This window comes from Eptatretus burgeri, chromosome 2 (genome assembly GCF_056783735.1).
Source record: "Eptatretus burgeri isolate ZD-2024b chromosome 2, Ebu_testis_v1, whole genome shotgun sequence".
NCBI lineage: Eukaryota > Metazoa > Chordata > Myxini > Myxiniformes > Myxinidae > Eptatretus > Eptatretus burgeri.
This window is the reverse complement of record NC_140962.1, coordinates 85865887-85937975: the sequence shown is the minus strand read 5'-3', so window position 1 is coordinate 85937975 and position 72089 is coordinate 85865887. Positions and strand designations below refer to the sequence as shown.

General features: G+C 44.9%; 1 protein-coding gene across 4 annotated transcripts; it reads left to right on the top strand.

The window, feature by feature from the left end:
* Positions 1-22975: 22975 nt before the first annotated feature.
* On the top strand, positions 22976-57874 carry GPATCH2 (G-patch domain containing 2). Of its 4 annotated transcripts, none has more exons than XM_085870143.1 (11): positions 22976-23210; positions 26063-26635; positions 26826-27360; positions 27680-27753; positions 32394-32561; positions 32692-32771; positions 48056-48120; positions 54301-54349; positions 54640-54719; positions 55331-55395; positions 55728-57874. In XM_085870143.1, the coding sequence occupies exons 2-11, from the start codon at positions 26353-26355 to the stop codon at positions 55901-55903; spliced, it is 1575 nt and encodes a 524-aa protein (XP_085726269.1). In that variant the 5' UTR covers positions 22976-23210; positions 26063-26352; the 3' UTR covers positions 55904-57874. The 4 variants fall into 4 exon arrangements, with proteins under 4 accessions (XP_085726269.1, XP_085726271.1, XP_085726270.1 ...); XM_085870145.1 differs by lacking the exon at positions 22976-23210 and adding an exon at positions 23431-23623 and having other exon boundaries at positions 27692-27753; XM_085870144.1 differs by lacking the exon at positions 22976-23210 and adding an exon at positions 23431-23623 and having other exon boundaries at positions 54301-54340.
* The last annotated feature ends 14215 nt before the right edge of the window (positions 57875-72089 follow it).

Below are 72089 nucleotides of genomic sequence, written 5' to 3'. Positions count from 1 at the left end.
TGAGGACGTGTTTGATACGGGGCTTTGTTTTTTTTTAACAACTAAAATGGCCGCTAGTCAGCCACCTTTGATCACATCGTAAAACAAAATGATGTGCATATGTATACCATCATTTGTTGTCTTTTTGTCAAGTACAAATAAAATCAGTCCATACATATCCGAGATATAGTTGCGGATGCACGGACATGAAAATCGAGACCAAATCCCGAAGCCCCCATTTCAAACTAAATCCAACAGGGGATAATCATCCACCATGAAATATAACTACTGTGGAACAGATAGGCACATCAAATATCGGAGATTGTTTGCGGCTTGTACCAACATTTCCGAATGACTGACAGACATACTGGTGGGAGTAAATTGAACCCAGTGACCTCGAACCCATGCGAAAAAACGAGATCTCATTCAGGCGAGATTTAATAAAGAAGAAATGGAGAATTGTTGCACAGCATTATATCATGACACTTTGCTTACATCACCAGTCTCTCCACACCAAATACCATAGTCGCGGTGGAATCAGGGTGGAGGTGTGTGTTAATTGGATATTTTTCCAGATAAGAAGGTGCAAGTATGTACATTATTAATTGACACACTCCTCCATTTTGACTTGATCGTTGTGGTTTCATTTCGAATCTAGCTAACTCTCAACCTCCCTCTTACGACTTATTGGTAACTTATAACAGAGTGAGGGACTACTGGTTGTTGAAACAGTGTGTTTTGTAACAGTTTACTTTCGGCATGTTTTCAGTGAGAAAATGTTATCAGGTAATGAATATGGAAGATCCGACCTCTACTTGATCCCATCATTCTCTGTGGTGAAACATCTGGTGACGTAATTATGCTTGTGGTCCATTGATTAATGAACGGAATGTGATTACATCCTTTAAAACGAGGTATCTTTAAAAGGTGAGGAATTATTGAGGTCTTCAAGGACGTGGTATTCCTGTTTTTGGTGGGTTCCACTCACCGCCTCCTTGTTTCCCAGGAATCTGAGCCATTAAGCTCTCGACATGACTTCCTTTACAGTGATGACCCAATGGTTGTGATAATTTACTGAATGGTTCCAGCCTTAGTGATGCATTACAATCAATACAATTCACGATTTCTTTTATCATTTATATCCATAAATATAGCAGCAATGAAATATCACATTTTCCAAATTTGGTTCATTTGTTCAATGGGCTGAAATGGTTATCGCCTGCTTCATGCACATGCTTGATAAATGATGATCATACATGATCCTTCAAGGTCACAAAAAACCTTTATAACATGATTGGTAGTTTGTTACGACTTGATCACCATTTGCCATGTCATAGCTCCATTAATAACGTCATAATATATATATATATATATAATATATATATATATATATATATATATATATATATATATATATATATATATATATATATACATGTTGTTCTTCTTTCGGCTGCTCCCGTTAGGGTTGCCACAGCGGATCATCCGCTATGATCCGCATACCGATTTGGCACAGGTTTTACGCCGGATGCCCTTCCTGATGCAACCCTGGTCGCCTCTTACGACACAGGGCTAAGGATTGGGTTCACCATGATTCCGGGCTGCCCTACACTCTCTCATAGGACGGCCCAGCACAGGGCTCCCATCCACAAGCGCTCCTCCAACCCCACCCTCCGAATAGCCCGATTACAGGCGCACGCCACAACACCCGGTAAATGTATGTATATATATATATATATATATATATATATATATATATATATATATATATATATATATATATATATATATATATATATATATATATATATATATATATATATATATATATATATATATATATATATATATATATAGTGTTTAAACTTCAAACGTGCCAATTTAATAGCAAAATCAACGAATTTACTCCTTTCTTTCTTTGATTATATGTTGCAACTCAGCAGGAGGGTTAGATGTGAAAGGTGGGGAAAAGGTGCACTGTGGACGAACACGGGGCTGGGGGGTCACTGGGAACCTGGAAGGGCCATCGATTCGCCACAGGAGGTGAGTTAACTATCATCCAGCAACGTTTGCTCAGACTTGTGCCGAGCTTGGCTCTCCATCTTTTTGACGCTTTGGGAAACTTTTCCAAACCTCTTTTACAGTTTATTTCCTCCCCGATATATATATATATATATATATATATATATATATATATATATATATATATATATATATATATATATCTTTTTTATTTTCTATTTCATCAAAGTCACCTTCAAGCAGCGATTAATCACAAGATCTGAAGCTAAGCTCGTAAGGTGGCAACAAACATGGTCTACCACATGCTGCGAAATGTTCAAACCAGCTCATATTGTAGTTTAAATTGTTTCCTTTCACTTAACACAATCACAAATTACTTCATACAATTATATTTATGTGTGTATATCTACATATATATATATATATATATATATATATATATATATATATATATATATATATATATATATCAACCTCATAACATCACATTTCCCCATGCATGTCAATAGTTAAGAAGAAAAAGAGCAATCAGAGATTGCAGCACCTCGCCAGGACTTGTTTTGTGTGGTGTTTGTGTAGTTTTGTGTGGTGTATTTTGTGTAGCATTTGTGTACTGGTAGTGTAGTAGATAGTAGAAAAATCGTGCAAATTATGATACAAGCATCAAATTTGGCATTTCTGTTCTGCAGGGCTTTCTGATCAAATCTGCCTGATTTGCCATTTGAAATTCCAAATTTTGAAAAATTAGAAGAAAAAAAAATTCAAAAAATTTGAAGTCACAGCTGGCTGAAATTCTTGAAGTGCAAGTGAACATCGCAGACAGAGAACCAAGGGGAGATTCTGTCATCATTGATGGCTCAGCACTTATCAATGCCCTACCTCCACGCACTTCAAAGATATTTGATGACTATGCAAAAGAAGACATCATCCCAAAGGTGGAATGCAATGGTGCCAGGTACGAGAGGGTGGACGTAGTGTTTGATGTGTACAAGAAGTCAAGTCTGAAGTCCGAGGCAAGGTCGAAAAGGTGGCAAGGAATCAGAAGAAGAGTGATAGGAACCAGTAAGACCCCAAGTAACTGGAGAAGCTTTCTTCGAGATGACAGCAACAAGACTGAGCTGTTTCACTTCCTTGCGGAAAAGATGTGTGAAGCACAGACGACAAGCACAGTCATTGTCACAAAAGGAGGAGATGCCATTAGCAACACAAGGAAGTCATTGGATGCTGTATCTCCATGTTGTCATGAAGAAGCTGACACTCCAATAGTTGTACACGCCAGGGATGCAACGACGGATGGTAGCAAGTCCATTATCATTAAGGCTAATGACACGGACGTAATAGTCATAGCAATATCTGTACTGCCATCCTTACAGGAACTGGGTCTTGAGAACCTGTGGATTGCCTTTGGCCAAGGAGCCAAGGCACGATGGATTCCAGTCCGAGGTAGTTTCTGCAATAGGACCTGAGAAAGCTAGAGGGATCCCATACTTCCATGCGTTCACTGGATGTGACGTCGTGTCTGCCTTCCGCGATAAAGGGAAGAATACTGCATGGCAGACTTGGAACTTCTTTGATGATGTTTCTGAAACATTCACCAATCTCAGCCAGCATCCAACATTGATTCGTGATCTTGACTTTTTGAAGTTTTTATTTTATTTTTTTTTAAATTTTTCAAAATTTGGATTTTCAAATGGCCAATCAGGCAGATTTGATTAGAATCCCCTGAAGAACAAATGTGCCAAATTTGATGCTTGTATCATCATTTGCACGATTCCTCTCAAAAATTGCTGTTATCTGCCCCACTATGGTGTGTTATGTAATTAATAAGAGACATAACTAGAACTGCCACTTTATAACTGTTGGCAGTGATGACCGGGTACCAAGACGTCCGACTTTGATGCAACCACACTTTGATCGGACACCTGACCGTGACCCACAACGTTTTCTATTACTATTATTATATTGAATTCAGAATGAGATTAAAATAAATTCAATTCAAATCAAATGGAGTAACAAATAGGTACAGTCCCGCATTGGAGAAATCTGAAGGAACCTAAACAAGCAAAAAGAAAAGATTAAGTCATCAGGAGGAACCTGGATAGGATTCACATTTCAGCTGCTCTTCCTCTACCCTCAAACCCAGCTTGGCACAGCCAAGTGAGCCTCATTCAAAAAAAACTTAAATAATTCTGGCTGTCAGACCATGTGTCCGATCAAGTTGAAATTTAAAACATGTATTCCACATCATTGCGAGATCACAATTGTGAAGTTTCACGTCGATTGATTAAGTGGTTCCAGAGAAAACATTATTTAATATTTTTAAATCCAATATGGCTGCCAAACCATGTGACATCAATTATTACTTAAGAACCTTGACTGATCAATTATTCTTTTAGAACCTTGTACACATATGCCTTGGGGAACATTTATGTGGTTTCCCCTCGATCTGTCCAGCTGTTCTGGAGAAGATTTTTTTGTAGGTTTTAGGGTAAATAAATTCATTCCAAGCCTTTTTGGCATGAGAAAGTGATGATAAACAAAATGTATCTGAGGATGAGCATTTGTATTCATAAAAGTTTCATATCAAACAACAAATTACAGCGTTTGTTGAGGAGTGGGGCAGTTCATAAGCAGCAGAGTGTCAATGGCAGAAACAGTTAATTGGCCATGGGGCCTGCAAACACAGGTTCAAGGCCAGGCACAAGTTTATTGTGGCACTGGCAGCAATTTGGTCTTGCAGCTCGAACCCACGACAATTAGACAACACAAGCAACTTAAATATATATGGGGTTTAATGAAAATTCCTGGGAAAGGCACATTTCCAACCTCGCCTCCAAATCCAGTTGCCGACTGGGAATCCTCCATCATGCAAAGTCCTTCCTCAGCTCACCTGAGCTCCTGACCACATACAAAGCTTTCATCTGCAGCCTGATGGAGTACTGCTCTCCACTCTGGCCTGGTGCTCCTGCTTCTCACCTTTCTCGGCTTCACGCTGTGAAAACCAAGGCATTTAGGATCATTGGTATCTCCCGCAATGAGGCTGAGTCTTTGGGCTTCTCACTCTCTCACAGCAGGCAGGTCTATGGTCTTTCTATCTTCTACGGTCTTCTCTCCGGTCTCGCCACCCCCCCCCCTACTCTGTCTGCGATATGTCCCCACCATATTTCCCCAGGGCGCTCAAGGTCGTCCGCCAACAACCCCCTTCTGGTAAAACGACCAAAATCAAGAATCACTGTTCACCTTCACTCTTTCATTCCTCTTTTTTCCCGCCTTTGGAATAAACTCCCTCACTCTATTCAATCCCATTCTTCCCTCCAGGCCTTCAAAACAGTTGTTCAGGCCTAAGTCACATTTGTTCTCCGGCGAGGATACGGTGGCCGTACGCCCTCTGAATTGACAGAAACGTGCGGCGGCCGCAGAGTTTCTTAGGTGGCCTCAGGGTGGCCCTACGCCGTTTGACTATCGTTTACAGGCCGTAGGGGTCGCCGTGGAATTATGACGCGGAGTTATAACTTTTTTCATTTCTACATTCGCCGTAGCAATTCGACAAGCCGAAAAAAAAAAACTGGTAAAAAAGAAAAAAAAAATGAACCCACTCGTTACCGTCCGTCTGGCCGCATGTTCACCTTAGAGCCCCCCTGCGGTTGCCTTGCGGGCACCTTGAGGCTACCTTGCATCTGCCTTGAAAATTCTATGGCCGCCGCAGGGCCCCCTTAAGGTCACCGTGCGACATCAAATCAAAGACCGTACAGCAAACCCCACGTTTTCGGTCTCCACAATTTCTAAATACGCCGTGCGGCTCCCCGAAAAATAAAAACATATGTGACTGCTACATCGTGTGACCGTGGAAATACTGCGGCCGCCGTATAATTGCTAGTGGCCGTAGATTTTGGAGACCCCACGGCCGCCGTGGCAAATGTGACAGGTCGCACCACCACCTCTTATCTTGCCCCATCCAAAATCTCGATCTTTTCTACTCCCATTCATCCACCACAAACCCACCTCCTTCAAATTTCCTGCTTTCCTTCTTGAAAGTCCCTGAAGTGTCCATCTTGTATACCCCATGTTCCCCACCCCATCCCTCCCCCTTCCACAGATCTCCTGATGTCTCTGTTCCACATTGTTTTGTCCTTCGCTCTCCCACCCCTCTTGTCTCACGCCCCCTTTGCTGTGTGGTGTGTGTTCGCTCTCAAACGAGCCTCGACAATGTATACAATTTTTTTTAATCAGATATTTACAATGGTAAAAATTCTAAATGTAATAATAAAAACGGAACGTGAGGTAAAACTAAATCTAATTTTGAGGCGCCTCCACACACACTTTAATACAGACAAGGGGACAGATAAAACAAAAGAAAAATCCCTCCTTTATCCTGGAACTTAGCTGTTTGCCCAGAGATGAGTTTCTGAAGCTTGAAGGTCGCCAAACCGCATCGTCACTGCAAGGGGAAAATGTGCCCAAAATGGCGCCCAGCCGCTCTCTGGGCAGGAAACTTACAGGAGGAAATTCAGGCGGCGATACTCAACACCAGGGCTCAGAAACTGACGTGCAGCTTCTTTTGTCAATCACACTTGCCAATGCCGCTGCTCTCTGCAGAATGGCACTGTCTCCTTCCCCGAGGACACAACCCGAGGCTCTGAGGTGCAATCTCACACAACCCAGCCAACAGTGAATGGCCAGCGTCTTGCTCCATCACACAGGCAAATTTGCTTCAGCACGAACACGAAAATCGTGCAATCTTCTTCACTGTGTCGAGGGGAAGCCAGCCGTAATGCCCTTCTGTTTCACCCGCCGGTTCTGCCTCTCTTGCTTCTGTCTCCCTCCAAACCTCTTGCCTCGACTCTGATCCTCTTGTCCCGACTCCGATCTGAGCCTAACTCCCTTCCTCTCTGACGCCACGCCCATCAATCATTTACTACGGGGGTGTGGTTTGCCAGCTGTCATTCCTGGAGGGGGGTTTCTTTCCTGCTTGGACATGCAGCTCGGTTGTTGTTATCCCCCGCCAACCAACGAAGTTGGCGGGGGATATAGAAATGGGTTCCGTCCGTACGTTCGTCTGTCCGTCACATTTCGTTTCCAGAGCTTAACTCCAAATCCCCTCAAGATATATTTACGAAATTTGGTACACATATCAAGCAAGTGGTGAACTGGTGCCTTTTGATATTTAGAGATTTCCCCCAAAAAAAATTCTGTCACTTTCAATGGAAACAAGTTGGGTATTAAGAAATAATTGAGGTTAACCGTTGTTTCCAGAGCATAGTTGCAAAACTATTAACTATTTCTTCATGAAATTTGGTACACACATCAAGAATATATTGAACTGGTGCCTTTTGCTACTTGTCCTCATTTACTATGGCGGGGGATATCAAAGACTTCGTCTTCAACGGATGCTATTGTTTTAAGGATGTAATCCCTTTTTTAGTGCAGGTTTTAAAATGCAAAAACAAAGGAAAAGGTCACAGGGGGGCAATCACATACTGGGAGAAATTATCCTTAAACCTTCCCTAATTTAGCACAGCATCACCCTCCCCCCCCCCTCTCCCGTATGGTGATACATAACACTTAAGCTCACAGTTTTCCCACTTACTTTACATCGAGATGTCTCCTTCACGTCCACGGACCAAGCTACTCTATACACTCTTACCTTTCCTTTGAAATTCCTCTATCTACCCCACAAACATAACAATATATTAGCGACAATTGTGTAAGCATACAAACTATGCCTCCCCATTGTCTCAGGTCGTTCACCTGCATTTGATTTTCAATTGATATATTTTCATTTTCCTTTTCACTCATTTAGATTTTCATTTCCGGATGCTTTCCAATGGTTACGTGGTTTTTCCTGGTGATTCAGCTTCGATGTCCGTCGGCACACAAAATTACCGTGCTTCCCCATTGTCTCGGCTCGCACCTTTGATGTGCAGATAACCTGCATTTGATTTTTCATTTATTTGTTTTCATTATTCCCGCGCTTTCGAAGAAAAGCGGGAATATTGTGATTGTCTCCGCCGTCCGTCCGTCCATCCGTCCGTACGTCCGTCTGTCCATCCGTCTGTCTTACCCTGTAACTCCTCCTACACCGTTTGAAATAGGAAGTTGAAACTTTGGGACATGGTAAATATATGTATGGGGAAGTGCACAACACTGTCGGATTTTTGATATGACCCCTAGGGGCCGGGCCAGAGGAGTTGGGGTCATGGGGGTCGATTTAAAAAAAATTGTCTTATAACTTTTTAAATCGAACATATTCATGAGTTATACATTTAACAACATATTTTTTTAAACACATGATGATTGGAGGGTGCTTGGGGGGTAGGGGGTGTTTAGCAGATAGGAGGTCAAAATAGCTCCTCCTACACTGTTTGAGATAGGAAGTTGAAACTTTGGGACATAGTAGATATATGTATGGGGAAGTGCACAACACTCGGATTTTTGATGTCCCCTCGGGGCCGGGCCAGAGGAGTTGGGGTCATGGGGGCTGATTTTTTTAAAAGTGTATTTATCATTGTACATGGTAAATTATAATTATTTAATAAGAACTTACTAATGTGTCCCCATGAGTGACAAACAGTCACAGGTTTTACTGTATTTATGTAATTGATTATGAATAATTATAATTGATATTATACACAGTTCATTCCTATGATGAAATTGATGCACAGTTCTATATTGCTGGACAGTGTTAAATTAATGTTTCATGAAATGTTGACATGCTTGCAATGACTTATGATTTAGTAAACATAGTAAGTCTTTGGTCATAAAGCACTTCAAATAGAAAAGAACAGTCAATCCATTTTGCAAGATAAAATTTCACCTAGCGTTAATGGGACAAAGCCGTGCGCGTGGGAATATGAGATGGTGTGCCATCGACAACGGAGTTCGAGTTTATTTGAATTTAATATTTTTATATTTTCATTTATGGATGCTTTCTGATGGTTCTGTGATCTTTTTTTTCCGGTGTACCAGCTTCGATGTCCATCGGCACGCAAAATTTCAGCTTTCTACATCAACCGGAAGGTACCGATCTTTCATATCAGTGAGTGTGTCAGTCAGTCAGTCAGTCAGTCACAGCCAGTCAGTCAGTCAGTGTTTAGACAGAGCTTTATATATTTGATTCGAGCAAATACCTCCTGTCACTTTGCTGACGGGAACACTGAGGAGGAGGGGGGGGAGAGGGGGAAGATAGAGAGGGTGGGGGGAGAGTGAGGAGGTAGAGGGGAGATAGAGAGGGTGGGGGAGAGTGAGGAGGTCGAGGGGGAAGATGGAGAGGGTGGGGGAGAGTGAGGAGGTAGAGGGGGAAAGAGAGAGGCGGGAGGGAGAGTGAGGAGGGTTGGGGGAAGGGAAGGCAGCAACAGGTGAGAGGAAGGGAAGGCAGCCATGCAGTGGAACGTTGATTACGATTCATACTGTCTCATCAAAATGATTCTGCACAGAATAAGAGTGAAGATGGAAACAAAATAATGTCTGAAATCCATGTTTTTATTGGTCATACTATAAATACCACCGAGAGACAGACACCGCCCAGACGTGTCTGGAGACGTACACCACCCGGACAGGTCGAGAGACAAATTCCCAGGTCAGGTATGGGAGCATGCGCCAGAACAGCGCGTCGCTGCGTCCACTTTCCGCCGGTACTCCAGGGGCCTCCATCTGGCCATCCCCCAGGTAGATGCCAGGCCCATCCCCATCTCCTTGAGATGATGGTCAACCTGCTGCAACCACGAGACACGTGGTCGGCCCACTGGCCTCCTCCACTCACGAGACTCCCTGGCTGAGAGAATCTGGTGAGCAGGATCAGCGTCAGGAAAACGAGCCACATGTCCATACAGCCGCAACTGACGCTCACGGACTATGCAGGTAACAAATCTCATCCGAGTCTCTCTCAGTAACCGCTCGTTGGACACAAAATCCGACCAGCGATAGCCAAGGATTCTCCGAAGAGACCTGGTACCAAAGGAATCAAGTCTCCGTCTCAGATCCTTGGTCAGAGTCCAAGTCTCGCATCCATAGAACAAGACTGGAAACACCAAGGAACTGAAGACTCGGACTTTCATCCTCCCGCACAGGTACCGGCAGCGCCACACCCCATGATCAGTGTCGGCCCCACGGGGGGCATTGGGGGGCAATGCCTACCCAGATTAGACTTTGTGCCCCCCCCCCCCAGTCCAGATTGGCCAGCAGTACCGTACCCCACCATTATTTGTATTTGTTGTTGTTGGTGCATATATTTGTATTTTATTGTTGTTGTTGGTGCATATATTTGTATTTTATTGTTGTTGTTGGTGCATAGCCTTTTTTTCCCTCTTTTCCTCCCGCCGTGGAGATGGTGACATTATATGATTATAATGCTCAACATAATTTATTTTATTTGTTGTTGTTGGTGTGATCGTGTTTCCACAGTATGTTGCTTTTTTTCTGTATAGTTATTGTTTTGTTCAGGTGTCAACTGAACTACAGTACTAGGCTAATGTTAACCTAGCTAGTTATAGTGTGATGTGCACACTACAGTAGGTCTATCTATTATGTGATGTCATTATAAGTGAAGACCTGTTATGTGCACAGGACCTTTTTTTTTCTCTCCCACCGTGGAGATGGTGACATTTAACATTAAAGACATTATAATGCTATAATTTTATTTGTTGTTAGTGCATAATTGTAGTAGCCTATACTTGTAGCCTTTTTCAAAGCACTTTCACTGCGTTGTTTATTGTATAGGTGAGCATTTGCTTGCTATATATAGGGGTATTGAAAAATAAAGTGCCCCCTTTGGAAAAATGATGCCCCCTGCTGATTATAGCCTGTAGCCGGCACTGCCCATGATCCAGTGAATCCGTGACTCCCCAGGCCCGACCCACGTGTCTATTGACCTCTGGCTCACAGCAGTGTCACCCCTCAGCAGAGACATGAATATCACTGCCAAGGAAAGTGAATCTCTCCGTGACCTTAACATCCTCGCAAAAAAAAAAAACAATAACAGACAGGACAGCAGCATCCAAGATGTCATGGAATGCCTGGATATTAGTTTTGACCCAGGAAACCCGTAATCCCAGCGGCTCCAACTCCTCATTCCACACCGTGAGGATCCCCAAAAGGATATCCAGAGTCTCGGCAAAGATGACTGCATCATCTGCGAAATCAAGGTCAGAGTTCTTAACATTCCCAAATGAGGTACCACAGCTTGATCTCTCAGACATCCTCTCCAGAATCCAGTCCATACAAACACTGAAAAGTGTGGGGGCCAGTACACACCCCTGAAGAACTCCAGTAACAACTGGAAATAAGTCAGAGATGGTGCCACCACACTTCACAGCACTTTCAGTACCAGAGTAGAGTTCAGACATCAGATCAATCAGTTTTGTTGGCACCCCACGAAGACCAAGAATCCTCCAGAGGACATCCCGATTCACTGAATCAAATGCTTTGCAGAGATCAACATATGCTGCAGGCTGCCCCTTCCAAAAGTCTCGTCTGCATTTCGTGAGGAACTGAAGAGCAAGGATACGGTCAATCATTGACCTCTTTGGTGTAAAGCCTGACTGCTCTGGATGCTGGTGCTCAAGCACATGGAGGCGAACCCCATCAATAATTATCAAGAGTGAAGCCCTTGCCCGGCACTGAGAGCAGCGTCACCCCTCGGTAGTTGTTACAGTCGTGGTGATCACCCTTCCCTTTCCAGAGAGGAACAACAAGGCCCCTCTTCCAGTCATTTGGGATGATGCCTGTTCTCGGTAGAGCACAGAACTGCATGCAACGACATGAGTACAGCATTTCCACCAGCCTTGAGAAGTTCAGCATGGATGCCACAGATCCCTGGAGCTTTACCCCACAAGCGAAAGTGGATCACAGTTAATTGGAGGATCAGCGATAAGAATAGTAACACCCCTGACATCCAACTCGACAGTTGGTGGATCAGCCTGGTACAGCTGCTCAAAGTAACCGGCCCAGTGGGCCTTCACTTCGGACTACTCTGTCAAGAGCCCTCCTCCCTCCGCTCTAACTGCAGTACACCGAGGGACGGGCATTGAGGAACGCAATGCGCAAATTCCCCTGAAAGCAGAATGAGAATCACTGAACCACTGGTGACGCTCGACCCCCTCACAGATTCCTCACACTGTCACACATAGGCCTCCTTGTCCACCCTTCGTGCACATACAGTTTTACGTCTCAGCTCCCTGAACAGCTCAGCTCTACCATTCAGCCTGGCCCTGCGACTCTGGTCAATGGTATCCAGTGTCGGTTGAGAGACAAAATTCTTCTTCGCCCTATTGAGTTCCAAGACATCCACCGGCAACATCAAGGACGGTGGTCTTGAAGGCACTCCACAACTCTTCAGGATTCCCCAAAGCACCCAGCCCCCCCCCCCCAAATCCTCACTCAGCCTGTTCACAAACTGCTCAGCTACACTCTCATCCTTTTGCTTGCCAACATCCAGCCGAGGCTGGGATGGTACCATTCTCCAGGATTGAAGCTGCAACAAGCCTGTGGTCAGTATTGAGGAACTGAGCACTCCGGTAGACCCTGCAGTTCTGGATCATCCTCCAGCGACCATCAACAAGCACATGGTCAATCTCCTTTGCCACACCACCTGCGTTGGAATACCAAGTCCAGCAATGATCTTGTGGGCACTGAAACAATGAACCAGCCACCTTAAGTCCATGACTTCTTACAAAGTCAAGGAACTTATAGCTTTTCTGGTTCACAGTTCCAGACCTGTGGGGACCAACATATGTCCCATAACCATCCCTATCAGTTCCAGTTGATGCACTGAAATTCCCCAAGACTAGAAGAGTATCTCGCCTGGGGCACTCATCAACCATAGCCTCGAGCGTGGTGTAGAGTGCGTCCTTCACGGTGAGGTCACTCACCTCAGTCGGAGCATATACAGAGACCAGGGAAATGACACCCAAGGAGTGATTAATTTTTAGTCTGATAATATGCTTGTTGACCGGTGTTATAGTGGGGCAGATAACAGCAATTTTTGAGTGGAATCGTGCAAATGATGATACAAGCATCAAATTTGGCACATTTGTTCTCCAGGGGATTCTAATCAAATCTACCTGATTGGCCATTTGAAAATCCAAATTTTGAAAAATTTGAAAAAAAAAAAAATTCAAAAAAGTCAAGATCACAAATCAATGTTGGATGCTGGCTGAGATTGGTGAATGTTTCAGAAACATCATCAAAGACGTTCCAAGTCTGCCATACAGTTTTCTTCCCTTTACCGCGGAAGGCAGACACGACGTCACATCCAGTGAACGCATGAAGTATGGGATCCCTCCAGCTTTCTCAGGCCCTATTGCAGAAACTACCTCATGGTCTGGAATCCATCACACCTTGGCTCCTTGGCCAAAGGCAATCCACAGGTTCTCAAGATCTAGTTCCTGTAAGGATGGCAGTACAGATATTGCTATGACTAGTACGTCCGTGTCATTAGCCTTAATGATAATGGACTTGCTACCATCCGTCGTTGCATCCCTGGCGTGTACAAATATTCGAGTGTCAACTTCTTCGTGACAACATGGAGACACAGCATCCAGTGACTTCCTTGTGTTGCTAATGGAATCTTCTTTTGTGACAATGACTGTGCTTGTCGTCTGTGCTTCAGACATCTTTTCCACAAGGAAGTGAAACAGCTCAGTCTTGTTGCTGTCATCTCGAAGAAAGCTTCTCCAGTTACTTGGGGTCTTGCTGGTTCCTGTCACTCTTCTTCTGATTCCTTGCCACCTTTTCGACCTTGCCTCGGACTTCAGACTTGACTTCTTGTACACATCAAACACTACGTCCACCCTCTCGTACCTGGCACCATAGGATTCCACCTTTGGGATGATATCTTCTTTAGCATAGTCATCAAATATCTTTGAAGTGCGTGGACGTAGGGCATTGATAAGTGCTGAGCCATCAATGATGACTGCATCTCCCCTTGGTTCTCTGTCTGGGATGTTCACTTGCGCTTCAAGAATTTCAGCCAGCTGTGACTTCAAATTTTTTTTTTTTTTTTTTTTTTTTTTTTCAAAATTTGGATTTTCAAATGGCCAATTGGGCAGATTTGATCAGAAAGCCCTGCAGAACAGAAATGTCAAATTTGATGCTTGTATCATAATTTGCACGATTTTTCTACTATCTACTACACTATTACCTCAATTATCATTGGAATCAGCTTATTGGACACAGCTACAGCAACTCCTTGAGTATGGTAACCATCAGAGTGACCAAACCAATCATGTGTGTAACCACCCACCATTATCTCACCACTATCCAGTTTCCGAACCTCAGAGAGAGCTGCAATCCCGATGTCCAAACGCTTGAGCTCAGATGATAACCGAGACAGGTGATCATCCTCTCTTAGGGATAGGACATTCCAGGCACCCACCCAAAGGGACTGCTTCAGGTTAACCAAAGGAGACCGCCGTCTGGTGGACGACACCTCAGCACCACCTCCACACAAACTACCGCAATCTGACCAGGGAAGGTTACCCCATGGTTTTCCTCCTTTCATCAAAGAGTGGGGGTCCTGAAGGCTTTGCCCCAATCCTGTCATCTGATGAGCTGCCCTGCAGAGGGCAGCTGCACAGGAGGTACTCCCATGGAGTGGGTTTTCAGATTTATTTTTACTTTTAGTATGTTTTGTGGAATGAAGGATTTTACGAGTGCAAATCCTGCCACCAACCTCCTAATAAAAAGTAACCCAACAGCAGGAGGACGTCCACAGACACAGTTGGCCGCTAGATATGGATGGCCGTTCACTCACAACGAGCTCCCCCGCCCTTTGACAGGTTTTGTTTTTAATACTGCTCGGTGCCCATATCATACACCCTCCTCACCAGGAAACCTGGTGGGGAGACTGTTTAGTCGCCGACAACCCGACCATGAAACAAACTCCCGTCCAGACATAAATACCGCCTGGACCCGTCCGGAACCAAGTTGTCTGGAGACAAACTCCCATCCGGAGACAAACTCCCAACCAGACATAAACACTGCCCGGACGCGTCCGAAGACAAACACCCGTCCAGACATAAACACTGCCCAGACACATTCGGAGACAAAAACTACCCGCATGCATCCAGAGTCAAGCTGTCCGGAGACAAACCCCGCTCAGATACGTCCGGAGACAAACTCCCGTCCAGACATAAACACGCCTGGACACGTTGGGAGACAAACGCCACCCGGACACGTCTGGAGCCAAGCTGTCCGGAGACAAACACCGCTCGGAAAGGTCCGGAAACAAACTCATGTCCGGACATAAACACCACCCAGACCCGTATGGAGATAACCACCATCCAGACATAACCACCGTCCAGATATGTCGAAAGACAGAAACAGAGAGAGAGAGAGAGGAGAGTGAGAGAGGTGTGCGAGGACGGTGCTGCACTGTATTTGGACAGGGTCGAGCAAGGATGGGACAAAGAAGAGAGAGGGTTGGGGGTTTGGGGAGAAAGCAGCGAGAATATGTTATAGTCCGTTTGCCACCCGTATATGTTCTGTACTCAACCTTGTTGTAATGAGAAGTGTATTGTTTTTTGATGGTTTCGTACTCACATGGGTCTATAGAGAAAATTTGGCTTGGTTGCCGAAGCGGAAACCTTGGGGAACTCCGCTAATTTGCATAAATCAAAGATGGCCAACACGGACGGGGGTGGAATATTACTTTTCAACCAATTAACTTACAATCACGTGTGATACCTCTTTTCTGTATAATTTTGACCCGAGGAATCGATTTCTGAGGTCAAATTTGTGATTTGGGGTCAATTCAGGGTCAAAGGTGAAGTTCAAGGTCTTTTTCGGCCAAAAATCAAATAGAATAATAATAATGACATTTTCAGAGCGATGGTGGTCAAGCGTTTATTCAGTAACGTCGATCACTCCCATTCATCATCAGAGCCGAATGCAAGATCAAGATGTTCAGTTTCCTCGTCATCTTTCACATCTGCTTCTCCTTCTTCTTCCATTTCATCTTGGTCTTCGTCTCCTGTCTTGAACGGGTTGAAGCAGGCGTCACGACAAACACAAGCGCAATACACAGTGCATGATATCTTTCCATGGTGACAGCTGCAACGTTCAGTGCCGCACGCCTTCACCGCCACCTTACAGCCGCACCGCACTACATCCATGAGATATTGGGGTCCTGGGTGCTGATCGGAGGTTGCTGGTACTGGGGTGCCATCTTTTATTTCCCACCCATACTTTGTGATGTCAAGTTCAGGTGGAGCCTGCTGGTCAGCAGATTTTGCAAGTATGGTCTGCATCCCTGGCTTAGCGTGGCCATACTCCAGCATACCTGCGGGATGAGGTTGCTGGAATTCATGTGAGAGGACATGGGTAGTGCGTCGACCATTGGGTGTGAATACCTGGAGATCGAAGTTGTCAAACCACGCGAAGATGGTGCCGACGGTTCTACACAACCCCATGAACAGGTGGAGAACCTGTGCATTGTCACCTAGTAGACGAGCGGCCAATTTTCGGAATCTCAGGGCCTCATCGTACGAGGTCGTGAAGCCATGCTCATGAAGGAGTTTGAGAAGTTCGGAACTGCCGTGCTGGTGCAACAGTTTGACGGTCAGTCCTTATGTTGTCTGATTTCTGGTTCCTGTAACGTGACTCTGAATTGGCTGGCTCAGGCTCAGAGATTTCTTGGTCACTTTACCACCGGAGACCAGGTCCGAAACCAACTTCAACAAACTTGGGCTAGTCGCCTTGATTGTGTTGGCCTGTGTAAACTCTGATAGGTCGTAATTGGCACTGCTGTACTTGACCGACCGTGCCTCATGCTTGATCTGCCTCACCACGGAAGCAATGCTCCTCCCATCCGTATTGTCTACCTTAACTATCTTGAGACTTTTAGCAACGGACTCACGGAAACCAATAATTGTAGCACAGCCATCTACCCGAACAACGATAACATCCTTACTCATGCAGTCAGTCAACTTGCTAAGCATGTCACATCGAGCGAGCTTGCCACCTAGATTCGAGTACAGGGAATGAAGTTCAACACTATTCCATATTCTGGACCTGTCTCGGTTCATGTACTCAATGACTTCCTTCAGAGCATTTTCATCTGCACTACCAGTTGGCAAATCAGCATATGTGGGGACTTTCGTGAAACTGTTATAGCAGCGGACGTGGTACTGGCACTCAGCAGAAGGTAGATCAGAAACAAAAGCAAGGTGCAACTTGACCCTTCTAGCGACATCATCATTATGCTGCTCAGCAACATCAAGGAGCATATCTTTCATAGTTGGGAGTGGGTTACGTTCTGTGTCAAAACGTTCTTTGGTCATATCCTCACGAACGCGGTCCCATCTTTCTGGGTGTCTATCATCAATGGATAAACATTCCTCACTACAGAACATACAATCACGTTTGTACTCAAACACACCTTTGTCAGCTCCCTTTGTATGAGGCCTTGTAGTTGTCCTTACACCCTCATCTTCAGCCTTTCTTTTCTGTGACTTTCTCACTCTCTCAATTTTCTCATTTGATGTATAAGTACAGTCGCAACCTTTGTGGCAGGCGATGCTTGCCACATCTCCACCACCATCAATAATGTTCTGTTGCTTAGCCTGCACGTCCCCATCTCCACGGGATTTGGCGCACGAGATGAGCTTCTTGATCCCGATCTCAGTGAATTTCGTTTCTTCTCCGTGACACACTGGAGAAGACACCTTGAGTCAGCCATCATACGTTTCTCTGAAAAGAAGAAGAGGTGAGATTAGAATCAATGGGATCGTTCATCAACTACCGAGTAGGAGTGATCTGCAGTTGATGCAGGGGTCAAAAAGTTTTAAACCCCTCAATAGTCAAAAAATGACATTGAACTTGACCTTTGACCCTGAATTTGACCCCCGAGCCACACATCTGACCTCAGAAATCGATTCCTCACCTCGAAATTATACGGAAAAAAATGTATCACACGTGATTGTAGGTTGATTGGTTGAAAAGTTATTTTCCACCTCCGTCCGCGGTGGCCATCTTGGATTTATACAAATTATCGGAGTTCCCCAAGGTTGCCACTCCAGCAACCAAGCTAAATTTTTTCTATAGACCCATGCGAGTACGAAACCATCAAAAACAATACACTTCTCGCAACAACAAGGTACTCAACCTGGCAACTGGACTATTATGCTTTCTGAGCAACACACACTTTTTTTTCATTTATTTATATTTTAATTTACGGATGCTTTCCGACGGTTCTGTGATTTTTCCTGGTGTATCGGCTTTGATGTCCGTTGGCACACAAAAGTACCGTGCTTCAGCATCATCTCAGGTCGCTCACCTGCAATGTTTTTTTTTCATTAATTTTTCCTTTATTTATATTTTAATTTATGGATGCTGTCTGACGAGTCTGTGAATTTTTCCGGTGTACTGGCTTCGATGTCCATTGGCACGCAAAATTTTAGCTTTCGATGTCACCTGGAAGGTACCGATCTTTAATATCAGTCAGTGAGTGGCTAGAAAGAGCTATATATATATATATATATATATATATATATATATATATATATATATATATATATATATATATATATATATATATATATATATATATATATATATATATGTGTGTGTGTATTAGCAGGGTGTGCTTACACAGTGTAAGCATACCAACCATGCTTCTCCATTGTCTCGGGTCGCACACCTGCATTTGATTTTTTTTTTCATTTATTTATATTTTAATTTACCGATGCTTTCTGACGGTTTTGTGATTTTTTTTATCATGTATCGGCTTTGATATGCATTGGCAGACAAAATTACCATGTTTCTCCATTGTCTCGGGTCACTCACCTTCATTTTTTTTTCATGTTATTTTTTCATTTATTTATATTTTCGTTTATGGATGCTGTCCAACGATTCTGTGAAGTTTTCCAGTGTACTGACTTCGATGCCCATCAGCAAGCAAAATTTCAGCTTTCTACATCACCCAGAAGGTACCGATGTTTAATATCAATCAGTGAGTCAGTGAGCAAGTCAGTTCGTGGTTAGAAAGAGTTTTATTTACAGTATTAGATACGAGCAAATACCACCCATCGCTTTGCTGATGGGAGGAGATAGAGAGAGGAAGAAGGGGGAGTGAGAGAGGAGGGAGGGGAGGTGGGGGAAGGGAATGCAGTGAGAGGAAGAGACGGCAGATGTGTGGTGTTGCGTTGATTACGATTCATACCGTCTCTTCAAAATGATTCCACATGGAATAACAGTGAAGATGGAAACAAAATAACATCTGAAATCCATTTTCTACCGGTCATACTATTAATACCATCCAGAGACAAAGACCGGCCGGACACGTCCGGAGACAAACACCACCCATACGCGTCCGGAGCCAAGCCATCTGGAGACAAACAATGCCCGGACATGTCTGGAGACAAACTCCCGTCCGGACATAAACACCGCCCAGACACATTCAGAGACAAACACCGCCTGCACGCGTCCGGAGCCAAGCTATCCGGAGACAAACACCGCTCGGACACATCTGGAGACAAACTCCCTTCTGGACATGTGCAGAGATAAATCCCATCTGGACACGTCTGAAGACAAACTCCGCCCGGACATAACCACCATCCAGACGCGTATAGAAATAATCACCGTCCAGACATAACCACCGTCCGGACATGTCCAGACAAACACAGAGAGACAGAGAGACAGACAGACAGACAGAGAGAGACAGACATACAGACAGACAGAGAGAGACAGAGAGAGATGGAGAGACAGACAGACAGACAGAGAGAGACAGACAGACAGAGACAGAGACAGACATACAGACAGAGAGAGAGAGAGAGAGACAGAGAGAGACGGAGAGACAGACAGACAGAGAGAGACAGACAGATAGAGAGAGATAGAGACAGAGACAGACAGAGAGACAGAGAAAGATGGGGAGAGTGAGAGAGGTGTGGGAGGAAGGTGCTGCACTGTATTGGGAGGGGGTAGAGCAAGGATGGGACAAAGAGAGAGCAGGTTTGGGGTCGGGGAGATAGAAGCGAGAATATGTTATGCTTTATGAAAAACACACACACACACACAGACACACACACACACACACACACACACACACACACACACACACACACACACACACACACACACACACACACACACACACACACACACACACACACACACACACACACACACACACTTTTTAAATTTATTTATATTTTAATTTACGGATGCTTTCCGACGATTCTGTGATTTTGTCCTGGTGTATCTGCTTTGGTGTCCGTTGGCAGACAGAATTACCATACTTCCCCATTGTCTCTGGTCACTCACCTGCATTTTTTTTTTCAAAAAAAAAATTCATTTATTTATATTTTCATTCATGGATGTTTGATGATTGTGTGAATTTTCCGGTGTTCCGGCTTCAACGTCCATCGACACAGAAAATTTCAGCTTTCTACATCACCCAAAAGGTACCGATCTTTAATATCAGTCAGTGAGGATGCTTGCAGTTCATATGCTGACAGAATGTGTAAGCACACCCCAGTACTATTGTATAGAAATTGGGGCCCACAAATCTGTTTTCACGCCAGGCCAATGAAAGGTTCACCTGGTCCTGCCCACATGTATTACCACCCCCAGATCACTCTCCTGTATGATATGCCTCAAAACTGGCCCTTGCATTATGAGTTCTCTATTTTCATTATTTTACCCATCCCCAGCACCTTACACTTCTTTATGCTAAACTGCATCTGCCAATCCTTTACCCAATCTATGAAAGTACCTCGGTGTTCCTGAATCTGATAAACTGCAATAACTCCCCCACCCTACCACTCACGTGCTCGGCTCTACTTACCTTATCTTCAATATTCAAATTTGGAAAACCTACTCTTAACCCCATTGTATAAATCATTAATGTGGCACATTCGTACAAGTCCTGGTCCGAGTACTGATCGCAGAGGTACCCCAGATGACTTGCAACCTCCCAACCAGACATGCTCCCATTCACAACCACTCTTTGTTTCCTCTCACTCGGTCAACATTCAATGCAATTAGCTACTCTACTGGGCACTCCATAAGCCCTCACGTAAGCTAACAGCCTTTGATGTGGTACCTTATCAAATACGTTCTGAAAGTCTCGATAAACTACATTACATCCACTGCACTTCTCTCATTCACCAAATCAGGAACTGCTTCGCAGAATTCCAATTCGTAGAACTTCTTGGAGAATCCTGGAGTCTGTGGAGCAAATGTAACAAGCAAGCACTCATAAAAGGCAATGTCACAATTTTTACAATGGTTGACCGGACATTGTGACCATCCTGTACACTGGTCCCACACTGCAGGAGCGGAAAGAAAATGCTTTTCAGTTCTTGGAATTTGAATCCCAACCAAATGAGAGATTCTGTATTAAAGAGATCGTTTGGAGCCACGATGACCTTTTACTTCCTTGCGTGACAAGCGTTTCCTCGCCTTCCGTGAGCAGATCTTCACGTTACCTCGTTAAAGTATTTTTGTGAAGGTTTTGTGTCAATAGAGTTGCGTAAGCAACGGCTCCATTTTGTATTACATGGTATCATGACACCGGACACACCTTGAACTAGCACACCAAACAAACAAGCACCCGAGTTTCCACCCAGACATCGATCATGTGGCCATTGTGGGTGATGCTTTCATTAGCCCTTTCATTTAAATAGTTCCACACTTATTTACTCATCACCTATTCTGTTTATTGCCTTATGATGTAGTGACGCACATCCTGACGTCCGTATTCCGTAGTCTTGGACTTGATGTTGTACAATGTACTCCGGCGAAATTCCTGCTTTGGACTTCTACGGGAAGGTAATGACAAATTAACACCACACTTCAAAGTTATCCTTTTAGTCCCAATTCGTGAATTCCTTCGGGGCCATACACAAAATACCTACTGAATCACGTGACGCTTTTCATGGGCGCAGCCATCTTGGATTTCGCTTCACAACGTCGGGGCATTAGCGTGGTTGGCAGGTTGTTGTTTTTTTAGGCTGTTGGCCAAAACTCTTTGAAAGAGGCCAAAATTAGAGAAGTTCTCAAATTTATGGGAATCCTGCTTACCAGATTGTGTCAGCGAGGGTGCCTCGTCAGTGGAGTAGGCCAGCACGCCAATCATGTGCCTTGCGGTTGCGGCGGGGACGGTTTGCGGAAAAGTTGTCAAAGCACGTCCTTCCGAATCAAATACTTTTGAAATCTGTCGTTTCAAATATCCGGCGGCGTGCTTATTTCGCGAGCCAAGGCCATCTCTGGAATCACGCACCAAGGTTGCGATACGTGATCCATCAACCGTGCTGGGATGGCAGCAGTGCTCGTGGACATGACACCGGTGCATGAGGAATTTACGCGTGGAGGTGGAAATGGGGGGGGCTTGGGACTCATGGCTCTGATTGGCTATGGTCACTGAGAGTCGCAAACTGGCCAGAAATGACCAAAAGGAATTTGGCCTTTAAACAAGAAATAAAAAAGGCCAACTTGAACTGAAAAATGCCAAAAAAATGATTTGGCCAACACCTTTTTTTGCTCTTTGGCCAAACGACGGTTAAAAAGGGCCAAATCGGCGACTTTTGCCAGGAAAATGGTAAAGTGGCAACCATGGGGGGTGGGGGGTGGGGTGTCAATTTACAACGACCTTACTTTCGGTGGAATTCATCCAAAATGGCAGAGTTGCTATTTAAATAATTCGAAACTTCGACAGAGCATCTCAGAAAAGGAGAAATCAGAAAGTTCAATGAGAAGTTTGTAAAATTTGGAGGGAGGAGGGAGCTGAAGGGCAAACACGGGATCTCATTAACTGAGCTGTCGGATTCCACCAATTAGAGACAAACGAACTTGAATAATGGGAGTTGATTGAAATTTTAAAAAGTCACCATTGCTCTCATTCAGTCACGTGTTTTTATATTGTGGGGGGGGGGGTGGTGGTCCAAGCAAAGTGTCGCAGACTCCACCGAGCGTTGCGGCGGGGGGGGGGTCAAAAACTGCCAGAAGGTCACGTGATGTAATTTGTGTACAGCCCCCCCTTTGGGGAAGGAAACTCCCGCTGTGGTGTTTCACCATGACGACTCGACACGCTGTACTCCAGAGGGACAAAGTGTGGATGTACCATTTTAGGGTGGTGTTCTGGGGGCACATCAGCTCTACCCTGGAGAGTGCGCGCGGTTCGTCAAGCGACCTGAGTGTCGCTCGTTCCTGAGGGACGTGGAGCGAGTGGGGACTGGCGAGTGTTTTCAAGAGCTGTGGACGGTTAAAGGATCGGTGTAAGTGCTCAAATTGGCGGGGGGGGGGGTGAGAGGGTCGTATTCCTGGTTTATATGTCAGAAGTAAGGCTTATGTTGGAGTTGAATAGTTTACTTAAAAATATATTCATCAGCCTAATAGTACACTGGAATTACCACCTCTTCGTCTTCTTCTACCTTGTCATCTGTCTCCTCGCTCTCTTCCTCCCCCCCCCCCCCATTCAATAATGGTGCAGTCTCGCTTTCCCAGAACCCTTTGCGAGAATATGGCGGCTTGATGTGTTCCGGTTCATACAGCGATCTGTGTAACTCAGTTGTTACCTCAAAGACCTCAGCGAGTCCACCTACTCTCGACGTTAATTACATTCTCGGCGATAATAATTGATATTTTAAGATTATTTTCACTGTGCTGGCTGTGTCGGACGCAACACTCGGTAAGATAGCGTACCCCCACTGCTTCAAGTTTAACCTTAAACCTCATTTACTGAAATCTTGCCGTTGTCCTTGGTAACCAGACTCTGTGGCGTTTAATGGCTTCAAGCATTCGGTTCGAAAATCGTTCGAATCCCAACCGAGTCATACTAAACAATTTTAATTTAAAAAGCAGAAAAGTTCTGTCGGACCCACTTTTATTATTATTATTATTATTGTTATTATTGTTGTTAATATCGATCGTATTGATTTAATATGTGGTTTGTTACAATGTTATATTTATTTTGTAAGCAGAACGCCACGCGGCGGAACGACCGATCCAGCTGTTCGATACACCTTCACGTGCTGAGCGTTTTTAAAAACGTGGGAATTGTTCCCAATCGACGCAGGAGATCTTGACCATCATTTTTTTAGTGTGTCACAATCCACAGCAGAACGCCGCACACACGCAAACACACCTCGTCAATTTATAGTAGAAGAGAGAGGAGAGCTCACGGACGAACAACCATAGGTTGGCAATCATAGCGCGGGCTTTGATTCCGTCTCGAGTCGACATTAACGGCCCCATGATGTGAAACAATCATGTTTACTCTAATGATCTGTACGTCACACGAGATGATTAAATAGTTCCCGTGTAAACAATTAGTTAAACACTCATCTTCCATCTGTAAGCCATCCCATGGGTGATGACCTCATCCTTATATATGTGAGCCATCCTTGGGTGGTCATGATGACCTCATCCTTCCATCTGTAAGCCATCCTTGGGTGGTCATGATGACCTCATCCTTATATCTGTAAGCCATCCCTTGGGTGGTCATGATGACCTCATCCTTGCATCTGTAAGCCACCCCTTGAGTGGTCATGATGACCTCATCCTTACATCTGTAAGCCACCACTTGAGTGGTCATGATGACCTCATCCTTACATCTGTAAGCCATCCTTGGGTGGGTATGATGACTTCATCCTTACATATGTAAGCCATCATTGGGTGCTCATGACCTCATCCTTATATCTGTAAGCCATCCTTGAGTGGTCATGACCTCATCCTTACATCTGTAAGCTATCATTGGGTGTTTCATTTTAAACATTTTTTTTCTCTCCACACTGAAGTTTTCAGAAGAGATATTGTCGTTTAGAGTTCTGATTTGATGAGTGATTTCAGGCTCATTGGGGGGTGGAGAGAGAGAGAGAGAGAGAGAGAGAGAGAGAGAGGCAGAGAGAGAGGCAGAGAGAGAGGCAGAGAGAGAGGCAGAGAGAGAGAGAGGCAGAGAGAGAGGCAGAGAGAGAGAGAGGCAGAGAGAGAGAGAGGCAGAGAGAGAGAGGCAGAGAGAGAGGCAGAGAGAGAGAGAGAGAGGCAGAGAGAGAGAGATAGAGAGAGAGGCAGAGAGAAAGAGAGGCAGAGAGAAAGAGAGGCAGAGAGAAAGAGAGGCAGAGAGAGAGAGGCAGAGAAAGAAAGAGAGGCAGAGAGAGAGGCAGAGAGAGAGAGAGGCAGAGAGAGAGAGAGGCAGAGAGAGAGAGAGGCAGAGAGAGAGAGAGAGGCAGAGAGAGAGAGAGAGGCAGAGAGAGAGAGGCAGAGAGAGAGAGAGGCAGAGAGAGAGAGGCAGAGAGAGAGAGGCAGAGAGAGAGAGAGAGAGAGAGAGAGAGGCAGAGAGAGAGGGAGGCAGAGAGAGGGAGAGAGAGAGAGAGAGAGAGGCAGAGAGAGAGAGAGAGAGAGAGAGAGAGAGAGGCAGAGAGAGAGAGGCAGAGAGAGAGAGGCAGAGAGAGATAGGCAGAGAGAGAGAGGCAGAGAGAGAGAGGCAGAGAGAGAGAGAGAGAGAGAGAGGCAGAGAGAGAGAGAGAGAGAGAGAGAGAGAGAGAGAGAGAGAGAGAGAGAGAGAGGCAGAGAGAGAGAGGCAGAGAGAGAGAGGCAGAGAGAGGCAGAGAGAGAGAGAGAGAGGCAGAGAGAGAGAGGCAGAGAGAGAGAGGCAGAGAGAGAGAGAGAGAGGCAGAGAGAGAGAGAGAGAGAGAGAGGCACAGAGAGAGAGGCACAGAGAGAGAGGCACAGAGAGAGAGGCACAGAGAGAGAGGCACAGAGAGAGGCACAGAGAGAGGCACAGAGAGAGAGGCAGAGAGAGAGAGAGAGAGAGAGATATATATATATATATATATATATATATATATATATATATATATATATATATATATATATATATATATCATGGGGAGAGTTGAGGCTCATGGGAGAGCCGGTACATATATCGTGTGCTGTGATGAGGAGAAAATGTTGTACCTTTCAATGGATGATGAAAAAAGGGTTCACTCTGATGTATCATATGGGATTTGAACTTGGAATTGGCTGTGTGCTTCGATGGGAGCCATCAATCGGGTCAACCCAGGGTATTTTAATAATAATTTTAATTGAACATCTTTTATTGTCTCCTAAAAGCATTTTCAATCCACAGATCCAACAAAGTGGAGGACACAGCGAGCGTTTTTCACTGAAGAAAGCCATCAACCGTCCACCCTGCCACGTGACAGCCGTGAGGTTTCGGGACTTTCGGCTTCAGCATGAGGAACATTCTGGAATGTTTCCATTAGTGTTGCATTGTCAGATGCTCCTGGCATGAAGTGACTTGAAAGACCAGGAGCACAAAACGTACGGTGGAAGGACCTCGTCTTCGGTGCCATCTTCCTCGGAACACGTTTGGTGCTGACAAGACGGTAACAAATTTTTAATCTTCATTTTTGTGTCATGGATGAGCTTGTTCATGATTTGGTGTCAGCCCTTGAGGAGACTTCTGAGCAGAACAAAGCGGAAGAGGGCGAGGAGTGCGACGCAACACCCGGAAGTCCGCGTTTCCATTGGCGGCATGGCCGAAAACGACGTGGTCGCAAGCGCCGTTCAGAGACGGTCCACGGAGCGATGGTGACGAGAACTGGCCGTACCGGTGGCTTGAGTGAGGGATCGGAGTCCAGTCTGGAAGAGGGAACGTGCCATGGTGTGCTGGGAAGGGTGGCGACTGGTGGATGCGCAGGTACGTAGTAAAGCTGAATGGACACGTCATTATATCATCAGGCAAGAAAAAAGGAGGTTTTAAAAATATAACAACATTTGTTGTTGTTGTTGTTGTTGTTGCTCACTGCTGATTTATAGGATTTGATTCCACATGGATAGCTTTTGTTTTATTCACACCTTCCCGTACCATTCGGCATTCTCTAATTCAGGTCCCATCGCTGCTTTGGTCGCTGGTGTTGAAGCCACTTCAGTGACTCCATCGGCTCCGGCCTGTGGACTCAGTGACTCAGATGATGCGCTGAGCATGCGGCGACACTGTGTGATCCCCATCTCTCCATCGTCACCCCTAGCAGCACATCCGGCTCGTACCTCTCTGCCTGCTCGACACTCCTGGCATGAATCCGACTCGTTCCCTGAAAGCGCCTGTGGACGACCGGCCCGGCGGCGCCGGAAGGTGAAGCGAATGGCAGTGGATCCACCGCTTGAAGGTTCGTCGGAGCATGGACTCTTTGTGGAAATGCCCTCAGCTGTGGGTGGAAACCATACTGACACTGTTCTTGGATCCGCACCATCCCTTGAGAAACGTCGGCAAATAAAGAGTCGGGGCTGCGCTGAGATGGTGGAGGTGCAAGGCCAGGCGGAGTCCACTGGGAGTAAGAAAAGCAACAAGGGAAAAAGGGAGCAGATGGATTGTGAAGACGAAGAAGAAGGCCAAAGGCAAACAGATGAGCACATGATTGACAGGTATGAATGGTGCTTTCAATTTTTGGAAATGTTTTGGTTCTTGGCAGAGTTGATGCCACGCTAAAACTCCAATTTTTCTTCACGATTGATGATTCAGTCTGACCATCGTTGCAAGGTGATGAGGCGTTTTAGAGTTTGCCAGCCTCCAGCAGCTTTCTCCGTCATGTCAAGTTGATGCAATACGTCTGAGTACTTAAATATTCGTCTGAGTACTGAAATTGTTGTTTTTGTCTCTCCACAGTTATGACTTTTTTTTGTGGGTTGGTTTGTTGCTGTTCAAATGGTGTTTGTCTTGTGGGATGTTTACCAAACTGTCCAGGTTTCATTTCAGTGATTCCAGCAGCTTGGGAAGCAGCGATGGAGGGTTGTTTACGAATGATGAAGGCAGACAAGGTGAGAATGCCTCACTCAGTGCCCATATTTTTGTTTCTCTTGGCTTTCATTTTTACCTGCACCACGGAAGGCGGATTGACGCTATGTTTTCACCCCTCTCTGTCTGTCTGTGTACAGGACATCTCAAAAAGTTGTGGACAGGTTGGGTGTAGGACAAGGACGATCTGATTAGATTTTGGTGAAGATCCGGATCCGAATCCGGATCCAACGACTAGAATTTTTGAAAGTGATTTTTCACCGTTGAGAGATCGGGCCAAAAACTATATGTAGCACGATATCTCAAAAAGTTGTGGACGGATTCGGAGAAAATTTGGCTGGACATGTTGGGTGTATGACGAGGAACAATTATTTCAATTTTGGTGAAGATCTGAATCCGAATCTGGATTCGAAAATGCTTTAAGTGATTCTTAACCATCGAGAGATGGGGCTAAACTGATATACAGTATATCATGATATCTCAAAAAGTTCCAGACGGATTCACATGAAACTCGGTGGACAGGTTGGGTGTGTGACAAAGACGAATTGGATCTATTTTGGTGAAGATACGAATCCGTACACGAGAATTATTTAATTTTTAAAGTCATTCTTCACCATTGAGAGATGGGGCCAAAATCGATATGTACGTAGCATGATATTTCAAAAAGTTATTGGTTTTGATATGTTCCACTGGATCAGGCATTGCGTGGCGGAGGTATGTGCAATACCGAGTGCCCTTCTAGTTTCTTTGTCTGTCTGTCTGTCTGTCTGTCTGTCTGCAGGATATCGCAAAAAGTTGTGCACGGATCCGGATGAAATTTGGTGGGCACGTTGGGTGTGTGACATGGACGCAGTGATTAGATTTTGGTGAAGATCCGATTACTAGAAATTTTTAAGTGATTCTTCACCATTGAGAGATGGAGCCAAAAACGATATATAGCACGATATTTCAAAAAGTTGCACACGGATTCGGACGAAAGTTGGTGGACACGTTGGGTGTGTGACGAGGAACAATTGATTCTATTTTCCTGAAGATCTGAATCCACACTCGGATACGAGAATTATATAATTTTTACAGTGATTCTTCATCATCGAGAGATAGGGTCAAAAACGATAGGTATTGGGCCCAATATGTTCTCGTGGATCAGGGCATTGCGTGCTGGAGGTATACGCTCCACCACGTGCCCTTCTAGTATTTTAATTAATTTACTCTGAAATTTTTTTTGGGGGGAAATTCCCACTCAAATTTTTTTTTTCTTCACGAACACATTCCCCCTTTTATACATTTCTAGGAATGCATCTATGATATAAATATGGAAGTGCCTGTGTAGCATGATATTTCAAAAAGCTGTGAGTGAGCTCTGACAAAACTTGGTGGACATGTTGGTGAGGTGACGAGGACAAATTGGTTTGATTTTGGTTCAGGTCCGCATCCAGATCCGGCCGATCAGTGGGATACAAAGCGCAAACTGTTCGGCCTGGCGGACGTATGCGTTTTACTGAGTCTCATTCTAGTTGTTGGCTGTTTTATACACATCCGAACAATGCTGCATCGCTCATTTGTTTATCCTTCGTGGTTATCACCCTCGCCAAAGAAGAGGGGATTGCATTTGGGTCCGTTCGTTTGTCTGTTTGTTTGTGTTGGAAAAACAGAAAAAAACTTTGGACCTCTTTATCTTTGAAATCACACCAAGGAAAAAAATAGAAACTTGACACACGGCAAGTACTCCTCGTGGGGAATAAGTGTGATTTTTATTATTATTATTATTAGTATTAGTATTTTTTTACATCATAGGTGCCTTCATTATAACATCATAAATGCATATGTAGAGCGCTACATCTGATCAGTATGAAAAATTTTGAGGGTCATCTCAGGATGAAATGGTCCACAGAAAAAAAAAAAAAGTGATGCCATCATCAGTCACGTGATTTGCAGTGTGACCACTCCTCATTTTCATAAATGCCAAGGTGAGCGAATGAAAAAAAGCCAAGAATTCACAAGGTTTCGGAAAAGCGATGATAATAGAAAACCTATACGCCAAGAAAACCTATAGAAAACCAAGACGCCAAGGTGAACAACGAATAGCCAAGATCTTGTGAAAAAAGCCAAGGAGTGGTCACACTGGTGATTCGGAAGCCATATCGTTAACAAAAAAAAACCTTCGAAAATCTTCTTCTCTGAAATTGCTGAACAGATCAAGGCGAAACTTTGCACGTATGACCGCCTATTCATGAGGAACAAAAGGTTCACACATATGATGTCATAGGTCACATGGTTTGGCAGACATATTGGATTTACCCTAAAACCTATAAAAAAAATCTTCTTCTCCAGAACAACTGGACAGATTGAGGGGAAACGTCACACGAATGTTCCCCAAGCCTTGGGGATCCAGGATATTCATGAATAATTGACAAGTCACATGGTCTGGTAGCCATATTGGATTTAGTGAGAATCTTAAAAAAAAATCTTTCTCTTGAACCGCTTTTTCAATCGATGTGAAACTTCACAATTATGATTTAGTAGTGATGGGGAATATATGTTTTAATTTTCAACCTGATCGGATGTATGGTGTGGCAGCCAGGATTATTTAATTTTTTGATTTTTTAAATGTTTTTTATTTTAATTTTATTGTTTTTGGAATAAGGCTCACTTGGCTGTGCCTGGATGGGTTTGAGGCGAGATGAGTAGCAGCTGAAATGCGAATGCTATCCAGGTTCCTCCTTATGACTTAATCTTTGGTTTTTTTCCTTGTTTGGGTTCCTTCTGATTACTCCAATGCAGGACTGTGCCGATTTGGTCTTCCATTTGATTTGAATTTAATTTATTTTAATCCCATTCTCAATTCAATTAAATAATAATGAAAAACGTCATGGGTCAGCGTCAGGTGTCCGATCAAAGCAGGGTTTGCATCAAAGCGGGACGTCTTGGTACCCGGTCATCACTGCCAGCAGTTATAAATTGGCAGTTCTAATGATCTCATTAATTACGGAACACACCATTACACAAAGACCACACAAAAAAAGTCGTGGCAAGGGTCTGTAATCTCTGATTGCTCTTTTTCTTGTTCCTCTTGTTTCACACCACCTATATTAGAAGGATTTTTGTACCATTACCAAAATTATAAGGAGTCTTTCTTTGAAATAGTGAAGGAAACCGATAAATAGTTTGGGGGACTATTTATCGGATCGATGATAGGATCAAGTTTTGTTGTTTTGCCAATTTTTTTTCAAAATTTGTCTTTGCAAATGCTTCATCTCGAAATGTATCGTACTATATTCCAAAGTACAGTTGTAGCCCTCGTGGTGAATTTGCTGAGCTGGCATTCCAGTAGTTGCGCATTCCAAAGCAGCTGAAAGCAGTAGTTATTTATTTCGATTTTTAGGCTCTAAGAGACTGAGCTGGAGATTCGGGAGAAATTCCGTGTCGCTATCGGATTGCTTTGTAAACAAAACCAATTTGGCTGATTGATGATCTTCAGCGAGGGGATGGTCTTCCTGGTCCATCTTGTCTGCCAGCAACGTTTTGTGCATGACTACTAATACTCAGGATGGACATCAAAATGCCACCAACGAAAAATCAGCACCACCCAAAAAATCCCCTTCCTTAAAAGAACCACCAAAAGTTTTGGCAGTTGCTACATTTCTGCTATTTTTTGCCTCAAACTTGGTTGATGTAGATTTATGTAATGAAGAAAAAAAAATTCTTCAGATGACAGACACCAGGCTGATAACAGCAAGGACTGTTTTGGAGTGGTGTTATATCAATGCCTCTTCAAAAGATTTGATATTTCAGAATTAACCAAACAAAGCCGATGGGTCTATCGGAGCAGTCCAGAGCTGAACCTTTTGCCAACTCTTCTCGAAGAAACTGAAATTTTGGAAGAAACTTCAAGAGAAAGATGCACTTCAACAAACAGATATTTTGGACGGAGTTTGCTCTGTCGTTGCAATGCTAGGTGCCGCAATTTTGGCTGAATCTCGCTGTTTTGTGCGGAAAATTTGATTGGTCGAGACGGCGAAATATTTTGCCCAAATACTGCCAAATGGAAGGTTTTTGGAAGTGCGAACAAGGCGGTTTGTGTGCTGCAGTGTTAAAAATATAATTCAATTGAAATCAAATAAAAGTTTTAAAGGCAAGAGAAAAAACAAAAACATTTATTCGGCAGTGTACCGCCACTGATGCACCCTTTTTTAAACCACCTTTTTCAACATGTTAAATGAGTTATTCGTGCCTGTTGTTTGTGTCCTTTATGATGTCTCTAAAAACAGTAAGATTCCTGTTAGGAATGATATTCAATTTTGTTTGACTACCGGACGGACGAAAGCAATTGCTTTACCCGTGCTGTGTGCATGCACATTTGGGACGAGATTCCGTACACTTCGCCAAATTCAGAGCCAAAGTATTGCGAAACTGCAGGTTCGTGTTTTGATTTGTGTTCAGAATATATATTTCAATTGAAAATATTTAGTTCCTCGATCCTAGAAATGGACAGACAGACAGACAGACAGACAGGGTGAACCAATTACTTAACCCCGCTTTGTGCTACCTGCATGGGCTAATAATTTGCATGTGTGCACAGGAATTTCATCTGCTACCAACAGTGGCAATACTGTCTCACACGCTTGTCGATTGTTGTTGGGATTGCTGCTTCTGTTTCCAACAGCTGATGACGAGCAGAGTGACTGGTTTGGTGACACCGAGTTGGAGTCCGCGTGTGGTCTGCCCGGTGTGGCACGCTGGTGGGAGCGAGAGCAGGCTGAGGAAAGGGACCCCGTATTTGAAAGCATCCTCATGGGAAGCTTTCCCTTGATGTCTCGCTCCAGCCAGAGGGGTGGGTGTAACTGTGATAGTATCATTGTTCTGTTGCTGAAATATACAAGATGATGTAAAAATTGTTGAGGGTTTTTATTTGGCATTCTAAAAGAGTAACTTTTTCTTGGGACTGGCTGCCTCATTGCCAGGATTTCAGGCGCGTTTGGCTCGATGGCAGACCACTGGACCACGAGGAGTGCGCAAAGCACGTCGACGCCCTCCGGGGAAGGTCTGTTTGATGGTTGTTATTTGGGGATTCCATCCCTACATGTTTTCTTTTTAATGTTTTTTTTTTTCCTTGACTTGTTTAACTCTATTTTTCTCCATCTGGATGCCAATGACGTCAGTATCCTTGAAATTATTTTGAGGGGCATTTACATGGGGAACCCCCCTGAACCCCAGCCCCCTCAATGATATGTCTCATACATATCCTGTCCAATATTCCCATCCATTCTGTCTCCACTCAGACATTCTGCTCCTCTGTTTTTCTTCACTTTTGGAATCATCTATTTATTCTTTTTATGCCAGCATTACAGAATTTTTCTTTACCCTCTCTCCTTTTCTTCTATTCTATCCCCATACTCCTATGTGCTCCCAATCTTCCTTCCCTTCTCTCCCAATCTCCGCTCACCTCCTTTCCTTCTCCTACCATCCTACATTCTCTTATTTTCCTCAACTTGCTCCTTATCTATGCATACCCGACTAGAATGGGTTCTTGGTAGAGCGCATACCTCCACCATGCTGAACAATTTAGGTTTTGCATCCACTGATCGGCATGATCTGGATCCCGACCTTAATCGAAATCGAACCGGCTTGTTCTTGTCAACTATCCAATTTATCCGTGTCCACCAAGTTTCGTCCGAATCCGTCCACAACTTTTTGAGATATCCAGATATCCTGCAAACAAACAGACAGCCAGGTGTGAAAACATAACCTCCTTCCACCTTTGGTAGTGGAGGTAATGATGGAGGAAACTATTTTGCTCAAATATGAAACATTTATCTCAAATATATTACCTACAGGGGCTGAATTTGACACTTTAAGGAACCTACAAGGAACCTATAAGAAGACCGGACTACCTCATACCCGCAGTTTAGACAGGAATTTGTAATTTGTTCAGGGTGCCGACGTTAACTGGGCTATGCTTTTGTAAAGTGCAATATTTAATGTCCACCAACTAATGCTGGCAGACGGGACCCCAAGTTTTAGGTCCATTTGAGGGATGGCACACACATTGGTGCCTCACCCGACGTACCGAACACCGGGATGACAGTTTATAACTGGGTCGGGATTGAAACCCAGGCTAGACACCTCGGAAGTGAGTGTGCGTCCTTCTCGGCCTTCCTACCAGCCCTGATGGCGATGATGAAGAATACTATTATAAACATCTTTTGGACATCACCGTTTCATCAAAATACCGCTCACTGTCCTTGTAATCATAATGATAGATAGTACACCCCGAATAATATTTCTATCTTATGGTTGTCACAATATCTTAAAAAATTTTCATGTGTTAATAATGTTCTCTGCTAATATTTCCCACCAGCTTATTATTTGAATCTAAAGCTATCCAAAAGTCAAAGATTAGTGAATATTTGACATCTTTGACATTTCCAAATGATTTGTTTATTATTTTGTGGGCTTCCAAATAAAGCGATATTATTTACGGTTCTTGTTGAGTCGTAAAGTTCACTCCAGTTCTGTCGACTTCATGCTCCTGACTTCAGTGAATGGGAAAAAAATTATTATTAACAGCAAGATTAATCTTTAGTCCTGATTTCATTTCTATCATGTGAGATTTAATTTGCTCATCAATCCATCAATAAATTTCTTATATCGCTGTTCAAGATTTAATTGTAAATTGAAGATTTATTATAAATTGTACATTTTCTCATTGTTGAAGTATCTTCGTTTCTCATGAATAACTTGAACCTGTATCCGACTGGTTGTTATTTTTCACTGTTTCCCATAATTTTAAGTTGAATCGAAAATTCTTATATTCTCTTTTCGTTGATATTCATTGTTTTTTGGGGGTTGTTTTTTTTTTTTTTTTTAACACGGTTGTCTATGAAAGGGGCTGTCGGGTCAATGTGCTTATTTTATGTTTGAGATTGGTTGGGGAGGGGGGAGGTGGGATGGAGTTGTCAAGTGTCAAGCAGTATTAGAGAGGGAGGTTTGGTGTTTTTTTTTTTTGTATACATTGTCAAGACTTGTTTGAGAGCTAACACACAACGCACAGCAAGGGGGGGGGGCATGGGACAAGAGTGGCAGGAGAGGGAAGGACAAAACAGTGGGGAACAGAGACATTAGATCTGTGGAAGGGTGAGAGGGATGGGGTGGGGTACACGGTGTAAACAAGATGGACACCACAGGGACTTTCAGGAAGGAAAGCAGGGAATTTGAAGGAGGTGGGTTTGGGGTGGATTAACGGGGGTAGAAAAGATCATGGTTTTGGATGGGGGAAAATAAGAGATGGTGGTGAACGGCTGCTTTGAAGGCTTGGAGGAAAGAATGGGATTGAAGAGAGTGTGGGAGGTTGTTCCAGAGGTGGGAAAAAAGAGGAGCGAAAGAGTGAAGGTGAGCAGTGATTCGTGATTTTTGTAGTTTTACCAGAAGGGGGTTGCTGGTAGACCTTGAGCACCCTGCGGACATATGGGGGGTGGGGGACATATCACAGACAGAGCAAGAGGGGGGGGGCGAGACCAGAGAGGAGACGGTAGAAGACAGAAAGACCACCGACCTGCCTGCGGTGAGAGAGTGAGAGGCCCAACGACTCAGCCTCACCGCGGGAGTTCTTTGTAGGATTCATTATATTTATACACCAAAAAGGTTTTCCTGTTGCGCTGTTGATATTATATCGAGAGATGATTTAAACTCAAAAATCAAAATTTCTTGCAAAAATTATGACTGCTGTTTTTAGTCGTAATTTGGGATAGAGGGAGGGGAGGGGGTTCCCACGGTGCGAGAGATTTATATGAGAGTGCAAAGGAGCTATTCTCACTGAATCAGTCTTAAACAGAAAGTTGTAGTTTCGTTTGGTTGAATGCACACAACCAGCAGTTTACCTGTGCTGATTTTCACTTACTCCTTTTTCACAGAGGAAACATCTGCTGTGTAATTATCCACGTGCGTTTTGAAAAAAAAAACGGGGTGATATTATAGTCTCTGTCTCTGTCTCTGTCTGTCTGTCCGTCATGCTATCTCCTCAACAGTTGGGCAGAAATTCACCAGACTTGGTAGTAATGATCACCATATAGCAAGAAGGTGTAAGAGCAGTGCCATTTTTAGCCATGCCCCCTGGGGTGGGTTCAAAAGATCAAAAATCTAAAAATGATACTCCATCTCTTCTGGATCTGATTTTGACAAATTTCCCTGAAAATATCTGCTCTTCTTCCTCCGCTCCAATCGGTTCTTCTGACCACGTCCTTGTCAAAGTGGACATCTCTCTGGCTGTTATTAGAGAACCACCTCAGCGTCGTCGAGTCGGGCATTTCACTCGGGCTGACTGGCAGGGTCTTCAAGCAGCCATCAAACTTCTAGACTGGTCTCCCATCTCTACTTTCTCCAACATCAACTCATCCTGGGAATTCTTTCAAAGAAACTTGATCTCTTTCATGCACAGATTTATCCCCTCTCGTCTTCAGTTGTCCTACCCTTCCTCCCGCCCATAGTTCACTGAAGCTTGTGGCGAGGCAGTTGTCCTGAAACAACCTGCCTTTGCCACATGGAAACCAAATCCAACTGAGGGTGATCTCAGTTCCTTCCATAAATCTTGGAACAAGTGTGAATCTACCCTCACGAGAGCCAGAAAATAATGTCTTTCAAATCTCAAGTCTGAACTCTCAAACCTCTCTCCCTCCTCCAAATCCTGGTGGCATCTAATCAAATCTGTTTCTGGTGCATGTTCCCACTCCATCTCCTCCCTTACTACAAATGGCCACACACCTGACACTGCACATGAAAAGGCTGAATGCCTAAACTCCGTGCTTGCTTCCAAATCTTGTGTCCCAAATCCATCGCTTTCTGTACCCACCTTACCCAGTCGCACCCAACTGTCCCTGGACTCTGCATCCTTATCTCCTGACAAGGTGGAGAGCTTGCTTTCAAACCTCAACTCAGATTCTGCAACCGGTCCAGACGGCATCAGCCCACGTGTCATAAAAGCCTGCTCTTCTGCTCTTGCTCACCCTCTCTCTGTTCTATTCACCCTCTCATTTGCTCAAGGTCATCTGCCATCTGCTTGGAAATCAGCAAACATCACTGCCCTGTATAAAAAGGTGCAAAAACAGATCCCTGTAACTACAGACCAATCAGCCTTCTCCCAATCATCATCAAGGTTATGGAATCCATCATTGCTTCCAACATTAAATCCTTCCTCTTCTCCAATTTCTTGATTTCCGATCATCAATTTAGTTTCAGAGCAGGTAACACTACCCTGGATATGTTGCTTCTGCTCTCCCAACAATGGATGGAGGTCTTCAATGCCAGACATAAAGTCAGAGCCATATCCCTAGACATATCGCGTCGTTTTGACACGTTCTGGCACCTTGCCCTGCTCACCAAATTATCTTCCTATGGTATTCAAGGCCATCTCCACTCATGGCTCGCACACTTCCTCTCCTGTCGCAGCCAGCGTGTGGCCCTTCATGGAGTTCTCTCATCCCCTCTTCCTGTCCAGGCTGGAGTTCCTCAAGGCAGCGTTCTGGGCCCTGTTCTTTTTCTGGTTTTTCATAAATGATCTCTCCGACTCTCTGGAAAATCCTCCAGATGTCTTTGCTGACGACTCCACCCTCTGCTGTTCCATCTGTCATCCCTCAGACCGGCAAGCAGCAGCTTCTTCACTCGCTGCAGGTCTGGGTAAAATCACAAACTGGTCCAACACGTGGAACATGTCTTTCAATCCTGACAAACCTCACACTCTCACTATGTCTCTCTGAAAGGATCGTTTGGAACCCCCCTCATCTACTTTCTCAACAATTCTCTTGAAGAAGTCCTTTCATTCAAGCTTCTGGGTCTCACCATCTTCCATGATCTTTCCTGGGAAAGCCACATTTCCAACCTTGCCTCCAAAGCCAGCCACCGACTGGGAATCCTCTGTCGTGCAAAGTCCTTCCTCAGCCCACCTGAGCTCTTGACCACATACAAAGCTTTTGTCAGCAGCCTGATGGAGTACTGCTCTCCCCTCTTGGCCTCTGGGCCTCTGGGCTGGTGCTCCTGCCTCTCACCTTTCTCGGCTTCACGCTGTGGAAACCAAGGCATTTAGGATCATTGGCATCTCCCGTGGTGAGGTTGAGTCTTTGGGACTCTCACCCTCTCTCACCGCAGGCAGGTCGGTGGTCTTTCTGTCTTCTACCGTCTCCTCTCCGGTCTCGCCTCCCCCTCTATGTTTGCGATATATTTCCACAGGGTGCTCAAGGTCCACCAGCAACCCCCTTCTGGTAAAACTACCAAAATCACGAATCACTGCTCACCTTCACTCTTTCGTTCCTCTTTTTTTCTCGCCTTTGGAATAAATTCCCACACTATCTTCAATTCCATTCTTCCATCCAGGCCTTCAAAACAGCTGTTCACCACCACCTCTAGTCTTTCCCCATCCAAAACCACGATCTTTTCTACCCCCGTTAATCCACCCAAAACCCACCTCCTTCAAAATCCCTGCCCTCCTCCCCGAAAGTTCCCTGTCATGTAAGGTCCTGAAAGTCCCTATGGTGTCCATCTTGTATACCCCGTGTTCCCCACCCCATCCCTCTCCCTTCCACAGATCTCCTAATGTGTCTGTTCCCAACTGTCTTGTCCTTCCCTCTCCCGTCCCTCTTGTCTCCTGCTCCCCTTGTGCGTTGTGTGTTCGCTCTCATACGAGCCTCGACAATGTACACCAAAAAAAAAAGAGAAATTGGAATTACCGGCACATTTTATAACATTTTAAAATGAAACTTTGTGTATGCAATCGACATTGGGGGGACACATGACATATGTAACAATTTTGGGATTTTACTCCAAGTTCACACCTCAGTGGTGGGAACTTACGATCAACAAGGGTCAAAAGGGAAAAAACAATCAACTCAAAATTTGATATTGGGTCATTCCTGGTGGAACTTTTTGCCATCTTACAACTTGGCTTTCGGTACGAAGCATGTAGATTTGCGTTTGCACACCATTGACTTCAGTCTCGTTTAACTTTTTCTTTGTTTGTTTTTTTTTGATACCATGTCGAGGCTCATGTAAGAGCTAATACACAGGCCATCAAACAAGGCAGGAGACAACAGGGGTAGGAGAGGGAAGCACAAAAGAGTGGGGAACAGAGACATGGGGAGATCTGTGGAAGGGAGGGAGATGGGGCGGAATACACGGGGTAAACAAGATGGCCACTACAGGGACTTTAAGGAAGGAAAACGGGGAATTTGAAGGAGGTGGGTTTGGGGTGGATTAACGGGGAAGAAAAGATCAAGGTTTTGGATGGGGGAGATGTGAGATGGTGGTGAACAGCTGTTTTGAAGACTTGGCGGGAGGAGTGGGATTGAAGAGAGTGTGTGAGTTTGTTCCAGAGGTGGGAATAAAAAGGAATGAAAAAGTGAATGTGAGCAGTGAATGATTCTTGATTTTGGCAGTTTCACCAGAAAGGGGTTTTTGGTAGACCTTGAGCTCCCTGTGGAAATATAGGAGGGACAGATCACAGACAGAGCAGGGGGGCGGGGGGGGCAAGGCCAGCGAGGAGATGGTAGAAGACAGAAAGATTACCGACCTGCCTCCAGTGAAAGAGTGAGAGATACAAAGATTCAGCTTCATCGCGGGAGATACCAATGATCCTAAAAGCCTTGGTTTCCACAGCAGGAAGTCGAGCCGGGTGTGAGGCAGGAGCACCACTCCAGAGAGGAGAGCAGTACTCCATCAGACTGCGGAAGAAAGCTTTGTAAGTGGTTTGAATCTCAGGTGTGCCAAGGAAGGACTTTTGAAACTAGAAGGGCACTCGGAAGAGCGCTTTCCTCTGCCATGCGATGCCTGATTCAGTAGAACGTATCAGGCCCAATAAAAATTTTAAATATCACGCTACATATAATTTTTGTCTTCATCTCTCAATGGTGAAGAATCACTTTATAAATAAAAAAATTCTCGTATCCAGATCCGGATTTGGATCTTCACCAAAATCTAATCAATTCATCCTTGTCACACACCCAACTTATCTGCCAAATTTCATCTGAATCAGTCCACAACTTTTTGAGATATTCTGCACACAAACAGACAGGGGTGAAAACATCACTTCCATCCACTTTCGGTGGGCAGAGGTAATAACTTTCAAGCTGGTTTATCAATAAATTTTATTGTTTGATGGAATTTCTGTCATATATGGTGTGACTGAATGGAATTTCCTTGTTGCTGGGTAACAAACTTGGATAGTTGCCAATTGTTTTTGTAAAATGCTTTGAGATTTTAACATTTAATGAAAAGGTATTTTACATACGAGTACGTGGCCGTACGTGCAAGAAAAGAAAAAAAAAACTTTCAAACCGCGTGCCAGAAACAACAACCACACAGGCCGTTTCTTCGCTCTCGCGTGCCCGTACGAGCGTGGCCATATGTGCGTGGCCGTACGTGCGTGGCCGTATGTGCAAACCCCCCCAAAAAACAAACAAACAAACACACAGGCCATTCCTTCGTTCTCGCGTGCCCGTACGTTTATGGCTGTACGTGCATGGCCGTACGTGCAAACCCCCCCAAAAAACAAACAAACAAACTTTCAAACAACCACACAGGCCGTTCCTTCACTCTCGTAAACAATTACTGGATTGGAGCATTGTGTTTATCTATAAATTTCATTCCTCTTTTTTCCCGCCTTTGGAATAAACTTCCTCACTCTATTCTTTCCCATTCTTCCCTCCAGGCTTTCAAAACAGCTGTTCACCACCACCTCTTATCTTCCCCCATCCAAATCCTCGATCTTTTCTACCCCCGATAATCCACCCAAGCCCACTTCCTTCAATTCTCCTGCTTTCCTTCCTGAAAGTCCCTGTAATGTCCATCTTCTCTTCGCCATGTTCCCCGTCCCATCCCCATCCCTCTCCCTTCCACAGTTCACCTAATGTGTCTGTTCCCCACTGTTTTGTCCCTTCCACTCCCGCCCCTCTTGTCTCATGCCTCCTTGCTGTGAGTTGTGTGTTAGCTCTCATACGAGCCTCGACCAAGGTATACAAAAAAAAAAAAAAAAAAAAAATGCGCATAAGAAATCGAGAAATTATTAGAATTCAGTAAGTCATAACAATCCGGAACTCTGTACGTTGTAACCCGTAATGGGGAACGCGGCTGAGGATCTCTTCCCCAACGGCCACGCCTACGCAGCAACGTGTCCTGTTATTGGTAACTAAATGGCGCCCTTTTCCCATCGGCCACGCCTACGCAGCAACATGTCTTGTCATTGGTTGGTATATAAATGGCCATAACTTGAGAAGCACTTGTCCGATTAATATCAAACCTTGAATAGGCACATCCTCAGGTCCCCAGCAATATACCTGGAAAGTTTCAATTAGATCGGACCAGAGGTTGTCGAGAAACAGCGGTCACTCACACACACACACACACACATTGCTGGAAATATATATATATATATATATATATATATATATATATATATATATATATATATATATATATATATATATATATGTATATATATATATATATATATATATATATATATATATATATATATATATATACAGTAACTAGTAAATACCACCCATCGCTTTGCTGATGGGAATACTGGGGGGGTGGGTGATGGGGGAGAGAGTTGGGTTGGGGGAGAGAGTGTGGGGTGGGGGGAGAGAGAGTGAGGTTGTGGGGAGGGGTGGGGGAAAGAAAGAGAGTGGGGTGGGGCGGGGAGAGAGAGTGGGGTGGGGTGGGGGTGGAAAGAGAGAGTGTGGTGGGGTGGAGAGTGAGGGGAAGTGTAGGGGGAGAGAGAGGAGGAGGAGGTGTATGGGGAGAGAGGGGGAGAGAGCGAGAAGGTGTAGGGAGGGAGAGAGAGAGGAAATGTAGGGGGGAGATAGAGAGGAGGTGTTGGGGGAGAGGAGAGGAGAGGATAGGGGGAAGGCAAGGCAAGGCAGACGTGCGGTGGAGCGCTAATTTCGATTCATACCGTCTCATCAAAATGCTTCTGCATAGAATAACAGTGAAGATGGAAACAAAATAATACCTGAAATCCATTTTCTATCGGTCATTCTATAAATAACGCCCGGAGACAAACACTGAGCGAGGGGGGGGAGCATGAGAGAGGTGTGGGAGTAGGGTGCTGCACTGTATTGGGAGGGGGTCGATCAAGGATGAGACAGAGACAGAGTTATCAGAGAGAATACGTTATGCTGTGTAAAAAACACACACACACACACACACACACACACACACACACACACACACACACACACACACACACACACACACACACGCACACGCACGTGCTAGGCCGATATCAGCATTTTTTCGGGAATCAGCAGATTGGAGTCAGTGTGATTACTGAGTATAGTACATACTGTATACAACCCAAAAACCTTGAGTAGCTTTCACTGAAAAACAGTATTGCATTTATAAATAGATGTTTCAGGGAGATGTTCGCAAATATTAATCTTTATAAACAGCTGTGATGGGTGGAAAAAAATTTGGCTCAGTAATTTAGAAAATACGTTAATACAGTAAACGGCTCGGGAATCGGGTGTTATCAAATATATTTTGCTTTGAAACTCACAAAGAGAAACATTGAACCTTTGTAAAGCAAACCCAATGACCAAATGCTTTAGAAACAGTCAAGAGAACAAAGGAAACCCTAATAAAACCTCCATAAGATATGGGATGAAACTTTGCCCCCACAACACCCGTAAGAGGCATGGCATGCCCACACACCCGTGGCGACAGTGTGACGAATCTGGCAGCCATGAGCACTCAACATTCAGGTCCCCGTAGCTCAGTTATTTCGTTAAGTAAATGTGGATAGATAGCTCCCTTTCCCCTATGTCTAATGGAAATTAAGTGTACGTGCGCTGTGAGTTATTTTGTAGTTAGTTTCTTATATTCCCCAACAACAACACCAACAACAACGGCATCCTCCCTGGCTTCCTTCCACCATCGGCCTTTCTGACGCGAATACATGCCGAGCACCTATGGGTGGAGTTCCATTGGCAACCGACGCATTGGCTCCGCTCCAGGGTCGAGCAAGACGTGTTGCCTTCAACCAATGGGCAAAGTGTGAGGGACGTATGCGTTCCAGCCAATGCGGAGGGACATCGCCCGAAGAAGGAGGAATGCCTCTCTGGGGGGACGGGCCGCGAGGATGTTCGGCACGCCCCCCGGACGAATCACGAACGGCGAGCGGATCGCCTGAGACGAACCGGCCAATCCACAGGCGAGTTGCGTTGGGGCAGGTTTCCCCCCACCCCGTGCGGGGGTGGGGGGGGGGTTAAGAGAAGCGCGGGTGTGCACGAAGAGGTCCTTTTTTTTACCCTTGAGCCTGGCCCGCGGAGGATCGCCTGCCTGCGAGTCTGTCCCGCCGAGAATCGCTTGCCTATCCTGTCTGCTGGCGCTTGCTGTCTCGTCGCTTGCTGGAGGAGTGTGCTGGAGCCCGACGCTACCCTCCGTACCCGGTGCTTGCAGGACATCGAGTTGCGGGTTCGAGTCCCGCTGAGCCAGATCGTCAAGGGCCGCATGAGGCGGGAAGGTCCAAGCTTGCTTCTTACCTCCAGCTCACCTTCCCTCCGAGCTAGGGGTATCAATAAAGACCCGACGGGGTCCATTTCTTTTTGGGAGTGTGTGTCTGGTGTGGGCCAGTCCTTTAAGTAGCACCTGTATAAGTGCTTGTGTATAAATTTCCATTTATTTTATATTGGGATAACTCTGCCCTGACGTGCTCCCCTTGTCCCCCGATTATTGTAAATAAATTCCCCTCTTGTTGAATGTCCCAGCTCGTTCCCTGTCATTTCTTTTATTGACTTACCACGGTGCGTGTTGCGAAATAGCGAGGCAGTAAATTGTTCATTTGGACCGACAGGCCTCGGTAACCATCCGCTCGGGTTACACACGGTTCGAGCACGGTAACGGCTCGTCCCGCTCGATGTCTGTTGAGGGTGTGGATTCCCCGGTAGCTTTGCCACGTGGGTACTTAGGCATGTTGAAGTTTGGCAATTAACCCTACCCCATGCGGTCGAATTATTGGCGATTCATGGTCCTGTAAGGGACCTGTGCCTTTCGGACTTATCCGAGGGTCACGACCTAAATTCGGGTGTGTTCGGTGGAGCCGACTCTACTGCTCCCTCTCGCGGTCGTGCTCGCCACCGAGACCCGGCCCCACAACAACAGATCCAAATCCTCCCACATGTACCACGTCCATATGCGCTGTATACTTACCTCTACCTTGAAGTAACTTTCGACTATACATCCCAATCAGGAAAATAACTGTACCTCTATTGACTGTAGGGCACTCAGTAAGTGGCTTAAGCACTCAAGCACGCACTCCAACGTAACACCTGGCTTGGCAAGCGATGATTACCAATTGCTGTCAATAAATCCATGCACCTGGAAATGCCAAAGCAATGTCCAAATTGGACAAATTAACACTTTTTCAGTGGCGGAACTGCTGCCGAGTTCAAATCTGGAGCTTAAATTTTATAATTTGGTCTAGTTTAAGAGATTATCGAGGTTACCACATGGGCGAAAATGAAAGAGATACGGACGCTGGCGTCTCCAGGTGTTTATAAGCATTGCAATGTACCCAGTGATTCGTAGCTATGATGAATAGGCATTCGATAATATGAGTGACGAATGTGGGGGGAAAAAAAGAGACTATTGTTAAGTAATGTTTGTGGCCTGTTCCAAATCTAGGCATGGTTGAGCAGATAAAAAAAAACATGATAGCTTCAGACCACAGTGAGGTAACCCAGGAAACACCTTAAGACACCATACAGAGCAAGGTGATTGAGGATCACCTGATAAAGGATAATAATTAAATAAGGCCATTAATTATCTTCAAATGGGGTGTTTTAATTAACCCAAACACCCAATTTTCACTCATGCACTTCTTTGGAGTTCCCTTGGTATGCGTGCAAAGTTTCAGGCTGTGAGGTTTTATGGTTTTGGAGTTATGGAGGACACACACACACACACACACACACACACACACACACACACACACACACACACACACACACACACACACACACACACACTTATTCGTATAGATATATAGAGACAAACTATATATATATATATATATATATATATATATATATATATATATATATATATTTATTTTTTTTTTCAGTATTTGATCCACAGATTATTATGGTTCTGTCGGTTCTCCTTCCCTCTCGACCATGAAAGTGACTTTCAGTCCATCTTGAATACGAGCGAATCCAACCCGTTACTTCGCTGATGGGAATATGAAGGAGTGGGGTGGGGGGTGTAAGAAGGAGGGTACGGTGAGAGGAGGGGAGGAAGGGGGAGCGAGGAGGGGTATGGGAAGGGAAGGCAGTATAAAGAGAAGGAAAAGAAGTGTGAGGGGAGGGGAGAGGAAGGCAGAGTGAGGGGAGGGTCCGTCCGGACGCACCCGTCATCTGGACACGTCCGGAGATAACCTCCAACCGGACAGAACAACCATCCAGATACGCTCAGAGAGAGAGAGAGAGAGAGAGAGAGAGAGAGAGAGAGAGAGAGAGAGAGAGAGAGAGAGAGAGAGAGAGAGAGAGAGAGAGAGAGAGAGAGAGAGAGAGAGAGAGAGAGAGAGAGAGAGAGAGAGAGAGAGAGAGAGAGAGAGAGAGAGAGAGAGAGAGAGAGAGAGAGAGAGAGAGAGAGAGAGAGAGAGAGAGAGAGAGAGAGAGAGGTGTGGGGGGATGTTGTACTCTATTCGGATGGGGCAAAGAGAGAGAGGGGTGGTGGTAGTGGGGGTAGGGTAGTTGGAGAATATGTTTTGCTTTATTAACAACACACACACACACATACACACACACACACACACACACACACACACACACACACACACACACACACACACACACACACACACACACACACACAATCGTTGTGTGACAGGTGGAAACAATTTGGCTCTGTAATTGCGAAAACGTGTTAATACGGCGAACGGCTCAGAAATCTGGCGTTATCAAATGTATTTTGCTTTGAAACTCTCAAAGAGAAACCATTTAACCTTTGTAAAGCACAAAGGTAAAGGTAAAGCACCTTTGTAAAGAGTCGTATAAAATAACTAATTGCTTTAGAAACCAATCACGAGGCCAAAGGAAAACGTGATTGCTCGTACACTGCTGAGGTTAAAAGTTAAAACCGCCAAGATACAGGATGAAACTTTGCCACGACGGTACCCGTAACCAAGCATGCACGCATACACACACCTGCGGAGAGTCCTTAAATTACAGATCCAAATATACCCATATATGTACCTCGACCTTGTATAAACTGCCGACTGTACATCCCGATCGGGACCCGAACTGTACCGCCGTCGACTGTAGGGCACTCAGCAAGTAGCTTAATCACTCAAGCAAGCACTCCAATTACATGGTTGATGAGAATGGCTGGCTTGGCAAGCATTAGCTATGTCCAAATTATGTCGGAATTAGACAAATGAACACTTTTTTTAAGCAGTGGGAGCTACTGTTAAGTTCAATTCTGGAGCTCAAATTTTGTAATTCGGCTTGGTGTAAGAGATTCTAGAGGTTATGGCATGTGCGGAAATAAAATAAAGCCACGAACACTGGCATTGCAATGTATCCAGCGATTCGTAGGTATGATGAACAGACATTCGATAATATGAGTGAGGAAAGTGGAAAAAAACCCCAAAAACTTTATCGTTAAGAAATCGTTGCAGCCTGTTCCAAGTCAAGGCATGGTTGAGCAGGCCGAAAAACATGGTGGTTTCAGACCCCAGCGAAGTTACCCAGGAAACGCCTTAATACTCCAGAGAGAGCGAGGTTTCCAAGGATGTGCCTGATAAAGGATATAATTAAGTAAGGCCGTTAATTATCTTCAAAAGAGGTGTTTTAATGAACCCAAACACTCAATTTTCACTCCTGCATTTTCCTTGGAGTTCCCTTCGTATGCATGCAAAGTTTCAGGTTGCTAGATTTCATGGCTTCGGAGTTATGGAGGACACACACGCACACACACACTTATTTGGATGGATTATGGTGAAAATATCCAATATGCCTCTTTAATAGTTTCTGTTCTTGAAGTACTTTGAACCTGCCTTGGCTTTTCGACACAAATAGAGCTTTGTTTGTTATCCACTGTTGAACAGGCCCCCCTAACAAATGGACGCCAAAGTTGTCGGATGGAATGAAAACCCGTCATTCTTGTTACAAAAACTGCTAAAATTGATGAAAAAGAAGCCGAAATTGAAACCATCACAGTAATTACGGTCGCAATAGCAAATATAACCGAAACCAACACGTTTATTCTACACGCAAGAACGGTTGTGACGGACACAAGAACGGTCAATCCCGAAATAGAACGGTGGGGAATGGAAGCAACATCGGTTATTTCCGTCGCGAAACGGCGGAGACCGAAGTGAAAGCGATTCATTCCGGTTACCAGAACGTGGGAAACATGGCGGCTTGAAAAGTTCTTGAAGTTATGGTAAGTTAACTTTAACGTAGTCTGCCTTGAATATATCATGTCTGTTAATGAAAACCCGTTTGTGGTACAGGATATTATACAAGCAGCGATAAATGCGCCCTCTTGACTTAATGTGTGGCTGACATTTCGTGAAATTTGTGCCCCCGTGCTGCAGCGATCACTGACGATTGATCGTTTATATTTGCAAGAGGTAAAATTTGATAGTAATAATATATTGCAAATTCCAATAAAGTAACAAAGTTAATATGAAGTAAAAACTGTAAAAAGATCCCATACACGATCCCCGATGTTGAACTGGGCATACACAACTAGCGATGCTTCACTCGGGGCCTCGAAATACAGGCAAACCAAACATTATCATCACAACAAAATTCGGTTTAATAAATTGTTAAAACTACATTAGGTACTACCCACTATATGTTATCTATATTACATTTATGTTCGAGGCACAAGCACTAAAAATTTACATACCGTAACAGGTCGTTCTACTGCATCCGCCATCTTGTTCGCACGACAGAATGAATCGCTTTTGTTTCGCTCTTGGACGTTTCGTGACGGAAATAACCAATCTTGCTTCCGTTCCCCACCAATCTATTTCGGGATTGTCCGTTCTTGTTTCCGTCACGACCGTTCTTGTGTGTAGAATAAGCGTGTTGGTTTCCGTTATATCTGCTATTGCGACCGTAATTACTGTGTTGGTTTAAATTTCGGCTGCTTTTTCATCAATTTTAGCTGTTTTTATAACAAGAATGACGGGTTTTCATTCCGTCTGACAACGTTGGCGTCCGTTTGTTAGGGGGGCCTGTTGAAGTACTGTTGATTAAATGTTAATATGACTTTATTGTATGATCTGCTCGATGTGTTCCTAGCTCATGTAATTCTTTCTTCCCTCAGGTTACTCTGGGAATGGGATTTTCTGAGAGACTTTCTCCTCACTACCCAGATCTGCACTCGAGAGAGTAAGCACTTGTTCACATTGGGGAAAAACAGTTTCCTCCATTGTTTTGTACTGTTAGCTTCAAATTGACCTGTTGAAATAGTCAATATTGCCCATTTTTGCATTATTGGGTTTACTTGGCTGATTGGGTGGGTTTGGTGTTTGTCCTTTTGGTTTGTTGACCTCATCTATTTATTTCTTGTTTTCTTTGATCTACTTATTTTTTACAGTGACCTCAGAATCATCATGGAGCTTGTAACATAAATAATGTGCTGGACAAAAATATTGGAAGACATAAATGCTCTTTTCCATGAATTTACAAGGATATAAGTAGACAATGAGTAAATATATGGTAAAGGGGATGAACTTGGTTTCTCTACATGAGCCAGGGTGATTTAGATGATCACATAATAACAGGCCAACCCAGGCTTATTCAGGATTATTTCCTCTTGATTTAAAGACAATACAACAGCCTCGTAGGCTCTTGAAAAACAGCCCATTTGAGGCCTAAAAGTTGGAGTACATCATTGGAATGTCTATTGATTTGAAGGTTAATTGCGGATCAGATGAAGTAAGGTTTTTTTTTTTTTTTCCCCCCTTCCTCTCTCTTTCTCACTCTGTCTCTTTTTCTACCAGTGCCAAGGGAAAGTCTGGTGTTGAAAAAAAAATATGAGAACATGACCATAATTTGGATGTGTATTTTGCACACAATTATTATCTCACAAAATATTGATTGGAAAGCTGTGGGGATTGACAGAGCCAATCGGTTTTTGAAAATAATAGCTCATTCGCACAGCAAACTGTTCCTGTGTTGTGACATCTAAAGCGCTGCGCAACCTTCTCCTAAATCCGACCTTCTCCAAGGAAACCCGACCTTCTGCACTTTTCCATACCATTACGGCCGGTGTAACAACTCGTTAGTCTCGTAACGCCATCATGCTCCCAGACTGATGCAACACCAAGGAAGACAAAATGGTGGACACAGCGAAACTTTAGTGTTGGTTTTAATACGACTAAGACCATATCATTCCATCCATCCATCCATCGGGACCACACTCTGTACAGAGCGTTGGTGCTGCCTAAGCAGTCTCTGGCTATTGGGCACAATCCTGGACGGGTCGCCACTCCGACACAGGATACCAGCAAGCTGGCGCTCATTTTGCCGACCTCGGAAGGATGACAGGCAGAGTCAATCCCACCTGGTATTAATTGAACAGCCGAGTGGGATTTGAAATCAGGATCCACAGATCGCAAGCTCACCACCCTAAACATTAAGACCACACCAGGCATACCATATCATTCAAGGACCGAAAATGTGTTCAATGGTATTTCATTGCAGCTGTTCTGCAAGGACATGCATCATTCTGAGAAACAATATCAAGATGAAATGAGAAAGTTGTAATTGGCATACAAGCAAATGAAGGATCACAATAGCAAAAGTGGAGTCGCACCATAAACTAGACATCTGCGATCACAAAGCGATCGCCAAGGGTAAGTCTCTCCCGGCTAAAACATGCCCATGCTCTAATGATGGCCATCCAAGGGAAAGCCTCCCCGACGCTCATGATCCAATGATGGCCATATCTTTTTGGACTGCCATATGACCTTGACCTTCAACAGTTTGGGATGGAGAGTGAATTAAGAAAATGTGTCCCCATCTCCAATCTATTCATAAAACTCAACGTCATGAAAATAGGAAAATAATTATTCAAGTTGTGATTAAAAAAGAGCTGTGTTTTTTTTGTTAATTAGGTCAGAATCTGGAAAAAATAAGTTAGGGACACCAATAGAATATCAGGTGTACAACTTCATTGCAGGTCCACTATTATAGTGCAAGAACATCTTGGAAGCTCAAGTGGTCTTTGAGTTTCCACATTGACCAAATTGAGTGATGACAAAAAAATGCATATATATATATATATATATATATATATATATATATATATATATATATATATATATATATATATATATATATATATATATATATATTTCAGATTGCCATTTGACATTGACCTTTAATCCAGAGGAGTATGTTTTAAATTAAATATAAATGTGCCTTGCCCTTGGCTATCTAGACAGGACAATTTCTTTCCGATCGGCCAAACCTTAGTCAGGTATGGGAGCATGTGCCAGAACAGCGCGTCGCTGCGTTTACTTTCCGCCGGTACTCCAGGGGCCTCCGTCTGGCCATCCCCCAGGCAGATGCCAGGCCCATCCCCATCTCCTTGAGATGATGGTCAACCAGCTGCAACCATGAGGCACGTGGTCGGCCCACTGGCCTCCTCCACTCATGAGACTCCCTCGCTGAGAGAATCTGGTAAGCAGGATCAGCGTCAGGAAAATGAGCCACATGTCCATACAGCCGCAACTGACGCTCACGGACTATGCAGGTAACAAATCTCATCCGAGTCTCTCTCAGCAACCGCTCGTTGGATACAAAATCCGACCAGCGATAGCCAAGGATTCTCCGAAGAGACCTGGTACCAAAGGAATTAAGTCTCCGTCTCAGATCCTTGGTCAGAGTCCAAGTCTCGCACCCATAGAGCAAGACTGGAAGTACCAAGGACCTGAAGACTCGGACTTTCGTCCTCCCGCACAGGTACCGGCAGCGCCACACCCCATGATCCAGTGAATCCATGACTCCCCAGGCCCGACCCAGACGTCTATTGACCTCTGACTCGCAGCCAGCAGAGACATGAATATCACTGCCAAGGTAAGTGAATCTCTCCATGACCTCAACATCCTCACCACAAACAGACACAGACAGGACAGCAGCATCCAAGATGTCACCGAAAGCCTGGATCTTAGTTTTGACCCAAGAAACCCGTAATCCCAGCGGCTCCGACTCCTCATTCAGCACCTCGAGGGCCCCCAAAAGGATGTCTAAAGTCTCCGCAAAGATGACTGCATCGTCTGCAAAATCAAGGTCCGAGATCTTGACATTCCCAAACGATGCACCGCAACTTGATCTCTCCGACATCCTCCCTAAAATCCAGTCCATACAAGTGCTGAAAAGTGTGGTCAAACCTTAGTCGAGTTATGGCAAAATAGTAAAATGGCTATAATTAGGTGAAGGTCAAAAATCATGTCCACCAACTACTTTTTATTCCCATAATTGATGCAATATTTCATTCCGAAAGTTCCAGCCGGATCCAAGATACAGCTTGGAAATTGGCAGATAAGGAAGGAAAAGAAATAAATAAATACGAGAACTTAAATGGAGGTTTAGTACTCTTATGGGTCTGAGAAACTCTGTGGTACCATTAAAAATTGGGGGCAATAATTGTGGAAACAAACCCTACAACAGCTACAAGCCTTCCCCTATCTTATAAGGGGATGCTTAACTAGGTGGTACTGCAAGAAACTCGATGCCAACCTTGGGCACAAGCCTGCTACAGCTTGTCACGTGCACATGATATGGATGTACTCATCGACGTTGACTTCAACCTGTGGAAGTACAAACGGTCGGATCTCTTCATGGCTCGGAACAACTCAGAACGGTTTTTCCCCTTGAAATGGAATGCTTCACTGTTTGAACGAGACGTGGATGGATAGAAGCAAACTGGATAGAAGAGAGACTTTTAAGAATTTGGGTAGATTTATGAATTGCATTTGCATGGTGAAAGAGGCAGCGGTGAAGTGGAATTTATAAATAAGAATGGGAAAAGCACGAGAATATGGCGGAAATGTTCTTGTATTGAAAGATACAGTGCCTTCAGAAAGTATTCACACCCCTTGACTTTTGTCACATTTTGTTGTGTTACAACCTGAATTTAAAATGGTTTAAATTAAATTTTTTGTCACCGATCGACGCAAAATACCCATTAATGTCAAAGTGGAATTTTTTTAAAAGAAATTTTTATAACAATTAAAAATGAAAAGCTGAAATGTCCTGCATCAATAAGTATTGAACCCCTTTGCTATGACATTCCAAATCGAGCTCAGGTGCATCCAATTTCCTTCGATAATCCTTGAGATGTCTCCACAACTTGATTGGAGTCCAGCTGTGGCCAATTAAATTGATTGAACATGATTTAGAAAGAAACACACCTTTCTATACAAGGTCCCACAGTTGAAAGTGTATGTCAGAGCAGAAACTCTACCATGAGGTCCAAGGAACTGTCCATTGAGCTCCGATATAGAATTGTGGGGAGGCAGAGATCTGGGGAAGGGTATAAAACAATTCCTGGAGTGTTGAGGGTTCTCAAGAGCACAGTAAGCTCCATCATTAGAAAATGGGAAAAATATGGAACTACCCAGACTCTTCCTAGAGCTGGACATCTGACCAAACTAAGCAACTGGGCAAGAAGGACCTTGGTCAGGGAGGTAACCAAAAACCTAATGACCACTACTGAATTACAGAGTTCCTTGGCTGAGATGGAAAAACCTGCTGGATGGAAAATGGTCTCTGCAGCACTTCACAGATCTCGGCTTTATGGGAGAGTGGCTAAACGGAAGCCACTCCTGATTAAAAAGGCACATGACAGCATGCCCGGAATTTGCAAAAAGGCAAGTGAAAGACTGAGAGCATGAGGCAAAATATCCTGTGGTCTGACTAGTCGAAAATTGAACTCTTTGGTCTAAATGCAAAGCGCTACATCTGGCGGAAACCGAGCACATCTCATCACCCATCTAACACCATCCCTACCGTGAAGAATGGTGGTGGCAGTATCATGTTATAGGGATTCTTTTCAGCGACATGGACTGGGAGACTTGTGAGGATAGGGAACAATGAATGGAGCCAAAATACAGGCAAATCCTTGAGGAGAACCTGCTTCAGCGTGCAAAAGACCTTGGATTGTGGTGAAGATTTATGTTCCAACAGGACGGTGACCCCAAGTACACAGTCAAAACAACACTGGAATGTCTTCAAAATGAGAATGTGAAAGTCCTTGAATCCCAGCCAAAGCCCATATTTGAATCCCATTGAGAATCTGTGGAAAGACTTGAAGATTGCTGTTCACTGACAAATTCGATATTTCTGGATTTCATTTTTAATTATCTTGTAAGCATTTCTAAAAACATCTTTTCACCCTGCATTATGGGCTATATTGTGTAGATCGGTGACAAAAAAATTAAATTGAATCCATTTTAAATTCTGGCTTTAACAACAAAGTGTGGCAAAAGTCGAGGGGTGTGAATACTTTCTGAAGGCATTGTATATCTCTGCCCGCTATTTCCTATTCTCACAGTAACTACATTGTGAACCCTTGTTATCTTGCCAAAACGAAGTTTTTGCAAGATATGTTAGTCAGCTTGTATGTTTATTTATTTATTTACTTTTTTTTGTCTGTAATCACGTATAAAAAATTCTGCAGAGCACAGTTATCATCGGAAATTTTTGTAACTTCGCATATCAGAGGCCTATAGAGGTCCCTTTCAGTGCACAAAATTTTGAAGGTCAAAGGTCAAGGTCACTTTGGCGCAAATCACGGAAGTCGACGAAACCCTTATTTTTTGAGTAATTTTGATCGGATCGTCTTCAAACTTCATGGGAATATAGTTCATGGTCTGGTGCTCAGCTGATTAATTTTTGGTGGCGATTGGGCTTGACCTTCATGGTTAGCGCCTGAGGTCAAACATATTTGACCCCAAGGTCAAATTTTCAAGTTTTAGGAACCATATCGTGTAGTACCTCAAATTGAACACCTCGATGAGTGCTTTCTCGATATGTCAAGCTTGAGACATTATGACGTCATTTGGTGACGTTATGAGGCAAAAGCATATTTTTCATGCTTACTCTGTAGAACGATTCTCATTGGAATCTCTCGTAGGCAGATATTCCTCAAGGAGTCGCTCCTGGTGGATTGCAGCTCTGTTCACCTCAGTGTGACCTTAAATACACACGTGGTCACCTTTTGGCAAGATACGGGTCACCCTGCGAGTGACATTGATTTTTTTTTTTTTTCTTTTCTTAGGTCTACTTGTCTTTGGTGATAATTACTTGTGATGGATAATTTAATTGATCTTCTTTACTTTGGGAACTTGGCCTGCAGTATGCTGGAATATTTGGATGAGGGTACAACATAAACTTGCCGGGCCAAGTGCCCTTTCCTGAAGCCCACTTGTATCCCCCCTCCCCCTGAAATATGCTGAGTAGTTGACGTATACCTGTAGTTTGCTCTTGTTCATTATATTTCTGTTAAACGTCATAACATCCAAGAAACTTTAAATATCAATGTCCTCTGTTTTATCACAGATTTTGGCCGTACCCACTGGTCCGCAAAGAGAGAACTCAGGTATGGAGGGTGAGTTGTTCTGGGAATTCTGAGCTTGGTACTGAAGATCTGTGATGGCCTATAAACTCGGTACTTTGGAATGGCGAGTTGAAACTTTCAAGTCATGATTTTGGGTTTTGCTTTTTGGGAAACAGCTGCACATCTGATGTGGTTTTTGAAATGACGAATGAAGTTTGGTTGCGAAATGGAATAGTGGAGGAATGATTCAAAATCCAGTGTAAAAATAACGAGGAGAATGATTTTTGAGTCATGAGAGTATGCTGCATCTCACTTCTGCCTCCATTGTTGCCTTTATCTAGCTACGAGCGATGGGTTCCCTATACACCATGGACAAGCATGCAGATCCCTGCCGGAGCAATACACTGCTATCCAAATCGCGGTGAGCTTCGCACAGTCCTCTTCCCATCACGTTCCCCATCATAGGTAGGATTTTGTTCAGCAATTATGAAAAATGATCACCAGACTCGGTGATGTTATGGTTACAACGTCCACTCCGAGTCTGGGAGGTCAAAGGTTCAAACCTCAGCCGAGTTATACCAAACACTTTAAAAATGGTTCGTGCTGCTTCCTTGCTTGACGTTCAGCATTTAAAAGGATAAGCATACGGGCAATCCCCACAGGTTGGCATCCACGGGGAGGAGGAAATTCCTCCTGAGGACATGCCCCGCTAAGCGTAGTGAGAAAGGTAGAGCCATTCTTGTGACGTCACTAGTACCCAGAGTGCACTTCTCCCAAGCTATTTCTCAAAAGAGTGATTACTTTTCTTATAATGTCAGTTATTAACCGGTACCATCGAGATCAAAACCCAGTGCTCGACCAACTGACCTATCTTGTCAATTAATATTTATCACAACACTAATTACTTCAAAAATATGTACATTCACACCAAGTGCCGTCTCCATGAAATACTCCGAGGTGTCCGCAGAACGTCGTCCAGGTCATTGGGGGTTTTTCTTTCTAAAAATTCACTTGTCCATGTGTGTGCCATAGGCAGCTGTCTCTGGGTTCAACGTGTGCTGATGACGTGAAACGTCGCAGGAAAACTGCCCCCACAGGTGAAAGTGAATCCGAGTCTGCCTTTTTTTGTTTTTCGTTTACATTTGTTGAAGTTTATAGCGATGCTTAATATTTCTTGTCTCGTCCAGATCGCTGGCTGGCATGCCTTATGGTGCCATCAAGCCAGCAATTTAGAGTTGCTTTCATTCAGATAAATAATCCATGTATGTGTTGTAGCATAATGCTTAGTAATCATTAAATCTTGGGCACCACTTCACCAGCGATTTTTATAGTAAAATACATCATTGATCGAGACTCGTGTGATCTTGCTCTTCTTTCTTTCTGTCTCTCTTCTCTTCTTTGTTTTAAAATCTTCTGCACTTTGGTCCAGGCATTGTTGGGGAGAGTGCTCGGCCAATTTCAGAGAGCAATGTTGGCAATCGCCTGCTGCAAAACCTCGGATGGATTCCTGGATCAGGATTGGGGCCGCAGGGGCGGGGCATCACGGAGCCAATTGGAGCGGTTTCACGGCCAAAGGGGATGGGCCTTGGATACAACTTCAGCTGAAGGCTTGATCAGCATTGACTGCTCATTAATTCTTCTCGGTTTCTTTGTGGACATTTGGATTGAAGGTTTTACACGAAACTATTTGACTGTCATCCCAGTCACGAACATTGCATTTTTTTTTCTTTTCTTAACTGCAGCCTGGGACATAAAATCCCGTTGAACGAAGGTTAAGTTTAAGAGACGATGCAAATAACATTCGACACTTTCAATTGCTTATTTGTCAACATGCAGGTTATCGAAGCAGCATACATATTTGTGGATAAGGAAACATAATTCTGTTTTGGGATTTCGATGGACAGATTGCCTTCTGGAAAAGAAACATTTTTGCTGTAACCATTGCTTGCTGTCTCGGTTGGGTTTTTGCTAACCAGTTTTCTGTGCACTGTTGGAACTCGTTTGGGTTTTTTCCATCTCCTCTCTTGCCTGTGAGCTGCGATTGCACTCACTGGTTTGGTTTTATCAAAGTGCTAGTCATATCAAATTGAACGATTTGTAATCGGCGACGGGAATGGCATTGAAGGAGGATTGTTGGGAAGGGTAGAGAAGAATGCAATGAAGAGAAAAATATTGTGGGATGGGGTGGTAATTGGAGGTTGATGAACAAATGTACATGGGATTATGGGGTTGTGTTGTGCAAGGAATTAGGAGGCGTAAGGGGGAACAGGAACGATGGAAGGGGGATACTTGAAGCTGACAGGATGGAACTTCTCCCGCAACACCAGTAAAGATGAACAAAGTAAGGTACAGTCATGTTGGCAATGTGCAGTATTTTACCAGTTGTGTTTTAAATGGAAAAATGTATACACCGGTTTTAATGTTTCCTTTGTTCTCAAAGCAGTATTTTATGTCGGAAGAATCGAGTCCAGTCCTTTTTGACTATGTCAGTGCACAAAGCTTATTTCACCAGCCTGGACTTGTCGACCATACTTCAGCCTCCACTGCTTTGGAGACATGCACTTGCACAGGAAGCTGCATGGTTTGTAAATAAAAAGTATGGGACCAGAAAGTACATTTAAAATTAGATTTTCAGACATTCACGAGCTAGTACAATAGTACAACCTCAGCTAGTACAACCCTAGTTGTACTGTGGGGGGGTTGTACTAGTTCAACTAGTACAACCCCCCCCCCCCCACACCTGCCCAACTCCTCTCCTCCCATCACTTTGACTGAGATGAAACCAATTTGTACCTATTGGTAAGATATTATTGTGCCGAGTCTTGGCTGGGTTGGTTTAAAAATACACTCGCCATGCGATAACACTTAATATTGTCACCTTCAGCTCCCGTGCAATTTAAAATAATACACCAAACCAATGTCTCTCTGCTGCAAGGGCTGTTTTAAAGTATTTTTTGTGCCAAGCCTAGTCAAGATTGGTTGAAATGTGATGGCTTAGCAGACCGGAGATCTTAATTTTGCATCTTTATTTCACGCCTGACCTTGCTTTCATGACCAATTTTAACCTTTGACCCCCCCTGTGGGATCTAAAGGAAAGTATCAAACTAATGTCTGTCTCCATTGTGTAAGCTTTCCATTTTCTGAATTATTTTCTGCATTGGGTGAATTAAGAGGTATGACAAAACAAAAACCTTAATTTTGTGTCCAATGTTGACCTTTGTCCCCTGTATAGTCCCAAAAATGATGAATCTGAAATGTTTCTACGTATCCCAAAAGGAGCCGTTTGAAAGCACATTGCCAATTTCCATATCTGTGCATTCAAATACAAGGGAATTGCAAAGCAAAATGTGGGATTTTTAGTTTTTAACCTTTGACCCCTTAAACGGAATGGAGGCCTCAATGAAAAAGGTGTGTCGTGACATATTGGACCAAGACACTTCCATTCCAATTTGAAGAGGATTGGTTGACAAACGAAGGGAAGGCATGCGATTGTAATTGTTGAAAAGAAATAAGGCTGGAAAAAGTCTCACCTCCATGCAGGAGAGGACATGCAATAAAACTTGTGATTTCAAGCCATTTGCTTTGTGAAGTCCTGTGTTTGGTGTCTGTTCAGATGTGTGTGATTTGTGTGACCGCTCTTCCATGAGCCTTGAACCAAAGTGTCAAGGTATCCAGTGTACAATGAAGAACTTATCTTCCCCAATTTGTACAAAAGCTCATGAGGGGTGGTGGAGGTGGGAGAGCATTAAAGAGGGGTGGGAGGGGGGAGGGGTAACATGGAAATGAAGATTCAGGATAGTGGTGTAAGGCTGTTGGATTTTAGGAGAGCAAATTTTTTGATTTATTTTGGAGCTTTAGATTGAGTGAAGTTTCAATGACAAATGGTCTTCATTAGACAAATGGGTAACATTCCAGTGAGGTGTAAAGGAAGAGGGAGAAAGAGACTAAGGTGGTTGAGCAGGGCGGTATGCAATGGAATCAGGGATAAGTAGAAAGCATTTATAAATTACAAAACAACAGGACCACAGTCCGACACAACACTCAATAGGAGGAAATGGACACTAGTTAAAAAAATAACTCTGCAGGTCAAAAGGCAATATGAAAAGGTCATAGCCAAAAATATTAAAAATGAATAGTCACAAGTGGGACAGACGTTCATCAGGTCAGGTATGGGAGCATCTGCCAGAACAGCACGTCGCTGCATCCACTTTCCACCGTACTCCAGGGGCCTCCGTCTGGCCATCCCCAAGGCAGATGCCAGGCCCATCCCCATCTCCTTGGGATGCCGGTCAACCTGCTGCAACCACGAGGCACGTGGTGGGCCCATTGGCCTCCTCCACTCACGAGACTCCCTCGCTGAGAGAATCTGGTGAGCAGGATCAGCGTCAGGAAAACGAGCCACATGTCCATACAGCCGCAACTGACGCTCACGGACTATGCAGGTAACAAATCTCATCAGAGTCTCTCTCAGCAACCGCTCGTTGGACACAAAATCCGTCCAGCGATAGCCAAGGATTCTCCGAAGAGACCTGGTACCAAAGGAATTAAGTCTCCATCTCAGATCCTTGGTCAGAGTCCAAGTCTCGCACCCATAGAGCAAGACTGGAAGCACCAAGGACCTGAAGACTCGGGCTTTCGTCCTCCCGTACAGGTACCGGCAGCGCCACACCCCATGATCCAGTGAATCTATGACTGCCCAGGCCTGACTCAGATGTCTATTGACCTCTGACTCACAGCCAGCAGAGACATGAATATCACTGCCAAGGTAAGTGAATCTCTCCATGACCTCAACATCCTTACCACAAACAGACACAGACAGGACAGCAGCATCCAAGATGTCATTGAAAGCCTGGATCTTAGTTTTGACCCAAGAAACCCGTAATCCCAGCGGTTCTGACTCCTTATTCAGCACCTCGAGGGCCCCCAAAAGGATGTCTAAAGTCTCCAAAGATGACTGCATCATCTGCGAAATCAAGGTCCGAGATCTTGACATTCCCAAACGATGCACCGCAGCTTGATCTCTCCTATATCCTCCCTAGAATCCAGTCCATACAAGTGCTGAAAAGTGAATGAGGCAGTACACACCTCTGACGAACTCCAGTAACAACTGGAAATAAGTCAGAGATGATACCACCACATTTCACAGCACTCTCAGTACCAGAGTAGAGTTCAGACATCAGATCGATCAGTTTTGGTGGCACCCCACGAAGACCAAGAATCCTCCAGAGGGCATTCCGATTCACTGAATAGAATGCTTTACAGAGATCAACATAGGCTGCAAGCAGCCCCTGCCGAAACTCTCATCTGCGTTCGGTGAGGACGCGAAGAGCAAGGATACGGTCAATGACCTCTTTGGTGTTAAGCCTGACTGCTCTGGACGCTGGTGCTCAATCAGATGGAACCCCTATCAAGAATTATCCGAGCAAATTCCTTGCCCGGCACTGAGAGCAGCGTCACCCCTCGGTAGTTGTTGCAGTCTTGGCGTCACCCTTCCCTTTCCAGAGAGGGACAACAAGGCCCCTCTTCCAGTCAGTTGGGATGATGCCTGTGTTCCAGGCAGAGCAGAAAACTGCATGCAATGACACAAGTGTAGCATTTCCACCAGCCTTGAGAAGTTCAGCATGGATGCCACAGATCCCTGGAGCTTTACTCCGTTTCAACCGGTTCACTGCAGCCCGTGTTTTGACAAGCGAAGGTGGACCACAGTTGATTGGAGGGTCAGTAACAGGGATTGTAACACCCTTGACATCCAACTCAACAGCTGGGGGATCAGCCTGGTACAACCGCTCAAAGTAACCAGCCCAGCGGGCCTTCACTTCAGACTCCTCTGTCAAGAGCCTACCACTGTCTGCTCTAACTGCAGTGCTCCGAAGGATGGGCTTGGATGAACGCAATGCGCGAATTCCCCTGTAAGCGGGACGAGAATCACCTGTCCACGGGTGATGCTCTTTCCCCTCACAGATTCCTCGCACATAGGCCCCTTGTCCACCCTTAGTGCACATACAGTTTTACGCCTCAGCTCACTGAACAGCTCAGCTCTGCCATTCAGCCTGGCCCTGCGACTCTGGTCAATGGTATCCAGTGTCCCGTGAGAGACAAAATTCTTCTTTGCCCTGCGGTGAGTTCCAAGACATCCACCGGCAACATCAAGGACGGTGGTCTTGAAGGCACTCCACAACTCTTCAGGGCCCCCCAAAGCACCCAGACCCCCCAAATGTCCACTCAGCCTGTTCGCGAACTCCTCAGCTCCCCTCTCATCCTTGAGCTTGCCAACATCCAGCCTAGGCTGGGATGGTACCATTCTCCCAGATTTAACCCTCTCGAGCCGCAAGAACTTTGTTGAGCTTTGTTTGTCCGCAAAGAACTTTTGTGTTTTTCTCCGCAACCACTTGTCGGATTGAGAGTAAATTTTCACCATTGGAGCGACGACTCATGTGGAATGTTGTCTTAATAATTATGACGTTATAGGTCACATGGTGTGGCAGCCATGTTGGAAAAACGGAAACACTTTGGACCTCTATCTCTGAAACTGCACCAAGGAGACATTGAAACCTGTCACATAGGAAGTACTCCTCATGGGGAATAATTGTGATTTTTTTTATGATGTCATTGTTGCCTTTGTTTTGATGTCATAATTGCATATGTAGAACACTACATCTGATCAGTATGAAAATTTTTGAGGATCATCTTGGGATAAAATGGTACACAGAAGAAAAAAATGATTATGTCATCGGTCACGTAATTCGGCAGCCATATTGTTTTTTTTTTTAAGTTCAAAAATCTTCTCTGAAGTGGCTCAACAGATTGAGGTGAAACTTTACACGTATGACCGCCTATCCATGAGGAACAAAAGGTTCACAAATATGACATCATAGGTCACATGATTTGGCAGCCATATTGGATTTGCTCTAAAACCTATTAAAAAAAATCTTCTCCAGATCGGCTGGTCAGATCGAGCGGAACCGTCACACAAATATTTCCCAAGCCTTGGTGGTACCTGGGTATTCATGAATAATTGATGTCATGTGGTCTGGCAGCCATATTAGATTGAAGAAAAATATTAAATAATGTTTTCTCTGCAACTGCTTAATCAATCGATGTGAAACTTCACAATTATGATCTCGTTGTGATGTGGAATATACTGAATGTTTTAAATTTCAACCTCATTGGACACATGGTCTGGCAGGCAGAATTATTTAATTTTTTATCGGTTATTTTTGTTTTTTGATTTTTTTTATTTTTATTTATATATATATATATATATATATATATATATATATATATATATATATATATATATATATATATATATATATATATTTTTTGAATAAGGCTCGCTTGGCTGTGTCTGGATTGGTTTGAGCAGTGATCTTCACTATTTTTAGAGTAGGGCCATTTTTGCTGATAAGACATCGGTGTGAGAGCCACCACACCGCCTGCAGGACTCCATAATGGCTGATATTAGACCCTGCCTTCACATACTCTTCTTTGTTGTGGTTAACTGGGCTGCAAGCAGGATTGTTTGTATACTGCAACCATATCCTGAGTAGTTATGTTACTTTTATGCTTCGCATTGGAACACTCATTTGACACCATTGGGTCAATTTGATAACATTTATGGCGGATTATGATGGGGTGTTTTAACATTTGTGTATTGTCGGCCGCACGTCGGGGGCCGCACTTTACGCCACCAGGAGCTGCCAGTGGCTCGTGGGCCGTGCAATGAAGAACGGGATTTGAGGGTGGACAAGTAGCAGCTGAAATGTGAATCCTATCCACGTTCTTCCTGATGAATTCATTTTTGCGTTTGCCTTGTTTGGGTTCCTTCTGATTACTCCAATGCAGGAATATACCTGTTTGGTCTTCCATTTGATTTGAATTGAATTGATTTTAATCCCATTCTAAATTCAATTGAATAATAATAATAAAAAAAAACGTCATGGGTCAGGGTCAGGTGTCCGATTAAAGCGGGATGTCTTGGGACCCGGTCATCACTGCCAGCAGTTATAAAGTAGCAATTCCAGTTCTGTCTCTTATTAACTACATAACACACCAGTACACAAACACCACACAAAATACACCACACAAAACAAGTCCTGGCGAGGGTCTGCAATCTCTGATTGCTCTTTTTCTTATTGACCTCCGCCATCGAAGATCGGAGGTTACTGTTTTCACCCCTTTCTGTTTGTTACTTACGAAATCTAAAGATTTCGTAAGTATATTGATGACTTCTGTTTCTGTTTGTTTGTTTGTTTGTTTGTAGGCACGATAACTCGAGAACGGAAGAAGCGACCAATATCAAATTACACCACGTGATTCAGGAGGGTGATGGCTAGTGCTGATTAGATTTTGGTCAAAATCGGTCAAAGGTCAAGGTCACAGTGAGGTCAAACATAATTCCGTAAATTCACGTGGAGAAATGGAGTATTTTTGCTTCGCTCGACGTTACGAGTTCGTTTTAACTTCGATTTTAATTTTGTCTTCGGTTTTTGCGATCGCTTGGGACGCTGAAAACGCGGTTGTCGAAATTCTGGTAAAAATCGGATGTTTTGGAGACGTTTTAAGATGGTATAAAAAAAATTTCACTCGACGCGTCACGGCTCGTCACGTGATGCAGTGCGCTCGAGCAGACGCGTCGTTGAGTCACGTTCAGGTTTTCCGTGTGCGCGCTGACGGTGTTTTTGAGAAAGATGGTGTTTAAAAGTCATTTTTTATCCCAATAAAGGTTATCGTCGCATGCCTGACTCGCTAAGCCGTCGGATTATGTGAAGATTGTTGGTGGATCGCCGATTATTACGGTTTTGTGACTTTTCATAAAATAATATTAAATAAATGCGTGGAGAAATGAAGATTTTTGCTTCGCTCGACATTACGAGTTCGTTTTAACTTCGATTTTAATTCTGTCTTCGGTTTTTGCGATCGCTTGGGACGCTTAAAACTCGGTTGTAGAAATTCTGGTAAAAATCGGATGTTTTGGAGATGTTTTAAGATTGTATAAAAAAATATTTCACTCGACGCGTCACGTCGTCCCATGATGTAGTGCAGACGAGTCGTTGAGGTACGTTAAAGTTTTCCGATTGCGCGCTGACGGTGTTTTCGATAAATATGGTGTTTAAAAGTCATTTTTTTTAATCCCAATAAAGGTTATCGTCGCATGCCTGACTCGCGAAGCCGTCGGATTATGTAAAGATTGTTGGTGGATGGCCGAATATTCCGGTTTTGTGACTTTGATAAGATAATGGCGTGGAGAAATGGAGATTTTTGGTTCGGTCGACGTTACGATTTTTGATCGTTTGGTACAGAATCATCGTAGAAACTTCTGGTTTGCGTCGCTGCCTTCTCCAGAGACAGCTTTTATTTGACAAGGTCAGAGGTCAAGTTGACGATTTCGTAAGTATCAGTCTTTGACTGCTTGTTTGTTTGTTTGTTTGTTTGTGAACAGTATTACGGAAAAACTCCTCGATGGATTTCGACGAAACTTGGTGGGGGGATTTGGTATGGTCCAAGGATCATGCCATTAGATTTTGGACTTGGTCCAAAATCCAATATGGCCGCTATGGCGGCCATTTTGAAAAAAATATTTGAATTTATTTTTTTTGCATTTCTACATGTTTTAAGTGATTTCCAACCCCCCCCCCCAAAAAAAAATTGTTAAAGAAAAAAAAAATTGCAACTTTTTTTTTCAACAAAATTTCGATTTTTTTTTTTTGCATTTCTACATGTTATAAGTGATTTCCAACAAAAAAAAACATGCCAAAATTATAATTGCGGCTGATTTTGGAACTTCAGGTGGATATACCCACGTAAAATCAATTTCTGTCTCAAGAAATCCAGTTATGACGAATGAATCAAGTATGTAAAAGTTTAAAAGTAAAAGGGAAAGTTGCAAACTATAACTCTGTGAGCACTGTTGACGTCAAATTGAATGAATAGGATATTGGCGGCGGAGGTTTTGCACTCTACCGAGTGCTCCCCCTCTAGTTTTTGTTTGTGTTGAGGTCTATAGCATGCCTGGTGTTGGCTTAATGGTTAGGGTGGTGGGCTTAGGATCCGAGGATCCTGAGTTCAAATCCCACTCGGCTGTTGAATTAATACCAGGTGGGGTTGACTCTGCCTGTCATCCTTCCGAGGTCGGCAAAATGAGTGCCAGCAAAATGAGTGCCTGGTATCCTGTGTCGGAGTGGCGACCCGTCCAGAATTGTACCCAATAGCCAAGGAGACTGCTTAGGCAGCACCAACGCTCTGCACAGAGTATGGTCCCAGTGGATGGATGAGGTCTATAGCTGTGTACATGGTAATGATGACAAGTAGGTGATCTGAATGGAGTTGTTGTCCTGTTCTCCACATCGTTGTGGTGCAAAGTTCTGGAAAATAGAATGTTATGTCTGGTAGTGAGTGCGTGTGTGTGTGTGTGTGTGTGTGTGTGTGTGTGTGTGTGTGTGTGTGTGTGTGTGTGTGTGTGTGTGTGTGTGTCTGGGTCTGGTGGTATGTAAATGTTTATGATGTTTCTGTGTTCTTTGTTACCAGTTTTAATTTTGACAAGTTTGAAGTTCTGGTGATAGACGTTTTTTCGTGTGTTGTGTGCTATCTGAGTATCGAATTGAATTGTGAATGTATGTGTTACGAATTTGGGAATTCGATTGCACACAACATACAGGTTCCTTTCGTCAGCTGCGTAGATAAGTGCTTGTTCCCTCGATAGCTCACCTTCCATTGTTTAAATGTTCAGAAATCGATTAGATGCACTGCGGATCGATTTAATAGTTAGGGAACGAACAATGGAGACATCCCTCCCCCTCTTCTGCGAAGAGGAAGAAGAACCCTGCCGTCCCGTGACTCATGATGTCAAGGGCATGAGTATCACGAGGGCATGAGTCACGCCAGGCGTGGAGGAGGGGGGGGTGGAGAAGGATAAGAGGAGATCTTTTCTTTTGTTGAGAGGGCAGAGTTGGAAGGGCAGAGTTGGAGAAGGGAGTTGAGGGGAGTCGTTCAGCAGACCGTCAGGTCCTGCTTGGCTTGCGTTAAGGTTGAGGCCTTCGGAAACTTTTTGCTTCGGCTGGCTCAGTGATCTTCGGCTGAGGCCTGGCTTGGGAGGAGGCTTTTTGGAGGTTCTTTGCTTTGATGGTTCCGTGAGCTTCGGCTTCTGCTTGGCTCGGGAGAGCTTTTTGCTTTGAGCTGCTTTGCTTGAAAGGAAGTTAAGCCGGTCGCTCGGCTCGAGCTGCGAGTGGTGGCTTCTTCTTCTCGGTTCGTGGAGCTCTTTGTTCTCCATTTTGGTTCCCGGCTTGGTGCGACTCATCGACCTCTTCTTGGAGGTGGTTCCTTGGGGAAGCGACGCATCGACGGGAAGGATCAGCGCCTCGTCTCACCAGCACGTGTTGAGAAGTGCGGGAGGATTTGCGGGAGCTCGGGAAGGATCGCGGCTAACGACGATTGGATCCAGCTCGCTCTCGCTGGAGCCCTGGTCTGAACAACTTGAAGACCACACGAGGTAGAGAGGTTCGAGATAGGTTCTGGGTTTCAGCTCACCTGTCCTCCGAGCTGGAGCCCGTTATTAAAGGCCTCTGCCACCATTTCTTGGGTGTGTGTCTGTGTGCTTGTGTGTGTCCGTGGGCCCGTCTAATAAGTAGGAACTGCTGTTAAGTGCAAGTGACTGTACATAATAAGTAGACGGTTGTAGTTCTTTTGTCGTGCTTTTGTTGCTTGTATAATTGCATACGTGTTTTGCCTTGTTTAATTGCGTACGTGCTTTATTATAATAAATGTCCTTGTGTGAATGTAAACCTGTTCGTTGCGTCCATTCCCTCATTGAACTGCCCCATCTTGCACTCGGAATATAGTTGGTTTTTAAATAGCCGGTAAAGTGATCGAGTCCAACAGGACTGCGTGATAATACCCCGCTCGGTTATTCCAAAAGGAAGCGAGCCGCTTAAGTGGCTCGTTTCCAAGCGGTCCCGTTGAGGTACAATCTCTCGGTAACCTACCTGCGCGAATAATTAGGTAAATCGAAGATTTGGCGATCGGACCCTGTAGCGCGCGGGTAGAGTGCGGACAAGGTTGTGGTGGGATTAAAAACCCACCCGTGACTGGTTTCTGGCGTTGTTCCAGAAAGTCACGACTGGATAGTCCGTTCGGTGGGCGAAGCGACCGCTATTGGTTAGACGCGGTCGTTCGCACGCCGACGGGCGGCAAACTGTAACATATGTGATGAGGTCTCCACCTCTGGCGTTCGGTCTGTCTGAGTGTATCGGTGCATAGTTGGGGATGGTCAGTGGTTATTTTTGCTTATCTGGAATTTACCTTCCCAATTAGGTATTATCATCGCGCACTGTCCATCCGTCCATTTCCTTTTTCGACTTCTCAGGCCAAACTCCTGGGCTGATCCGGGTTAAATATTGCAGCAACATTCCTTTCCTGACTAACAGGAATTGCAAAGCTCGTTTCGGTCACATGACTTAAAGTTTGTCAAAATGGCCGACTCAGTAAATTTCTTCAAAAATCTTCTCCAGATGCACCAGTCAGAATGCTACCAAATTTGGGTTACAACATGAGGATGGGTTCCTGATGTTAAATTGTGGAGGCAATGCCAAACACATGACCGGAAGTGTATCAAAATGGCGGTCCCGCAAATGCCTTCCAAAATCTTGATCTTCTCCTGATCCACCAGTCAGAATGCGACCAAATTTGGGTTACAACATTAGGACGGGGTCCTGATGTTAAATTGCGGAGGCCTTGCTGATCACGTGACCGGAAGTGTGTCAAAAATGGCCAGCTTGGTCAACTTTTGTGAAAATCTCACAAATTCCTTCAAAAATCTTCTTCTCCAGACCAATTCAGTCAGAATTCTACCAAATTGGGGTTATAACAATAGGCCAGGGCACCGAATAAGCTACAAGATGAGTGGTCCTATTTTTAGATCCTTGTGGAGGATCTCTAAGTCTTACTCATGTTGTTGTTCTTCATCATCTTCTTGTGGACTTTTTTGTTTCACAGCCTACAGTTTTCATCGAAACTTCCTGAAACTTGGTGTATACAGTTTATGTAAAAATACTCCACGCAGACAGTAACCATCTCCGATTTTGAAAATTCCTCCGAGAAAAAAAAGTTATGACGTCAAAATATCTTCGCTAATGGAAATCGCCTAAAAAATTATCTCTGAAACTAGGCAAGCTTTTTGAATTCTGTTTGCGGGAATCGAACAGGGCATTAGCAGAGATGAATTACCGCACATATGATACATCACTATGACGTCATATCAATTTTATGACGTCATTCCTATTTTTTGACTGTTTCACAACCCAGAGTTTTCATCGGATCTTCGTGAAACTTGCCATGTATATTCAGAAAGTCCACGCGCAGGCAGTAATCATCTCTGATTTTGGAAATTCTTCCGAGAAAAAAAAGTTGACGTCATAATATCGCCGCTAATGGAAATCGCCTCTACCATTGTCTCCGAAACTAGGCAAGCTGTTTGAATTTTGTTTGCGGGAATCAAGCCGGGCATTAGCACGGATAATTTATCGCAAACCTGATACATCACAATGATGTTATATTCGTTTTTATGACGTCATCATTAAGAGGATGAGGATCTTAGCTCATTTGAGCTTTTCTCGTGTAATTTGGTTTCTTGTATGATGGTGATATGAACGTTGTTTGTGAGAATGAAGGGTTAAAGTTGCATGGCCTTGCTGACGTGGATGTCTGTGTTGTATTGGAGGCTATTAAGGTTATGTGTGTGTCCTTGGGGTTGAGGTGGTCAGGGCCCAGGGTTGGTTTCTATGTCTCCAGCAAGAAGAAGGAGAAAGTGGAGGACTGCCGGAAGGAGGTCACTCCCCAATGAAGGAAAAAAAAGAAACGTTTTCTGTGGATATGTAATGCATGTGTGAGGTGCTCGTGTGGAAGATGAGAAGGAGTGGGCCGGTCCATGGGGACCGATCGGTGATCTGGCCGTGACTGTGCTGCTCAGACGAATCCGGGCAACAGGAAAGAGTTGGGAAGATTTGGCCCCCATCTTACGTTGGAGGGTGCAACCACCGTGAAGAGGCATCCTCAATAGTTGCTCATAGGAGGTTGTTAGCCAAGGTGCGGGCTTGTAGAGTGACTGGTCAGGTAGCTATCTGGATTGGGAACTGGCTTAGTGATAGGAAGCAAAGGGTGTCTGTGATGTCGAGGCTGCTGTTCCGTCCCCAAGTGTAACGGGTCATTTATTTACAAAGAGCTTTGATGCAGGAGGCCATTTGGCCGATCATGTCTGCCCCCGCCCCTCTCTCCAGTAGTTTCAGTTATATCAGTTAAATCGAATCAAGTCAGTTAATTAATTAGTTGTGTTCAATGTGAATATTTGTTTTTGTAATGGTCCTCAATTTGCAGTTGGAAAACTATTGCATATTGAACAAAATCGCTGTCGTATAACAGGGTGTCCACAAATTACCTTTCCAAATTCAAACTGTAATACAAACAATATGAAATGGAAGACAACGATGCAGCTTGCAGCTTGTGAAAGTACATTTCTCAAAGTTTTATTTCTGTTTCCAGGTGTCTCCTGCGACACGTGACGTCACTGCAAATGGCATCATCCCATAAGTAAAGGTGCAGCGTGTTGTCTGGTTTATATTGACCAAATCGGCTACACAGGTTCAACGAAGCTTCAGGATGACAATGGAAGGCAGCCACCATTGAGAAAAACGATTGGTGAGTGGCACAAAACGTTTATGGAGACGACAAGCATCCTGCGGAGGAAGGAAGAAAGGGGCAGGTCGGCCAGGCACAAGTGGGGAGGATGTTGAACACGTTCGCGAATCTCGTTTGAGCGTAGTTCCCATCAACACACTACATGGGTGTGTTCCATTACCAATCAGCTTGCTATCGCTTGCCAAGCCAGCCGTTCCTTGTTGCCCATTTCGTTGGAGTGCTTGCTTGAGTGCTTAAGCCACTTGGCGAGCACTCTACAGACTGGTAATGGAACACACTCCAGATGATGATGGCGGCACGTTTGTAGCACAAGGTTGGTACGATGACGAGGAGGAGGAGGGATCGAGAAATTCCGCCATATTTGCGTACGTATTAAATCGATGGTCCTTGAGTGTGGGTGTAAAAAATTGAAAATGAACCAAACGGCACGTGACGGGTCGTAAATGGTGACAAGTGTGAATGATGTGGATAGAGCTTGGACCCTTTGGAGGACAGGAGGCTGCGAAAGCTTGAGAGGTGTTGAGTCGAGTGTGTAATTAACGCCACACTCCCTTGGGTGTGCGTCAATCGACCCACGAGATCTCAGGTTCAATTGCGATGTCGTCACGTGGTGCGCACGTGATTCGAACGATTCTCGCTGTCGGGTTTGTCACCTGCACGAACCACTCGAAGCCTCCTCCTCCTACCTTTGTCCCTCAACCGCGTCGACCTTTCGGAATTCCTGTGCATGAGGAACGATCGTCCCCGGAGGAATTTGTTGGTGCGCCTGAACTTTGGGAAAACGGTTACCCACCTACTTTAAATGACGTGAGGTATCGCGTCTATTTATTACGTACGCGTGGATAAGGAGGGAACGAAGGTCTGGAAGTCGAGATGTGGAGGAAATAAATAAATAAATCCGCCATTTTGCGTACGTAATAAAACGGTGGTGGTGGGGGGGGAGGAAGGTGGGGGGAGGAAGGTGGTGGTGGGGGGAGGAAGGTAGTGGTGGGGGAGGAAGGTGGGGGAGGAAGGTGGTGGTGGGGGAGGAAGGTAGTGGTGGGGGTGGAGGAAGGTAGTGGTGGGGGGAGGAAGGTGGTGGTGGGGGAGGAAGGTGGTGGTGGGGGGAGGAAGGTAGTGGTGGGGGGAGGAAGGTGGGGGAGGAAGGTGGTGGTGGGGGGAGGAAGGTGGTGTTGTAATCCTAACCCTAACAACCCTAACAAACGTGGTGAGCTCACGTTTGGATTCCATTCCCCGTCTGACTGTACCACTATAACTGGCAGACAGCAACAACCTACGTCGTCCCTCGGATGCACGTTAAGCCGGCTGTCCCGTCTGCGAGCATTAGTTGGTGGACGTTCAAAAAAAAAAAAATCCCACAGCGTCTTTTGCGAAGAGCAGGCGAGTCGATTATTTTGACGTCCGCTTTGTACCTTCACAAAGTGACCCATCGGATTGTGTGTACCACCAAAAGGTGGTGGGGGAGGAAGGTGGTGGTGGTGGGGGGAGGAAGGTGGTGGTGGTGGGGGAGGAAGGTGGTGGTGGGGGAGGAAGGTAGTGGTGGGGGGGAGGAAGGTAGTGGTGGTGGGGGAGGAAGGTGGTGGTGGTGGGGGAGGAAGGTGGTGGTGGGGGAGGAAGGTGGTGGTGGTGGGGGGAGGAAGGTGGTGGTGGTGGGGGAGGAAGGTGGTGGTGGTGGGGGAGGAAGGTGGTGGTGGTGGGGGAGGAAGGTGGTGGTGGTGGGGGGAGGAAGGTGGTGGTGGTGGGGGAGGAAGGTGGTGGTGGGGGGAGGAAGGTGGTGGTGGGGGGAGGAAGGTGGTGGTGGTGGGGGGAGGAAGGTGGTGGTGGTGGGGGGAGGAAGGTGGTGGTGGGGGGGGAGGAAGGTGGTGGTGGTGGGGGGAGGAAGGTGGTGGTGGTGGGGGAGGAAGGTGGTGGTGGTGGGGGGAGGAAGGTGGTGGTGGGGGGGGAGGAAGGTGGTGGTGGTGGGGGGGGAGGAAGGTGGTGGTGGGGGGGGAGGAAGGTGGTGGTGGTGGGGGGGAGGAAGGTGGTGGTGGTGGGGGGGAGGAAGGTGGTGGTGGGGCAAAGACCTCGCTGACCCGATGGTCGACCTTCCCGAGCGGACTCCCCCCCCCCATCCGGGTCGCTGCCTGTTTGTGACAGTTTTCCGAAATCCCGGCGACGAGTTTAAAAACTCTCCTGCTCGTCGCAGGGATCCATTTTCCTCTCTTTGTGATCGGCCGGCCGCTCCATCATTTGTCCCACGATGACAGTTCGTCCGAAAATCGATGCACATCACGATTCGGGCAAGGGGGGCGTACGGGGCTCGAGGGGGAGGAGGGGACGAGGGGGGGGGAGGAGGAGAGGAGGGGAGGAGGAGAGGAGGGGAGGAGGAAAATTGTCAAGGTGGTCGTGGTGGTGGTGGTGTTGGTGGTGTTAGGGTTAGTGGGAGCTGGGGTGATAATTCCGAGAGAACTTCTCAATAAGGGAAGGTGGTTCGGAGTTACAACATTCACGTCGATCCCGCTTCTTGAAACTGAAGATCAATGGCCGAGAAGATGAGCATTAGACACATCATCACGATGTCCATCCGTGTCCGGACTAGTGCGCAGCACGGACGAGGCTTTGTTTGGGGGTTTCTCGGTCGGTGGTCGGTGCCGGTACTAATGAGTCCGAGTGTCGGTGCCGCGGTGTGTGTGATGGAGGAGGTGGCGCGGGGTGTCCGGACGGGTGACACGTTAAAAGATGTACGAGCGTGGGGGGGTCACGGGGTCGTGCGCCGTTAGCGCCGCCATCGCGGGGACAGATCCTCGGGCTGCAAGAGGACTCCGGGGCGTCGTTCACCTGGCGCACGACGCTCTGCTCGCCATTTAGACACCTGTTTGTACGTACAATAGGTGATGCGATCGACGGTTATCAACGCAGGTGCGCCGAACCCCAAATGAGAGCGCACCTGCCAGGTGATGTATGGTCCACAGGTAATTCGCTCCGACACGATGGTGCCGCACAACCAGAGCCAAGCGCGCTTACCTTGGAGTTAGAGCTCACGTTTGGATTCCATTCCCCGTCTGACTGTACCACTATAACTGGCAGACAGCAACAACCTACGTCGTCCCTCGGATGCACGTTA

What these genes read in the sequence shown, in the direction of transcription:
- GPATCH2 (XM_085870143.1), top strand. Translation starts at nt 26,353, where the DNA reads ATGGATGAGCTTGTTCATGATTTGGTGTCAGCCCTTGAGGAGACTTCT. An exon ending in CCAGATCTGCACTCGAGAGA is followed by an intron (nt 48,121 to 54,300) that starts GTAAGCACTTGT and finishes GTTTTATCACAG; the next exon opens with ATTTTGGCCGTACCCACTGG. An exon ending in AGAGAACTCAGGTATGGAGG is followed by an intron (nt 54,350 to 54,639) that starts GTGAGTTGTTCT and finishes GCCTTTATCTAG; the next exon opens with CTACGAGCGATGGGTTCCCT.